This window comes from Ambystoma mexicanum, chromosome 8 (assembly GCF_040938575.1).
Source record: "Ambystoma mexicanum isolate Mex_15411 chromosome 8, UKY_AmexF1_1, whole genome shotgun sequence".
Taxonomy (NCBI): domain Eukaryota; kingdom Metazoa; phylum Chordata; class Amphibia; order Caudata; family Ambystomatidae; genus Ambystoma; species Ambystoma mexicanum.
Genome location: NC_090929.1, coordinates 867,155,952 through 867,228,040, shown reverse-complemented (window position 1 = coordinate 867,228,040; position 72,089 = coordinate 867,155,952).

The window sequence follows — 72,089 nt, the reverse complement described above, 5'->3', positions numbered from 1 at the left end:
CCAACCCGAACTTTGATACACGGTCTTTTAGCGATGTGATGTCAAAAGCAATAGCCATCTCTGTGCTTCCTTTGCAGGCCAACCAGATCTCTGGAAAGCAGCAGCAACAGCCATGAGGGAAAATGTGGCAGGTGTGCCACCTGATAGGCAACGCTGAACATCCACATAGCTCAGCACAGTCCACATGGCACAGAAAAAACACCTCCCATCACGTTATTTCCTCACCTTATGTGAGCATAAGTAAACGTGGATCACTGTAGATTAATGGAATATCACACAAGGACACCAGGCGCATGGGTAATTATTTCTGCAATCTGAGCCCTTTGCTAGTTTCACTGCTGAAGCATGCACGCATGTTGGTGGCTCCAGTGTCTCAGAGGACCAGCGTGAGCCAAATATCTGGGACTACACAATCAGCACCAGATAAAAAATAACACACTGAATGGGCAATCAATCTCTGTCGGAATGACTGCTGTCGCTTGCGTTTCAAATCTGGAATGGCATGCAGCAGACTCTGTACATCGAAGCCACAAGTGTGTCAACACTTAAGGTCATATTTTGCCCATATGGCGTCTTCAGACAACAAGATCCAGGACTGTCATTTGTATCTCTCTAAAGTTACGAACGTAATTGCTGCACACAATACTGGGAATTTAAAAGCTGATTTCTACCAAATGTTCTACTACAGGACTCTTGTACTAAAGAGAATAACTATATTTTGGGACCAAATTTAAAGCATACTCTGGACGTACCCTACCTTTTCAATCATCCTTTTTTATGGGGGAATGCAAATACTTTGAGGGGCTTGGTCTCAGAAAACGAAGTGTCTGACACCTGTCTGTTCACTTGCCCGTATTTCAAACTCTAGGCATAGTTCAAGACCATGATTTACCTGGACTGGCATGCAAGCGTGACCTTGAAAAGCATATTTGTCATCCGAACTCGAGTGGATTATGCTCCAGTGATGATGCAGGAAATCCATGTATTTCTGTGAAATTAGTTGAATAATGGATGCTGAAAAATGGTGCATAGGTAACTGGAAAAGATATCTTTGCTGCCAAAGTGGCATGAACAATATGCACACAGTGCAATAATTGTTTTTGAAACACTTGCAGCATGCTATTAAAGGAGGTTTTCTTTGTAGGTTTTCCTTTGAACTACCCTTTCTCCTTTAATCAAGATGTTTCCTGCTATGTTTTCCCATATTTTCACATCCTCCTGATGCTGACCTGGAAGTATTGAAGATGCTGGAATGTTGTCTTGGATCAAGTGAAGGCTACCAGATCCTTTGATATGGTTACATTGACCCTACCACCGGCAAGCAAACTTTAAAGCCTCAATGTAGCGAGGGAGAGATAGCGTATAAGGAGAGACACAAAATGTGTAGGTATTCTTTAGGTATTTACCCACCATTCACTGCCATGGCCATGCTAATTCCTAGGGATATTCCCACCACGTTCCTGACCCGCCCCATCCAAAACACATCCCTCTGGGATCTCTTTCAGCAAGCTTTATGAAGCCTTACCATCAAACGTTCTCTAGCATACCTAGCTCTCTCTACAGGCATTCCCCCAATCTCTCTACCTTCGCACACCAACCCTACTACCACTCTTTCAACGCTCACCCACCCTAATCCCACTCTCTCTACACCCACCCATTCACCCTACCACCACTCTGTTTTCCCCCCACCTACACTACCACTACTATCTCTGCCTCAAGCCACCCACCCTACTGCTCTCTCTAACCCTACCCCAGCTTTGTGCCACCACCATGCCTATCCCTCTTTTTCTACTAAACCCTACCCCTTTCCTCTTTTCCCCAGCCATACGCTGTAACCCCTCTCTGTGGCTACACCCACCCAACATCCTTTATTCCCCCACCCACCTTACCCCAATCTACCCCCTCTATTTCTAAACCCACATTATCCCCTCTCGTCACACTCTCACACTCTCTGTCTTATTCTCTCACTCTGCCCATTCTTGCTCATATTTCTTCATGCTCATCATAAATGGCACTCCCCATCAATGGCTTCCTCCCTTGCACTGTTCCCTTTCTCATTCTGCAACCCTTATCACATACTCCTTTGAAACTTTGCACTCTCCCCCTTGCATCCGAGTGCCTATAAATGCAACATGCAAAGAACATCAGTATACGCCAAAACTATAGGCATTGCCAATGCTTGTTTTTAACAGTGCTTTCTGATCCTTTATAGAATAGAAATCAAAGAAAAGTGAGGGAATGAAAAACACAGAAAAATGCCAAACTAGGCCACAAGACAGTATTTTTCTGACTTCTATCGTTACCAACACTACTGCGAGGCATATCGTCCATCTCCTCCAGAGGCCTCTTTCATAACCTAATAGTATGAAAGCTGAGAGCCAGTGCTGCTGTCACTGTAGATGTCAGAATGGTAGATCCATGCTGGCGGTTTGTCACCTTCACTGCAGCGGGCGTGGAGTATATCACTGTGTGCAGTACCGTGAAGCAAGGTTCTTTCCAATTTATTGCAAAATTACAAATACATATTTTGTCTCCTGAGAAGAGAGGGGAGCTGCATGAGGGAAAGTCGCTTCTCCTACCGTGTCTGTTGGTGATTTCTTGGTGGCTGGCTGGCTGGCTGGAGCATGGGTGCACCTGACGAGATATGTATTTGAGAGACTTGGTGAGTTCCTTCAAGTGTGCAGTCAATTCTTCCACCAGTATCTGAGCAAAGCTGATAGCATCCAAAATTGTATGTGCAGGGGTAAGAGGTGCATGCATTCTCCTGCCAGTAACAATTTTGTGCAGGGTCAGGGGATGGTCTACACCAAGTGAGTCGCATGATGCAAATAAAGCAATATGCAAGCATTATTGCCAGCTTTTTCCAAATGTCATTGACAGCATGGCCAAGCTCTCTTCAAGCAAGCCATTTAAATGTTCAACCAAACCGTTTCCTTTAGGGTGGTATACTGAGCACAGTCAGTGCTGTATCCCCAGGAGGACTGTAACCTCCTTAAAGAGATCATTGGCAAAGTGGTGCACGTTGTCTGACCTCAATTCATCACATATTCCTCACCTCAGGAATACCACTCTAACAAAGAATTTGGCAGCTGATTTTGCATCATTATGAGCACAGGATCCCGCCTCAAGCCAAAGTGAAAAAGGAAATGCCACAATGATCATGTACCTATAAGAGGCACATCTATCTTGCATGTTGACATAGTCAATATGCAAGTGCCAGAAGAGCCCCTCAGCAGAAGCAGTATTGTTGCCCTGGCAGTTTTTAAGGTGTGTCCTGCCAGGACTTTCTACCAGTCATGCAGTTATTCCTAAATTCAGCAACTAACTAATAGAGGTTGGGCACAAACCAACTCTCATTAATCTTGGTGGCCATGTGTTCTTTCAACACATGCACTGGAGAAAGGAGCTGCTCCGCTGCTATAATAAGTAATCTTTGGGGCATTATGGGCTTGCCTGTGCTGTTCTGTCTCCACACTAAATAATTTGGCGACAGGGAACACCATATCTTGATCCATAGCTTGTTTTCCTATTGGGGCACTTCACCCTGCAATTATATCACCTAAACAATGCGTAGTGCTTTAAAGGGCTCAGTCATATTAGTGCTTTCAGGTTGATTGGAGCTGAATGCCATCATGGGTACTTTTTTTTTTTTACCTGGGAGTAATTTAGTAGTACTTCGATGCAAATAGGCTGCTTCTTTGACTGCTCTGTGGTCCGTGTCATTGGCCTGTGAAACAAAATACAGACCAACTGTGGGGGCAGTGCATTATATTATTGCTACCTCTACTGGGATGGGTAACACCTCAATTAATTGTGCAAGTAATCCTGCATTCTGAACAGGGGACCCATCACTCCTTTTAAACCGCCGGCTTTCCCATTGAGGCAACCTTTAGTGCACTGTGGAGGTGACGCATGTCAAGTCTGAAAAAGTGTTGACCATGTGCCCTTCTGAGATGTCTAATGCTGTTATTAAAGCCACCAACTCTGTGGCCTATGCCAAATAATGAGCTGGCAGACGCATTTGAGACCATATGGGAAATTCTCCCTTGTGATAGTACACCACTGTGGGACCAGTGTGCCGACACCCCATGCTTGAATCTATTATTGCAGACCCGTCAACGAAGAGCATATGCCCCCTCAATGGGCTCCTCCTGCACCTGGGGGTTCCCTTCCATCCTGTCCAAGTAGGATACACAATCGTCAAAATTGTCTCTTGTGCAGCTGACTGCGGTATGAAGGTTGCTGGGTTCACCACACGCTATCAAACAACCTCAATTTGAGTGGTTAATGTGGATTCAGATTTTTCAAGGATCTCAAAAAGTGTGCGGTGCATGTACAAAATCACTGGGCATCCCATAGTTATAGTGGCTGCCTTCTCTATGGCAAACACTGTAGCTACATGCACTTGTTCACATGGAAAATGCCCCTGCATCACTGGGTCCAGCAGACTTTGTTAATATGCAAGGGTCTTGTGCCCCTGTGCCTTCTTCTGGGTGAGGACAGCCACCATTACTGTGCCATCAGAATATGACAACAAATACAATGTTTCTTTATAATTTGGGGTTGCAAATGCTGGGGCTTGGCCCAGTGCCTCTTTTAGTTCAGCAAAACTTTTGCTAATCTCTGAGGCCTATTTGATGGGGCTTTTAACCTTTGTTTGCTTCCTTAAGTGCCTGGTGGAGGGGCTTTGTGAATGTTAAATAATTAAATACACATGCTCTACAGTAATTACACAATCCCAAAAAGTACTGTATCTTTTTCACTGTGTGGGGCAGTGGTGATATATGTATTGCTTCCACTCAATCTGGTGTTATCTTCTGCTCCACTGCGATATTATTTGCCCCAGGAATACCTCATCTGTCTGACAGTACTGTAGCTTCTCTTTATCTACCTTGTACCCTTTCTCTGCTAGCAGGTTCAAGAGAAGTATGGAATCATTCCTGCATTGCTCTTCTGTCTTACTACACACCAGCAGGGCATCTACGTAGTGTATTACTGTGCTGCGTGTTTGCAAGTTGCTTAGATCCATATGGTTCACTATGTTGAACACACTGGGGGATTCACAGTACCCCTGTGATAACCGTATGTACTCAAATGAGACAATGTGATACATGAACGAGTGAGATATCGGGTGTCAGGATGCAGTAGAAAGGAGAACAAATAATTTTTCAAATAAATCACAGTGGAATATCTTGCACTGCTGTAATATTAAAAAACTATTATCACTGGGTTCAGCATGAGTGGGAACTCAGCCTCTACCACATTGTTCACTGTGTACAAATCCTGTATAAATCTCCAGGCTCCTGTTTTTGCCTATTTGATCGGATATTTGGACAGAGGTGATGAGCTTGTGAAGGGTCCACAATGAGTTCACACAATGGGAATCACATATTACACTTAGACAGGATGCACACAATTCCAATTATCATGTATTGGCCATAGACACTATAGAAAAATGACTACTGGCAAGTAGAGTTATCACACAACACTAGCAAACATAGATACATATATACATTCATCATATACATCAAACCCTCCTGCAAAGGAAAGGTAAGGTTATATTATGCACTTATAGGTTCTCAGAAAATGATCCCTAACTCAAAATGTCTGGTCCTAAATTGTCTGGGTCCTTTTGCCCAACAGTTCAGGTAAAGTTCCACAGATTCTTTGAGGCAGTACAAAATGCAGGTAGGTACTCTGGGGTCCAGTGAAGGGTTCTAATTGTCAGAGTACAAGTTAAACTAGCTAACAGAAGTAGACCCATCTTTCAGAAGTCTTGCGCAAGCAAGCAATGGCGAAACCAATATTGTTATAATAAAGTTTATTATAAGCCCACAGACTTATAATGGGGGTTTAGGGGTAGGTAAGAATCAATGTAACTTACCCCCATACTCTGATTCTTCCCCAGGCATGGCAGGACAAAGGAAGAGGGTCCAAGGTTGCATTTCCCACTGAAAGTCACAGTCCTCGATTTGCAGGGGTTGCAGGTTCTAGCTGATCTCCGGTTGGTGACTTTCACTGTTGCTAGGACCCTCGAATGAAGAATGCAGCAAAACCTGATGCAGAACCCCTCTCAGGACTGGACTCGGGTCAGGTAAGTGATGTCGGATGGTGGTGACCTCAGCACGGTGATGCAAAGGGACTCAACTGCTGTGGCCAGACTTTCCCTCCTATCTCAGGTCTCCTTGAAGCTAGGACACCGGAATTTCACAGAGCTTGACCTCGTAGGGCCAGCTGAGGATCCCTAATGTTTCAGGTTGAAACTCAGAACAGTGATAGTTTCAGCACTATTGCCCAAAATCAGAGCTGGTCAACCAAAGGACAATCCCGGGACACTTCCGAAGGCTCCTCTTTACAGTGTACCAAGCTGATGTCATTAATGGATTTTCCTTCCATTCCCAGGGTTACAACTCCTTCCCAGGACTGCTAATGATCTTCAGCAATACAGGGCTCCTCTAGGACAGCAGCAGAAGTTGTTAGCTAGGCCTCCTTCTGACGGGTCTCCGGTTTCTTAAGACGGTCTCACAGCTGGATAGAAGTCTAGGCTCCTTCAGGTTTCTCCAGGTTCTCTGAGGAATGTGTGCAGGCATCCACTTCTTATCCTAAAAGCCAGGTAAGAGCAGCTGCCCTTGCTAGCCAATGACAGGACTAGCCCCCCCACACACACCCCAGCAGTGGTGCAACCAGGACCACTGGTGGGAACACTCATGCATATGAATCAGACACACTGAAACCAGTTTGTGGATTGGGAGTAGACAGTCCCAGCACACATCCTGCCAGCAAACACATACAGCCCTCCAGTAGCCAACCAAAAGCTTCTGCTTTCCCGAGCACTGGAAGTCCTTATAAGGATGTTCCTGGCTTCAGATGCCAGGAAGAGGGCTAAAGAACAAGATTGCAAAAGGACAAGCGAAAAATCTCATGGCATGGCCATGTTTGACCAGTTGCCACAGTTAGTAGCCAAACACGGAAAAACACAGTAAAGCTAAAACAAAAACAAAAAGTCGCAAACAGTGGGAAAAGTCACTGCTGCCCCAGCTTATCCTTTTAGAACACCTAGAGTAACCGAAAATCCCCTGAGTGTTATTCTATGGCCAAACAAAAAGTGTACCCCATTGTACTGCAGTGTAAGCTGCATTGTACAACGGTAAAAGTTACCACAAGTGATACAAAGTAACCAAAAGTAGAAACACAGTAACACGACTAAATGGAAACAAGGTAGGTTTCCCAGTACTGTCAGCCTGAAGGACATGCTAGTTTTTACTCATAACATATAATCAGCAGCCAATGCAGTGAAGCTTAAGCCTTCACTGCACTGCAAAAAGAGAAGGTCAGCATAAAAAATGAGAGCAAAAAATGTGTGGGTTCCATAACGATGGAAGGAAAGGTCCAGTAAAGAGAAATCTTTTCTAACATATGTTAATGTCTGTATTACACCCTACTGTCATAACAGGAGTAGCATGTCATAGATGCCCTCATCTGCCTCACGGCAAAGTGGATATTGTTTCATCCAGGGCAGCAATGCCCCATCTTTTAGTTTGATGCAGACTGCCCCTATTCCTTTGACCATGCCTACTTCATGGATCCCGGTGGTTCATATGCTTTCTATGAACTGCTTCAAGTCTCCTTGAATGTATGCAGCTTGCTTCTTCACTACCTGGGTCATTTGTGGCACTAATCTTTCTACCACTTGTATATGGCATGGGATGTGGAGCTGGAACACCACTTCTCCCTACTCTTCACCCTCTGCAAACAGCTGCTCACCAGTCACATCAGTCAATGTCAATGTAGGGTCAATTCAGAGGATGGTATGCCATTCAATGTCATTCTCATCTTTCACACATAATATCACCATGTCTTTGTGTGTTATTTTCTCTTCTAACAGCAACAACATCTGTTTTCCTGGGGAAATTTCCTTCTGCACTGTGAGCCTGAAATGTTTTCCCCTTCATCCCAGACACCCAACACAGTAGTATTTGGACTCTCTAAAGCAACACCTTGGGGTACATTGGTTGCCCACACAAGGTGTTATGTGCACAGTAGGCCTGTATGAAAGCTGCCACTCTTTCTGGATATATGCCAGGTGTGGAGAACACCATACCCTGTCTGAAAATGAAATTGTTTCATTCAGCTGACTGAGCAAGTCCCTCCGTTGTATGTTTATGGGAGTGTCCCTTGAATACAATAGAGGCACCATGAGGTGTTGCATGCCTTTTGGTAATGGTAAATCCTGTCTAACTGGAACCATGACAATAGACGTAAAGAAGCCCTGTGTGTCCATAAACATTTTGACAGTGGGAACCCACACTCGCTTATACAATACTTGGTGGCCCCCACATCCATCAAAAAGAAGAACTCTTTCTTTCCAATCTGCACTGCTACCTCATGCTCCTCTTCAAGGTCTTCAGTTACTGAAAGGATTGGACAGACATGCACTACCTGTAGGCAATCCTATTGGGATGTTGTGCCCTGTAGAAACAGGAAGGGGGTCCCTACCAAAACTGTTACTCCTGTGAAGTGGGTACTACATTCTGGGCCAACAGGGTACTATCCGCTTGTGGAAGGATGGGGCTGCAGGTTTGCCTGCATGCAAGTGGGCTTTACCTGTGGCTGTGCCGGCTGGATCCCTGTTTATGGCCACCCAGGGTTGTAGTAGAGCTGTTGCCCATATGGGAACATTTGTGCAAAAGTGGCCCGTTGTCCACAAAGAAAGCGCTGAAACCCTGGGTCCTGCCCTTCCATACCCATTTCCGTCGCCCATCTGTGAATACCCCCTGCCTTGCTGGTAGTATGCCATTGATTGGTAATTGCCCCCTTTTGAGTAGAAGCCAGGCGGTTGGTCCCCACACTGCTGGCTGTACTGTGGCTGCAGGAACCCCCGTGTTGTTGCACTCCAACCACTGGAAACCCCCATGTTGGGCAGGATCCACAAGCTTTTTCTGTACAAATGTGTTCTCTGCCTTTGCAGCATTATCTGCTGATTACTTCTCCCTTTCTTGCTTTTACTTGCAATATTGCATGATAATCGATTGTATCTCTGGCCACCCCCTTGCTTCTATCCCTACTATTTTATCTCAAGAAGTCTGCACATCCAGGAGAAACACTCGGAGCAATATATGATAAAAATGGGAATGTATTTGTCCCACCATTGTCACGTCTCTAGCGTCCACATCTCCTCTATTTGTTGTATATATTCTGTAGGGCCCTCATCTGGTTTCATCTTATAAGCCAACACGACCCCAAGTCTGAGGTATTGGAGTACATACTGCATAGCATTTTCCACACATGTGCACAACAGTTATTGAAGGCCACCCCATTGTCTATATTTGTACTCAGCTTTACCCCATTGAATTCTGCTTGCTCCCATATTTTGTCTCTTTCCTCCCCTATAATTGCAGCGAATAAGCTTTTAATCTGCCCAATTGTCCGGGTAATCCCTGCCATCTCCTTCTAGAGGGCATACATCAATTTTCTCGCTCCTTGCCATAAAGGAGGGCAAGCTGTATATCAAATCGTCTCTGTCCATCGTCTGCCATGGTACGTAGTTTGTGTCTCCCCTCCACTTTTACAGCAGGGGCAGTTGGGTCTGTGGGCCAGGGCCCAAACCCACTCTGCCAGGGCCTTCGCAACCAGCATCTTTGTCTTTCCGCTACAGATGCTTTTGGGCCAGCCCCTATTCTTTCCTGCTCATTCCCTCTTTTTCTTTTGTTTCCACCCCCTCTCCTTCCCTCTGCTGCCCAGGGCTCTTCATCTCCACTACTCGTACCTAGCTCCTTGCCCCCCCCTAGGCAATGGAGTCCTCTGCAGGCAAGTCCAGCCCTTCCTCCCTCTCATCTGAATCCTTTTTGTCCAGTTTATACTTTATTCTCCCCGATGTCCACCCCTCTTTACCCTTGGCTGTCCCCTGCTCCTTCTCCTGTCTCCTGCACCTCTTTTTCTATCACCCTCTCGGCCTCCTTGGACATAGTTTCCAGCAGTCACTGTGTGCTCTTCTCTATGTTGGCCTGATACATTCAGTGCTCTTGTCCTTTCATTCTTTAGCACTGCCTGCCTCTGGCTTGCCTTTGCCCATTCTTCATTCCCCCCTGCTTGGGGACATGCGCCATGGGTTGGTGTAGCCTGTAGCAGGTTTCAACGTTGGATACAATCCATGGGGAGGGGGTTTTGCACTAGGTGGCGCCATAGTGTCACTGTTCTGCCTGCCCGTTTTCACAGGCTCCTCCTTTTTCTCTTTTTTTAAAGCTTACAGAGCACTAGGATGTTTTGACTGCTGTATAGTTTGGATCCTTTACAGGTGGCTAGAAAATATGTAAACATGCTTTGTATTATCCTACTATCGAACGCTCCCACTCCTAGGCATTACAGTGGTACTTTAATATTTTATCACAATATTGGGGCAAATAATTACGTTAATGATCCAGGGGTGTGTCCATCCTCACCCTCTACTGCCCTCCTACTATATTATCATCGGAAGCACATTTCCGTTTTTACTTTAAATCACACAAGGTCCCAAATATCTTTATTTCCTTCACACCTTCACCCAATCCCCTCTTCTCACTCTCATCTCTTGCACACCCTAATTCCTTCTCATGCACCCATATTAACCCTTCCTTCTGCTAACACCCTATCCACATTTCACTAGCCCTCTCCACAGGCCCATTGAGTCACACCCATCACACGCACACTGGGCCCACCCACTCACTCAATATTAGTACAACAACAACCTTCTCATGTCCACCTGTTCCCTAGTATATTCTATGGTAGTAGTCAAATACCTAGAACACCCCCCTCTGTTCTCCTATTTGCTCCTACTTAGGGCAAGTGCAGATATATACATGTTATCTCTGGTGTCAACCCCTCCACCATGGCCATTCCCATATAAAACAACGACTACTACAGATACTAAACTGGCAAAACCTCAAAAAACAAAATAAGAACTGGACTCAACAGCTACTCGCCTACTGTGCATCCCTTTCAATAACTCAACAAAACATCAAGACCCCGTCCCCTAAAATGATGTAATTATACAATTGCTTACACTATGCCCAACTACAATCTAATGGGGACCACCACCATCTAGGCACCTGTCTGCTCTAACACAGATGTGCCCCCCACACACCCACACCCACTCCCTATCAGAGAGGTGGAACTAGCATCTACCACTAATACAGCTGATCGTCCTCCTCCCCTGTAGGATGCATTCTAGACACCTTAAAAAAATCCCTCCCCTCTCCGTGGGCATGCAGCCACGGTGACATGTGTTCATGCACAGGCACACTCACGTTTCCTAGAGATCCTCGAGTCCTTCTGGCACGGTGCCATCCATATGGCCTTCACCTCCACATCAGCACGGGTTGCGCTCAGGACTAGGCAGACCTTTGTGAACTCGGAGTCTGCAGGGCCTTCTTGGATATGCACTTCGAACTGGTCTGTGCTTGCCTGGCTGTGCCCCCAGGGGTAACAGTGTTAACCAGATAGTTGACTTTGCCTATCTTGGAGATTATCCTGAAGGTTCTAGTCCACTTATTTGCCAAAGCTCAATGCTTGGTGAGCTTCATCACAAAGATCTCCTGGGCAGGAGTCTAGTCTACTTGTGAGGCTTTAAGGTCATGTCAGTTCTTGTTCAGTACTTGGCTAGCCTTGAGGTTTGCTGATGCCTTGCCTACAGTCTGTACCATCTTCCTTCTGAGGCGTAAAACATAGTCCCCCACTTGCTTGGCAGGGCCTGGAGAGGTGGCTTCAAAACCTTCTCTAACCAAGGCAAGCCCCCCCCTCACTGGAGGTCTAAGGAGGAGCTCAAAGTAGATGAATCCAACACCCTCCTGAGGCACCTCTCTATAGGCAAAGAGCAGGCATGGTAATATAAGGTCCTATTTCTTTCTCAGGACCTCTACCAAAGCACCCAACATGCCTTGGTCTGGGGGTGGTAGGATGTAGAGAAGTTGTAAGTTACACCATGCTCCTTCCACATTGCATGCATGTAACTAGACACATGAAGTTGGATCACTGTCATACACTACATCTTTAGGGAACCCCACTTTGGTAAAAACACCCAGGAGAGCCTAGGCAACCACATTGGCAGTTATGGTCCGAATGAGTATAGCCTGAAGGTATCTGGTGGCATGATCAACCAGTACCAGTATGATCCTGGATCCAAATGATACAGGAGGGTGTAAGGGACCTACAATGACAATGCCTATCCTCTCAAATGATGTGCCAAACACTGACAAAGGCTACAGTCTGGCAATGACACTGCCACCAGTCTTGCCAGACAACTGGCAAGTGGGGCAGGTCCTGCAGTGAGTTTTCACTACTCCAACCCTGGGCCAGTAAAAGTAGGCTGAGAGCCTTTGATTGGTCTTCTTAGTGGCAAGATGACCAGACATGGGCACCTCATAGGCCTCCTGCAGAATGATGGGACTCTAGACCTGGTGAACAACCATCTCTTGCTGTACCATGTACTGTCTCAATTGGCTCACCATAGACAAGCTCCCCTTCCTAATTATTCTTAAAACACCTAAGCACTTCACCTTGTCCCTGGCCCTGAGCCTGTCTTCTCAGACCCACACAGGAGTTTTACTCCCTTTGACCCTTACAAAATTCCCCCATAGAGGGCCCACCTTCAGCCAGCAGACATTAAAGATCAGGGTATCCTCTGGGTTGATTACCTCTTCCTCAAGAGGGTCCTCAGTTTCTTCTCCCTCAGGAGTTGAGTATAGGGTCCCCACTGGATCCAGTCCCTCAGAAGCTTGATCCACAGTGGGAACTGCTAAGCAGCAGAGGTGGCATTGAGGTGGCATTCTTGCTCTCCCTTCTTATGTTAGGGTTCCCCTTTGGCTGGCATTAGCATAATTGACCTAAAACCATTTGACCTAATACATTTGGTTGAATTATTTTGACCTTTTTTTCGGTCAAATGTAATTAAATATATTTATGGGGATGGTTAAGGGTATAGATTAGATTGAGGAGAAGTGGGGACGGTTAGACCAAATAAAAAGTCAAATACATTTCACCAAATGTTTTAGGTCAAATAGACCCAAACCCCTTTGGCTTGGGTAACTGACCAGCAGACCCTGTTTGTTGTGAGTTGTGACTGCAGCAGCAGAAGCCAGAGGTGGCCCAGAAAATACCAACCCCAACTCAGCTTTATCCCCAACATGATACTGAGGACTAGGTCGTCTCTTCTTGTCTGCCTGGTATTTGTAAGCCTTTTTAGCGGTATCTAAGTTGTTCTGGAGAACTCGCCAAACTTCCTCTAGGTGTTCCTTTTTTTTTTGCTGCCGCAGGTACTTCTGGTATATTCCCTTGTGGGACTGGTTGAAAACGGGGGTGGTACCGATAAACACTGTAGAAGGGTGTCATCTTGGTGGATGGATGCACAGCGTTGTTGTACGCCAGTTCGGCTAACCAAATGACGTCTGCCCAATCCCCTTCCTGGCCGTGAGTGAGGCATCTGAGATACTGTTCTAATGTCTGGTTCAGTCTCTTTGGTTTGCCCATCGGTTTCTGGATGGTAGCTTATGGAGAGTCGAATGTCCATACCCACTGATTTGCAGAATGACTGCCAGAACCTGGAAGTAAATTGCAGTCCTCGATCTGAAATAATACAGTAAGGTAAACCATGCAGGCGAATTACATGTTGCAATAGCAGATCCGCCAGTGTACTAGCCGATGGGGTACCGGTGCAGGGTACAAAATGTGCTTTCGATGTTCTTCTAGGCTATGAGAATAAATCAGGATGTTGTCGATGTAGACAACCGCAAATACGTCTAGTACCCACGAAGTACTTCGTCCAGGAAATGCTGGAATACGGCTGGGGCACTACAGAGCCCGAACGGCATGACCTGATATTCATACAGGCCGAATTTGGTCCGGAAGGCTATCTTCCACTCGTCCCCGTTGCGTACCCTTACCAGGTGATAGGATCCTCGGAGGTCCAGCTTCGTGTAGACCCACGTACCTGGTCCAGCAGTACCGGGATCAAGGGCAGGGAATAACGGTTCTTGATAGTTATTTTGTTAATCGCCCTGTAGTCTATGCATGTTCTAAGGTCCCCGGTTTTCTTCGGGACGAAGAACAGGGGAGAGGAGACGGGTGACGTGGAATGGCGAATAAAGCCAATCGCCAGGTTGGTGTCAATGTAATCCTTGAGATACCTGTTTTCTGCCTCGGTAAGAGCATATATGCAGCTGCAGGGAAGCACAGCACCTGCTTCTAGGTCAATCCGACAGTCGAACGGCCGGTGCGGGGGCAAGGTTTCGGCTGCTGCTTTACTAAAAACATCCTGGTACTCTTTGTACTCATCGGGCAACTCCAAGCCCGTATTCCCTTCTATGACGTGAGAAACAGGGTGCGACACCGATCCTTGGCAATGTGTTTGGCAATGGTTCGAGTTGAACTTAATGGACCCAGTGTTCCAATTCACCATTGGATTGTGAAGTCTTAACCAAGTTAACCCCAAGATGAACCTGAACTGGGGGGCCGCGATTACATCAAAACTGATAATTTCTCGATGTGCTGTTCCACATTCCAAACGTGGGGGTATTGTTTGCTGGGTCACAGGTCCCGAGACCAATGGCGAGCCATCTACAGACTTTACTTCTTCTGGAAGTGGCTTAGTATCCAGCGGGAGCCCCAGCTTTCGGGCCATTTGAAGGTCCACGAAATTACCTGTGGCGCCCGAATCTACCATCAATGTCACTGGAACATGGTGTTTCTGCCAATGTACGTAACCGGACAAGGTCATATGTGCACCCTGTGTAGAATGCACGTTTGCCAACATGAGTGGGGTGTTTCTTGCTCCGCTCGCTCCTGCCACCCTCACGGGCGAGCTTTCTCGTTTCCCGAAGGCCCTCCTTTTGCTGGTTTGTTGGGACATTCCCGCACGACGTGTCCTGCTTTTCCACAGTAAAGACATAACTTTGTCTTCGCCTTTTCTCTTTCTCATCCTTGGTTAGAGGCCCCCGAACCGTGCCTATCTGCATTGGTTCGCCTGTCCCTTTCTGCGTAGCCCTTGGGGGCTTTTGTTGATCCAGCCGTAACAATCAGTTTGTTATCCCAGCGCCGCCGGGCCTGACGACGCTCACTCTGTCTCTGATCCAACCAAAGTACAAGGTCAATTATAGTTGAACAATCCTCCAGCTGTGGATCTACCTGAGCCACCAAGTCTTTTAGAAGGCCATTCTTTTCTCTTGCGGCCAATCCGTTTCCATGGCTAGCCGATTGAACGCCGTAACATAGGAAACCAAGTCTCTGCTTCCCTGTTTCAGTGTCAGCAACTCCTTGTCCTTGAGCAACGATGCTGCCCTACGATTGAATATCTTACCGAATTCTTCTAAAAACGTGTCCCAACTATAAAGCAATGCGTCGTCCTTGCGGACTAAGGGGTGGCCCAGGATGCAGCATCTCCTGACAGATAAGAGATCACGAATGCCGTACGGGCCTGAACTGTCCAAAACACCACTGGCTTTGTAAGGAAATGCAGCTGGCATTACATGATAAACTGGTTGAAGTGCTGGGGGTCTTCATGGTACCTTTCTGGTGCCGCCAAGGGTAGTGGTGGTTCCGTGGCCACTTGCACCTGAACTGGGACTGGCAGGGGTGCTCTGGGTAAAGGGGTTGCCTGGGCCTGATTTTGAATGGTTAGGGTGTGGACCTGGCCTGCCAAGGTTTGGTAGTCCTGCCTTGTCGCTGCCAATTCAGCCTTTAATTCTTGGAGGAGAGTAACCACTTCGACCATGGTTGTGCTGCCTGGGCACCTAGTAAACACTTGGGCTCGCAATTCTGTCAAATCCTGCTTCTTCCTGGTGCAAAGGCAGCACAAACGCCTCCCTCCCCGTTAGGTCTCGGGACCTGGGAGAGGATAGCACAGGCCACCTTGACCCTTCGGGGAAAGAGGGTTAGGGTCTGAGGAGTGGATAGGTAGATGAAATTAGGTACACCGGAAAGAGGTTTAGGGAGGTGTAGTGGATGGGTTTGGGGAGTTTAGGTTCACATGCTCCTTGGCTCCTGCTCCTGGTTCAGCGGTACTCCACCCTTGCACTCTTCTCATTCACACAATATGCCCCAGGATCTGTAGATGGCCTTTGTGCTGGAGCCCCTAAACCAGGACACTGTACATCCTGTGCTACAGCTGCTATGTACCATGAACTAACTTACATTGCTTCATGCAAGGTTTCCAAACGTGACCCTTCCTACTGCTCAATAACTCTGCATTGCCTTCATGCAGTAATACTACGAATATCACATTACCCCATGCAATACCCAAGGTGCACAATCCTTAAAACACTTAGCTTCGTTTACTGTCCCAGCCAACGTCCTTCCAGGTCCCTGTGGTACTGACTCCCCTCGATGGCACCTCTGGTGTCGAGCTCCACTGAAAGGAGGAACAATAATGTCAATAAAAGAGCACTTTCACTTGCGTGGCTCGGACTTAGGTTAGTTTTTTCTGAACTGTGGATTCATGCAACAAGCACGTTCAAAGGTCACATGCGGCGGATGTCAGTTCCACTCCCATGAGGTTTAACGAGTATGCACCAAGGTTCCACACACATGCAGGGTTAATTCAGGAGAGCCTAGCTTCCCCCTGTCATGCTTTCCGCGGGTCTGGAATGCAGATGGCTTCCGGGGGTCGGTTTATAGCCCCGGCCTTCAAGTTATGTCAGCGGGCTGCGCGTGTCACTGCAACTGCAAGCGGCCCTTATCTTGATCTGTACGCGGGGCCGGGGTTTCTACTGCGGCAGGCGGGAGCCCCACAAAGGCGTGCCACTGGAGCTCTGTTGCCACATGTCCTTCCTCCATGCTGGTCGGATTTGCGAGCCCCATTCCTTGGGCGTGGCTCAGGCATGCGTGTTGGTGCGGGTGCGGCTGGGGGCGTGGCTATCTTCCTTCCAGCAGGCTCGTGTTGCACACGGCCTGCTGGGAAATGTAGTATCCAGGCTGTTCTCCGTCCCAGGGCTTCAGACCTGTGAAAGGGATGGAGAACACACCTGGAATGCCTGGTTGAAGGCTGTCTGCACTCTGCTAGGGCAGCTACTACCCTGGTTGTCCTGCCCACTACCCTCCTTGCCCCTGCTCCAGTCTGAACCCTGACAGTACCTCCCTTCCCTCCCAAAATTGGGTCTGGGATCCAAGAATTGGGAATTACCGGGCCATTCTGAGTTCGGAAGGCCCAGTAATTCCTTCCTCCAGGAACCCGGGCCCAGACCTTCCCCATTCCCATTTCAGCCCCCATAGGGCTGAATGGGAATGGGGGAGGGAGCTAACAACGGGCCGATTATGACCGGCTCGTTGTTAGCTCCCTCTTCCCCTCGCGGGACCCGCTCTGCACGTCTGCAGGGAGTTCTGTTTTTACACCAACTTTGCCTGTGTGTGGCAGGGTATGCAGCCTTTTTGTGATTTATGAACCATGCATAGTTTTGCAAATTTGGTGCGCACAGGGGTTAGTGCATCCATTTTTGGCAGTTTTCTTTCCCCATGGGCAATTGGTTGAAATCTCCCACCCCCCCCTGACTTCAGGGTGACATCCAGTCGTGGTGGAGTCCGGCATGTGGGATTATTTTTCCTTCAGTCTATGTGAAGAAATCCGGTTCCTTCTCCCGTCAGCGATTGATGCAACACACTCTCCTCTCTGGTTCTGGTTGGAAGTGTGGAGCCGCACTCTGCGTCTCTTGGGTTTATTTCCTCCTGGTCCCCGAGGAGGTCCTCCTTGGTGATTATGTGGATTTAGTTCCAGTACTAGAAAACAGAACATAGCACGGTTATAGAAAATTCCCCACTACTGTTCCCCGAGGGGTGTAGTGGGGCGGATGCATGCATTTAATAACAATTGACAATATTCCTCGCCTATATTCTATGATAGTCTTAACCCTTTCCTCGTACATACTCAAAGAACATTTAAACATTTTTTTTTTCAGATCTCCAGATTTTCCCCCTCTGGGTTTCCAGTAGGCTCTTCTATTTGCCGCAAAGTATGCCTGGGATGGCAACTTTTTTTAGCTGGTTTATGTGGACCCACCTGTCTTCCCCTTCTGTCAAATTTCCCTTGGAGATGCAGATTCTGTAGGCGACTGGTGAGATTCTGTCCACAATTTCAAAAGGACCCCGCAAACTTGGGAGAAATTTGCGCTCCTTGGCTTGGTTCCTTTGGAAATTGTACAAGTAGACCCTGTCTCCTACTTGGTATTCCTTTTTAGTTGTCTTAAGGTCATAGTGAGTCTTCATACTGTCTGCAGATCATTCTAGATTCCGCTGGGCATACACAAAAGCATGTTGAAGGTGTTTTCTGAGATTCTCAACATACTCATGAGTTGTGGAGGCATTTATCAAAGTCTGTTCTTGGGTTCTATAGAGCAGATGCTGGGGTACACCATCCTTCGCCCAGTCATCAGCTCAAAGGGAGACATTTTTGTTGCAGAAGAAGGCGTAGATCTGATGGCCATCAGGACAAGGGGTAATCGAATATCCCAACTTGGCCCAGAATCTGCCACAAACTTTTTTAATATGCTCACAATAGTTTTATTGTACCTCTCAACTCCACCACTAGTGGACCGGCGGTATGCAATGTATAATTTCCTTTTAACCCCTAGTATCTCCCACATCTTTGTCATCACTTCGCTGGTGAAGTGACTACCTCGGTCTGACTCAATCCTTTGGGGTAGTCCAAAACACGAGAAGATGTGATTGATCATCAGGGCATCTGCTGTTTCTGCCTTGCAATTTGGAGCCGTGAGACATTCCATCCACTTGGTAAACAAGCATGTTACGGATAACATCACAGGTCCTATAAAATAGACTTGCAAATCTGACAAAGGCAGTGTAATCCCCCTCTTTTGGAGGGGAGCACGGTGTGTGAGTGATGTTGGCTGAAAATGTGCACACACATGACACCCCTTCAAGTATTGTTCGAGGTCCTGCCCATGTGTGGCCAGTATGCAACCTCTTACAAGATTTCTAATGTCATATGAAACCCTGATGACCGGCTGTGGCTGCATCATGGGCGTGACTTAGCATCAGCCTTCGGAATGAGGTAGGGACCACCCACTGGTCACAGCCAGATATGGACTCCTTACCAATAAACTGTCTTGGATTTGGAACATTTCTGGACATTTCCCAATGTAATCGGTATCTGTCAGGGGAAAGTTCTCAGGTTCCTCAATGTGTTGATGAAACTTAACAATTATTGGATCCTCTTTTTGAGCCGTAATCAAATCAGCATCTGGGGTCTCCTTACTCCACTGTGCAGGTGAGAGTTAATTGTGAGCATTTGTCTGGGATCTAGTGATAGCAGTGACCTGGATTTCCCCCAACAGGGACTCAATCTCAAGTAGATCACCTTGGATGGCTCTGGTTTTGGACAGCTGATCAGCTAGGTCATTTCCAGTTTTGTCTGATCCTTCCACATTAGAATGACCCTTGATCTTTTTCCAGTAGATGGTCATCCCACTAGAGGTAACCAGATCATCAATGTTCTGTATTAATTTTCCATGTTTTAGTGGTTTATTATTAGCACATAACATGCCTCTGGTTTTCCAATTAACCAGGTGCTCCACGAACCCGTTTCAGCCATAATCTGAATCAGTGATTATGACCAGTTTGTGGAGTTGGTGTAGGACAGCAGTGAGGATGGCTTGATGCACAGCCATCAGCTCTGCCACTTGACTACTGCGGGGACCGATTTTGTACCCAACGGAGGGTTCTGGGGCATCATTCACCCAGGCATTTCCCATGCCGGTCACTAGTTATTTTCCCCATTGCTGTCAACATGGTAGGAGCACCCATCCACATAGACAGTGGGCATTCCCTCACACTTTTCTTCTTCATAGACTTTGTGTGGGGAATTGAGGTATGCCTCCATGTTGTCCTTGATTTTAAGACTTTCGTCCTCGAGACAGTTTTCTCAGTCACAGTCATGGAAGTGAGCCAGTCCTTGCGTGAGGACACTCTTCTTGTTTTGGCCTATCTGACCTCCAAAGGAAAGGCTTGCATTGACAGAATCTAGGAAGTAATTCTGGAATTACTCACATTTCCGGCCCGGATTCTGTCACTTTGAACATATTGCAGAGGCTGGTGTGGAGTCTCCATTATTATTTGTTCTGTTCCCCCTGGATGAATGGGCGGGAATTCTTCAATGCCCACACCGTTGCCAGGAGTGCCTTCTCACAAACGTTTTATTTTTCCTCCACAGAGGATAAAGTCTTACTCGCATATGAGATAACTTTATTGACGTTGTCATGTTTTTGGTATAATACTGCAGTCAAGCATGTATTTGAGAACCCTGTCTCCAAGAAGAACTCCTTGTTTTTGACATGGTAAGCTAGGCAAGGCGCTTATGAGAGTCTTCTTTTGAGTTGTCTTACTGCTTCAGCTTGTTCTGGACCCCACTCCCACTTGACCACCCCCTTCAACAGATGGATCATGGGTCTTGTGATCTCTGCTTAATCCTCAATGAACTTTCTACGGTAATTAGTCAGTCCAAGGAGGCTCCTTAGCTCATGCAGAGTTGTGGGGTCTTTTTAGTTTCAGGAGTGCTTCTACTTTCTTTTCCTGGGTCAGAGACCCTCAGGAGTTATCTCATGCCCCAAAAAATTGACACGGGTCCTGCACCACTGTGCCATTTGGAAAGATAGTTTTGCTCCGGCCGCCCTTAACTGTGTCAGATCATAACCGATCTCCGCTATGTGTTCCTCCACAACTGATCTTTTGATTAGAACATCATCCACATAGGCTAGGTTACCCCTTTCACCCAAGTCGGGCATGGCCTTATGCAAGAAGATATAAAATTAATTGCCGGAGTTGATGTATCCAAAGGGAGTCTGGGTCCAAGTGTACTGCTGGCCCCTGAAGGTAAAGGCCAGCTTGTATGGGTCCTCCCTACTGACAGGTATGGTCCAGTGTCCATTGGTCAGGTCAATGGCAGTGTATACCTTTGACCTCTGGATCTGGGCCAGCCCTTGCTCAATGTAGGGAAGAGGCCATCGGGAAGAGTGGACCCGTTTGTTTAGCTCCCTTAGGTCAGCAGAGAGTCTCCACTGGCTATTTGGTTTCAAAATCCCCAGCACCGGATTATTGAAGGTGCTGTGGACAGGACAAATTATCGCACAGGACTCAAGGTTTTTAATTATTTCTGCGAGGGACCCCATGGATGCGAGAGGCAAGAGGTATTGCTTCACAAACACTGGAGTCATGCCAGGGTCCGTGGGAATTGTTGTTGTATGGATTTCGGTGCAACCAGAGTCATATGAGTCTACCGCAAAGAGATCTTGAAAATCTAAGAAAACTTGTTTACATATTTGCTTTTGATCTAGAGCTCACAAGCATCAGCTACGTTGACTCTCTCTTCAACCATCTGCCTGAAGCTTGGAAAGACTTCTGGTTTGGCTATCTCAGCGGCCTCCTCCAGCTGGGTGGAGAAGTCCCTGGTTAAAGCATTGATTTGGACTGATATCTTCAGGTGGGGAAGGCAGTCCTGGTGGACTTGAAAGATCACCTCATCCCTCCTGAAGTCACAGGTCCCCTCTTCCTTACCATAAGGGCAGGAGGCATACAACAGGAAATTCCGTCCATGCCGGGTGAAGATCCTGTCTGGTGTTGTGTCATTGTCGGTATCACTGTCAAAACAGTCATTACGGCTTGGTCCTATCAGTTCATTACCTAAATCTATGGGAAAATGTCAGTCATCAACCGCCATTCTAATAATGGTGCCTGCGCCCAGAGTGATACACCTAAGGTCGCTGTTATCCACCACTATTGGAATGGTGTTATGATCTGTATTGACTAATGATGTTGGGTTTAACCCCAACCCTTGGTGTTGGATATGGGCATTGAGGTGAACATATGCGTCAGGATTTGGCAGTTTCTGTCCTCTTTTAATTTTTACTTCAAGTGGGAATTGTCGGGTTCGGTCTGGGATGGTGACTTCCTCTCCAATCTGAACTTCAACTGCATATGGCAGCAGTTGAGCTGACCGAAATACTTTCACTGGATCATCAAAATCCATGGGATTACCCGTTAATTGGGACAAGGCTTTTAAGTTTATTAGGTCCAAACAAATGGCAAAGCAATTGAGAATGTCACTGCCGAAATATAATGCAGCAGGGACATCTTGCAGGACCCAACAGTTATGCACTATGCTCTTGTTGCCGATGGAAATTTTTAGCATGCACCTGCTAGGCAGGAGATGTTTGGAATTGGGTGTTTCCAGGTCCATTTTCCATTTGTCTATCAATTTAAATGTGGGAATGGATGGATTTTTTTGGAGTTTTCGGACCATGGCCTCGCTGATAAAGCTCTTACTGTTGTTCACGCACACTCGGGCGAGAACAGAGTCCTTCCCCTCATTTAACTGAATAGGGATGAACAACTGTTCTCCAATCTTCTGAATGTCAGCCAAGCTTTGATCTGGTTTCTCATCATTTTGGACTATAGAAGTGTGATCTTCTGATTGTGAATTGGTATAGAATTTCAGAGTATTTCCTTCCAGTGTGGAATGCCACTTTAGACTGAGAGGAAGGTTGATTTTCAGAAATAGGGAGGACTTCCCATCACCAGTTTGTTGTCCTACTGCAATTACTGTCACGTCAGGGGTTTTGTTGTTCTGAAAATTGAATTAAATGTGATCCTGTTTTTGTTCAACCATGTGGCATGTGGCATTTAGACTAACATGGTTAATGCTATGTTTTAATTTAATTGGTCGGTTAGTCTGGGTCCAGAGGACCTTGTTTACATAATCTATTAGGGGAGACAATCTACGCAGGATGTCATTCCCCAGTAAACATGGTGTGCCCTCTGGAGTCACAACTATGACCGGGTGTTTCACCTTGTGTCACCTAATTTTAATTTCCAAATCTGCAGTCCCCTCGACAGGAATTTCATTCCCATCGAAGTTCTGAAGTTGTCCAGGTAGAGGGGTGAGAGGGATCTGGTATCTCTCCTGCTTCCTGAATTCAGCTGATCAAAGGCCCTCTTTGACAGAAGGGTAGCTTGGGATCCAGTGTCCACCAGTGCCAAAATGTACATTGCCCATGTATTTGGACCACGGTATACAATCTTCCCTCCTTCTCCTCAAGGGGGCAAAGATAATGTGCATTTTGGACTAATTGGTGGGTTAATTTCTTTAATATTGATTCTGACACCGGGGTATTTTTGGCAGGATTCGATGTGGGACCTTTGGGGATCTGTAAGAAAAATATGACAGTTGGATATTGGGGGAGGTTTGGGCCTCCCTGGTTCTGATTCTGGGCCACCTCCCCCCTTTTTGGAGGCAGTCACCGGAATCTGTTTGGGCAAGGTGGCTTTCCAAGCAATCATTCTGTGGTTCAATGATGGGCGGTTTTAACTCAGTCCCCACATTTACACAGTCTTGATTAGGATCTCTCGGGACCCATTTTTCTTTGGGAGAAGTTCCTCCATCCCTAAAGGAGAAGATCCTTTTCCCAGAGTCCTCTGAGGACCCCTCTCCGTCAAATTGGAAAACACTGACCTCCTCCACAAAATGGGTCTTTTTAGGCCCTTTATTTCTCCCACCCGCCCTCTGTTCCTTAGGTTGCAGACTTTCAGGGGCCGAAGATTTTGGTTTGGGTTCCTGGGTTTCCAAGGGCTTTTCACAAGTGGGGAAGGAAGCTTCCTCTAAGGCTTTACACCCCCCTTCCCCCTGTGCCTCCTCCCTTGGAACCGGTGGGTTGTCGGGTTTCTCTCCCCATCATTGCTCTGGAGTACCAGACACTTGGTTTGAGGGTTTCTGGGCCGCCATGTTCATTTGAGGTTTCTGCTGAGCCTTCAACATGCGAACCAGATCCTGTGACAAGTTCTGGACCTGGCGCTCCAGTTGGGATACCCACTCTGGCTGGTACGGGGTCTCTAGTCCATCCTAGGTGAATCACGGGAATGGTAACTGTCCCTTCTCCCATAATACCCTTGGTTGGGATAGTTCTGGTAACCCTCCACCCTTGGCCGCCCCTCTCCCGGATTGGGTTGTCTGGGCTCAGGAAAGTCGGAAAAGAAAGGAGGGTTGTTTTGGGGGTTGAAGTTTGGCAGGTACTGGGGAAAGCAGCTCAACCCGGCATTTATGGGGGTTACTGCCCTCCTGGGGAAAATTAGGAGGGAAGTTTCCTGGGTTGGTTGTTACCTGGTTGGACCCTCCCTTGGACTGGGGGAGTCCACACATACCCCAGGATGGGTCTGTTGCCCTTCTATCAGGGGCTGATATAATCGGGGGAGTTAGGGGTCCCATTTGTGAGATCACTTCCCTGGCTACCTGTTAGTGATTGGCCCAAGGGCCTTTTGGTTCATTGGTTAGAAGGATTTTGCACAGCAATATTTTTAGGCCCCCCATCTCCAGATCTAAAATGGGGGCAACCTTCACCTCCGCCACCTTAGCAGCAGCAGGGGTGTTGGCTGGTTTGGGGATTTTATTTGTATTTTTATTCTCTACCAGTTTCTGCACTTCATAAATACTAGTCGCCTTTTCAATGACCCAGTCTAGTGATCTCTTCTCATGAAAGTCCCTCACCAGCTTGGTCATGATGTGTTTACGGTGTGCATGAAAGAAGGTATTAATGAACTCCCTACTGTCTGTGCGCACCCTCCTGGTGGTTTGCGCAAAGGCATGTTTTAGTTCTTGCACAAATTCTTGTGGGGCCTGGTCTTCCCCACACTGCAGGTTGTAGGCCACCTTGTGGGCCTCTTGGGGGTTCCTATGTATAGAAATTGTTTTTAAGATGGCCGCCGTGTAGGTGGACCATCTTGAGTGGTTCTGATCCTCCAGCCCTGCAAAGAAGCTGGAGTATTCAGGGGAAAATTTCCATTTGACATATTGGATGCAACTCTGGCTATCTTTCAGATGGAAAGTATCCATCATTTGCTCGTATAACTCAAGGTACTCCCAATCTGAATACTTGGCATTTTTGTGATCTGGAGTTATGATGCTCCTAATGGCCTTGATGTGTTTCAGGGGATCTTTTAGTAGAGCCCTCTTAATTTTGTTGCCCTTTTTGGTCTTAGTCACCCGTGTCCACTCATCCTCTGACTCAGAGGCACTGCTAAAGGAGGTGGCTATCTGATCCTCTAGGCTATTCCTGAGTCTATGAGCTTCAGAATGGCTGGCATAATGTTGGGGCCTAGTTTCCTGATGCCTGGTGCGCTCAGAAGAGTCTTCTGACTCTCCCCTGCTACCGGATTGACTGAGTACCCCCCACTGCCCTAGCTGGGAGGAGGTCTTTAAGATACTCTTTGTGGGCCTACTTTCCTGGAGTTCCCCACCAAATTTTACAGACTGATCCTTTGGTAGGCGTTATTTCTAAGGATCCAATTCCTGGATTCTCCCCTCACAGGAATCTTCCTGATCAGAGAGGCTAGCCCTAACATTTGGGAATCTGTACAGAGATGCCCGCCCATCCATTTCTTGGAGGCGCTGATCTGTCAGTCCCATGTTGCCAATTCTGCTGAAGTCTACCATCCCCGTGGCCCTTGGTTCATATGAGCCAGTGGACATGAAGGGGGCAGAGTCCAGGGTACTGAAGGGGTTAGAGTCCCTGATTGCAGGAGTCCTGATGTTATATTCAGGGGTTTCTCTGTCCCTTCCTACCTCTTCTCTTTCAGCCCGTATTCCCTGGTGACATGCCAAAATCAGACTCTTTTGCGCCTCTATTAAGGCTTTACTGGTCTCAATGATTTGCTCTTGCATGGCTATCTGTTTGTGGAGCATATCATTCTTTTTACAGAGAGCCTCATTGTCTTTCTCTGCTTCCTGCCTCGTTTGGAAATACTGTGCCTTTTTTTGTTGCAGGAGACTCACCTCCAGAGTTTTGTCATTATTGGTCTGAGTGTTCTTTTCCAGAGCATCCTCCACCCGCCTGGTGTGCTCTAGTTGCTTCTTATATTCAGTTTTAACTTCACTAGCTCCTGGACGGCCAGCTTTCTTTCCTCTAACTTGATTTTTAATTGGCTGACTTCCTAGCTTAAGATGTCCCTCTCCTGACTTAGAGTGCCCCTCCGTTCAGCCCGGTCGTCCTTTGACTTTTAAATGCATTGGATTTCTGTTGCTCCTCATCAAATTCTGCTTGAGATTGTAGGTCTTTAATAATGGATTTATTGTTTTCCTCTTTTAATTGGTCTATCTGGTCTTGTAAACCGGCCATCTGTTCTGCGCAGGCTCTATTGAAAGTTAATTGTTGCGCCAGCTTTCAACCCTTTCCTGACACTCCTTTTGCAGTGTCTGTACTTGGGTATCTTGCTCTGCCTTCTCTTGATGTAAGAGAGCCAGTACTTCCTTTAGTTTTGTCAAGTACTGTCTAGCTTCTATCTATGATTCTTGGCTCTTTTGGAGCCTTTGCTTTGCAGAGTCCAGATTCGTTTGGATTTTCTGTAATGTTTCCCCTTGCTTCTTTACCAGAACTATGTTTTCTGCATGCTTTTCCTGTGTGATTCCTATGTGGCGGTACAGGTAGACCACTATTTTGGCAATTTTACACTGCTCCTCTTTTATTTTTGGGCCCATGTACAGTTCACTAAGGGCTTGGTGTAATGGGCCCTTATCCTGCCATTTATCTAGGTCTATGGCAGTGACCTGCTCTTTTATTTCCTGCAGCCATACCTGTTCATCCTTTTCGCGCCACTCACCCCTGACAAACAGTTTGTGCAGGAAGTGTTCGCTAGCAATATTATTTCTACTGGAAATCGCCATTTTGGAAATATCAATTTCCTTATGACTTATTTCAGGGTCAATTTACTTTTACAAACAGGCCCGATTTTTGGAGTATTTATTTTGAGAGGTGCTTGTACAGTGTAGCACAGTACCCCAACCCAGCAAGGTGTCTATACCCTGCAGGCTAGTATGCTGTGTTAGACTTTCATGGGTGGTATTTCAAATTCAGAATAACGGCACAAGCCCCCAAGCTGTTAAGGATTTCAATCAGGCACACATCCCGGTCTCGCCTAGCATGTACTGCACAATGAAATACTTAATTTATTTGTGTCTATAAGTTCAATATTCTGAATGATATACCACTCATATCACACCCTTCTCAAAATACACCCCAGGTCACACTGGGCCAGGAATCAGGCCAGTTTGTAAAGGTAAATATTTATTTATTTATGTAATATTCAAATAACACATACGTTTTAATAAATTTATACATGGGGCAGTAATCACCTAGGGTTGACAGTACAATTCAGAAAAGAAGTAAAGCAATTGAATTCACTTATATTAATGCAGAATAGAAAACACTGGAAAAGAACAGTTTTGGTTTGTGAACAGATAGCGTTTAGGTTGATATTCCCCCTGCAAACTTCTTTAAGGTACAAATGAGCAATCCTACACAGATGAAGTAATCAGCAGGTATTCATGAATGAAAGACAATGTCTGAGTTTAAATGCAATCTTCCCTCCCCAAATAAGAGAGAAAACCGTTTTTGGAAATTAACACTTTAAAATTGACAGGTGAAAATGTCTTTGTGAAATAATGCAAAAGGTACAAAAATGCTTAAATTGAGAAAAAATCTTAGGAAAGCAATACTAAACAGGTCCTAACAACCATGCGCTACCAGATAAACAACAGTACACACTTTAGATCAGGATGGGATTGAAGAAACACTTTGAATGGGAAAAAGATGCATGTTAACTTTTAAAAACTGCAAATTCGTGGCAAAATTTCACTATGGGATTTTGGAATAAAATTGAAGGAGTTATAGAGGTTTTAGTAAGAGGCGCTTTTGCAAAAAAGAAGCGAAAAATGAAAACAGAAATTTGGTTTAAAAAATGACAGATTGGTTTATTACACTATAATAATGACTATGAAAAAGAGAATGCCACACATGAATTTCCACAGTTACGTGGCCAGCGTAACCCTTCACATGGTGGAGACTTTAGTTCTTTCTGGGATTCACTTAAGTTACTCAAAATCACTAATGACTTATGGTTTTGTAATACAAATGAGGAAAATCAGCACAAGAAGGTTCTGACAATACTAAGGTTCTGAAATTAAAGATGGGATGGTTTGAGATTGGGATAGGACAATGCAAATATACTATGGGTCACTGTTATTCCTATTAATACTTACAGTCCCTTGTTATTAAAATGGACCGTTAAGGTTCTGGTCATGGATCGGGTCAGGTCTACCGGCAGCAGGGCACTTCTGGCGGGATTGGATCAGCAGTGCGGTTCTGGTCAATTTTCGACTGCACCTCAGACTGGATTTGGATGGGCTCTTCTGGTCACTGGACACGGTAGATAGCAGGATGCAAGTTTCAGCGGGCAAGCCAGACTGAATCAGAATTATTCTTTTAACTTTTGGGATGGTTGAATTTTGGGCCTAGCTAAAAAGAGTTCAGCACTTCTAAGGCCTGGATTCTGCAAAGAAATCTGTAATCAGCTGCAAGATGAATAGTTCTGGACAAGATGAAGAAGTAAGGAACAAGACGCTGCGCTGAAATCTGGTTGTGTTCTGGAAGCGTGTGTGTCTATGTGTGGAGAAGCTCGTATATTAATCCTACCAAATGACATCACCAAGTTTATGGTGTGAGCAGAATTTCAAAACAGACCCCTTGGCTGTGAGTGGCCACAGGCACTTGCCTTGTCCTTGTTGGAAGTCAGAACAGAGTTGTCATCTTTATGATGCGATTTAGGAACTCCTACATTGATTTTGACCAAAACTTAACTTTTGCCCAAATGTACATTTCTGAAATTATGTTCCCTAATAAAATTGGACACATACATTGCATATTTGATGGGTTATATTTACATTCTATCCTCATCTCTGTGAGAGCTGTCTTTCTCATTCTATAGAATTTTATCAATTTTAATCATAACAGTTTGGACTAATAATTTCAAATTCTGTACATCTCTGGGCAATTATCACTGGACCATAAATATATAATCTTAGGCTTGCAACATTAATATTTCTGCTACAATGAGGGTTTCCCTGTAACTTTGGTTCCTTAGGTAATACAAGTTTCAACAATATCTTCAAAGCAAAAGTCTAAAATTAGGTTAAGATCTACCAATATTCAGACTTATCCTTCTTCGGTTGCACAGTTAAAGAGTTTCAGACTTAACCACAAATAAGGATTTAAACATCAAAGTTCTCCTTTGTAACATCCCCTTCCCAGGCAGTAGCTGTCACAGTCCTTTGATCAGGAAGATGTGTCCTCTTCCTGGAGAGGGAAGCTCCCCTGTAGAGATCAGTCAGGCAGCTTGCCATTGTTCTTGGCTCAGCCCCAGACGAATATCTAATGAGGTCTCATTGTGCTCCTTGTTGTCAATATGTGGGAACCATTAAGGCTTCCTGTATCAAGGGAGTCTCAAACTGAAATTTCAAACTTTCCCAGGCTGGTCACTGCCCAATAAGAATTAAGCAGTTACTTAAATCCAAAAACGGGTTGCTTTTAAAATTCGCAATAAAGTTTTTTTCTTTAACACATATAAAAATAAGCACGGTTTATAAGGGATTTGGAGATTTAAAAGAATGAAGCCCTTCACAAACATGCTTTAAATAGGAGAATTTAGCAATTTCTTCTGGAAAAACAAACACTTTTAAACTGGGTTTCACAGCTAATTTTCTTATGCAGCTGTCAGTAAGGCCTGTATTCCTCTGACTGCCTGGAGAATCTATGATTTCAGCACACTTTTCCTTTCAATAATTCACTGGGAAAATGACTGAATTTAGCGCCAAAACAGCACTTTGAAAGTTGCCATTGATTAGGAAGCTGAATTTAAGGGCATTTTCGGATTTTAGCCCGCTTTTGTGGCCTTGCTTCATGTGACAGGTAACAGCACCCCCTGGCATTCTCCTGCAGGGAGTTCTGTTTTGACTTTTCTTTGCCTGTGTATGGCAGGGTATGCAGCCTTTTTGTGATTCATGAACCGTGTGCAGTTTTACAAATTTGGCGCGCACAGGGGTTAGTGCATCCATTTTTGCAGTCTTCTTTCCCCATGGGCAAAAGAGTGCAGAAGCATGCATTGGCATGGGTTGAAAAATCCCACAGTCATTATCAGGAGCGCATGCTGGGGACGGAAATCATCATTCAATTGCCTACGGCATAAGGCTCCACCATGACCCCAACCAAACCAAACTACCCCTTTTATTCACTGCACCTACTCTCCATCCTAGCTCATGTTCATGTACCCTAATGACGTGATCAATGGCCTGTGTTCATGGTTTGCAGCCATGGCCAGTCTCCAAATCCATGGAGCAGAGGTGTCGGCCATGTCGCATTCCCCAACATCAAATCAGAGTACACATTTGAGTTTGGTGAGGGCCAGGCCCACTACCCACACATCAAATGTATATGACTAGTATTTCTACTTGCATTCTTACACTTTTCAAATATAAAACACACGACATATTTCCAAAAACATGCATTCAGGTCCTTGCTCATCCTCGTCGCGTAAATTTGTTGCAATCTAGTCCATCACTTCAGGCTGTAACCGCAAGCAGAATATTTTTTACCATTCAAACCTACTGCTTCGGCCATGTAGCAAGGCCATGCCAACATTAACTCCATTGCTGCTCCCTTGTGATCATGGCCAGTATCCAGATTGTCCCGGTCCTAGCTTTAGGTCTTGCCCCAGACAATCGGCCCACTTCCCATGGTCACAGGCTATACCTAAGTCACCAAAGTTATTCCACAATTTTTTGTATCTATATTATGACACTTTTCAAAAAATAAAACACAGACATATTTGCAAAACCATGCATTTAGGTCCTAGCCAATGCCCCTTACATGAGTTTGCTGCATGTTTTATTTTTTTCAAAAGTGTCAAAATGTACATACATACAATAGTCATATAACTTAGCCCCCACTTGGTAAAATCCATTCAGACTTTGTACAAACATTCAAGGTTGGGTATGTAATCTTTCCGTAAATGTTTGTCCACATTCATCAAATGGCAACAAAGTTATAAGCACTCTAAAAATGTTGAACCCCGCCTCTAATTTTGCCCACTCTTGATAAAATCCCACCAAAATTTGCAAAAACATTCATATCTAGGTCTACAATCCTTTTGCAAACTTATGTGTAGATTTCTCCAATGGCACCACATGTATAAGCCTTTGCAATATGTTGAGACCCTTCCTCTAATTGTGTTGCCTCTTGACAAAACAGCACAACACTTTGATGAATCATTCAGAGTCAGGTCTAGGATAAAAGTCAAAAATGTCATGCAGTTTCATTGAGTGGCACCAAAGTTATAAGCCATTCAAAAACTTTTTAAGGCCACATCCCATCCCATCCTCATCACCCCTAACCTCTCCAGAGATTCTTTAATTAGTTTGGGAAGTGCAATGTTGTGTTTTTTAATATGTTTTTACCGCAACATGGCTGGAGTTTCCAAAAGGTATGATGCACCTCATGTTTTTTACCATCGAATCAGCGGGTGTGTGTGATGTCTGCGGACCTCACGTCAGCCCCTGGGCCAATTGGAGGCCCGTTTGTGGACCGAACAGGGAAATGAGTTCGCGAACCGAACCCAGAAATCACAAATCATTTTTTACCTACTTTCTGGTCGTTTAAAAAAAATACTGGATGGATTTACACCAAATTTACAAAAGCAAGCTTACGGGACAAAGCCGCCACTCCTGCCGCAAATTTGGTGAACATCCGTCCAGCGGTTTGGGCTGTTGGCATGAGCACAATTATTTTTCCATTCCGTCTATGGGAAAAACCACCCAGTTTGGGGCCCCCCTATAACTTTGCCTCCTTAGACAAAACCTCACCAAACTTCATAGGATCAATCTGACTGGACTAATTACTTATTTTGCAAAGTTTCTTAAGGATTCGTCCAAGGGGAGCAAAGTTATAAGCCGCCCAGTAAGTGCTCTTCCTATGGGTGGAGAAACTTAACCATAACTAGAGGGCCGCTAACGCCTGCCTGAGAAAATATTGCTATGAGGTACATGTGTTCAATCGCCATAATGTCTAGTAGATATATTTCTGACATTTCCAATTAAGCAATAAGTCCAGAGCAGGGGGGGCATTACCACTTCAGGCTATGCCCCAGGGCCCATAGTTATAGGCCTGAGTGAGGCATACATGGCATTTATGTACACTTATTTATAACACTTCTCCCCACTGTATGAAATCGAGGTTAAGGGTGTATAGCCTACATGTATGCAATGTAAATGCAGGCTAAAATGGGATTTAGCTATTTCTGCAAGCACAGGATCTTGGTTCACTCATCCAATTTAGGAAAATGGTGTTATGATTTCTTAATGCAAGGTTGAGTATGTAATATAAAGATAGATTATAATGAGTGGCATCACACATCTTCAGGTTTGGGTTAGGACAGCAATTCAGAGCACGCAGAATATCAACAATTTTGCAACAGGATTCAGACTGTAAGGTGTAAGTAAACATGGCATTACTTTATACTTACCTCTTACAGTCTTAATCGTTGGTCTGAGCACCTGCAATTGCATTTGTATGTTGCTCTAAAGGCACATTTCAGTGCTGTTGGTATATTGTTTGCACCCTGAAGATGGCCCATAGGTCGAAATGGTGTTGGCTTGTCAAATTCATGTTCCAATGCAATCACATCATTAAATTTTCAGCATGCACTTTTGCATTTGTGTGTAATTCTGAAATATGCAGTTTTCAAGCATCATGTATTAAAGTATACTCATTGATATTTTTCAGCATGTACTTTATTGCAATATTTTCAGTTCTAATGTTGTTTTGAGTGCATGTGTTGGGAACAAAAACACTTTTTTCTTGTACCTATTTGTTTGATTCTTGGCCCAAGGCCATTCACTGGTTTCTAGCACTGCTGCCATTTGCTAGCATCATTTGAGTTATGGTAGCTCGCAATCAGGTTGGTCTGTTATTGTCCCATTTGTTCTAGAGGGTGAACTCTCTTAATCAGTACCGTTGCTGAGAAAAGGCAGAAGAAATAACAGAATATTAATATCTTGAATTTCTTTTATCAAGCAGAAAAACTCCTGGTGTCCACCCAAGTCCATACTTCCAAACAGATAAAAAGATAAAAGAAAAGAGCCCGTCTGGAATTGTTTAAACCAAATACATGGATGTGCACATAGGAAAATGTCCAGGTAAGAACTCAGACTTATCTAGAATGGTGGATGAAATGTAACCAACAATTCCATATTACCCAGTACAGACTGCTGTACATTAGTGCAGTGGTCGGAGGAATTGTGAATATCAATCTCTGTTCTGCCCTCTAAAGATTGGCTCAGTCCTAGGACATAGCATGTCTTTTTCTGCCAGACAGAAAAAAACCTAAAAGGAAAAGGTGTTAATCATTCTTAAGAATTAGAACTTTAGATATTGCAGAATGGTGTTGTGTTTCCTTGATAACGGTCTCTGATAAATCTATCAGGTAGTCATGACAGCTGTCTGTCGCAGAAGTGGCCTTACAAAGGCAAGATTTCTAACAGCAATGCCTTCTGGAAAGATTTTACGTATTTCATTTGATTGCATTTTCTCTTAATTATGTTTTCAAGTTGTGCTTGATGATGTATGATTGTATATGTTTTTTGGTTGAAAACCTATTTGAAATAAAGGATAGTAAACTGAAGAAATGTAGACAATCTTTAAATAACAGGAGATAGTTATGGACCAGTCATCCAAAAAGTGGAATCTGTTGAGTAATAGGCACCTTAATATGCAATTTCCCAAAATGTTGAACATTTTTCATAATTGCTTGGCTCTATACTAGAAACGAATAACATGATAAAACACTATATTAAATGAACTTTGAAAACTTGCTGAAGTTGAGAGTTATTTAGGACAGGTTCCAGAACCAGATTTGCAGCTAACGTAGGAAAATATAAACCCAATGAGAGTGATAAGTAATTGGGAAATAAACCAAGAGGCTATGCATCAATCTTGAAAAAAAAGTGTCAATATATATGTATATATAAAAACACGAAAAACACGGATAACGCTGACTTTGTGTCCCGCAGTTGCTCGGATTGCTGCATGAAAACACGACGATGAACGTGAGTACGGGGCAGCTTCCAGAAACCCCTTTAGCAAAACGAATCCACACGTTGGAGAACGGGTGGTAAAGTGGAGCGGGGGTGGTACGGTGGCAGCGCTGGGAAGCGGGACAGTGTGTTAAAAAGAAAAAACACCATGCAACTCTTATTCCTCGTAAAAGTACACAACTCTGAATGACTATTAAGACTTTCGAATTGAGTTCCATAGTCAGGCATTTTCTGTCTGTTAATTCAGAGTCATTTTTCAACAATTTGTTAAGCCGATATTTCCACACCTTGACAACCTCCCTCTCAGGGATTTAACAAACATGGCTAACTCCCAAGTGCACAAAGAAGCAACACGACAGGCACAAGCCCTGACACTTCTTAATGAAACTCTAAAGCCTACTAAGAAAAACACATCGCCTGCAGCGACGCCTAAAAACGACAGCGAGATCGGCCTGCTTAAAGAACTAAAAAAATTGCAACGCAAAGAAGTAAGCAAGGGGTGGGAAGAACATTCTTTGAAAAATTAAATAGAAGTGGACAGAATACCTCGTGGGTTGAGAATTCTCACTATTCCATCATTTGAAGAACAGGACCCACTCATGTTACAAGAATGGAGTGATGCCACAAATGGTTGCTCAAAGATTTTTCTATTGTTGCTAATTAAATATGCAGGAAGCGACCGCACTGCATTGCTGGGTAAAATAGCGGAAGTAGAAGATAAATTGGAACTAACTACAGAAATGGAGAAGGGGAGAAAACTAAAGAGTACTATGGAGAAGAACTTCACAGAATACGAGGAAGAAATCAAACTAAGAAAACAAAGTTTCTACGGGACAAGGAAGACTACGAGACAGGGAGAGTATATACCTTCACAAAAAGGTTTGACCTATTGAGACAAGCATCCATGAAAAAACCAGCACCAGTCACCGAAGAAAGCATAGCGAGCACCAGTGAAATTTCATCACTATCAGAATCAGATCTGACGGGGAGTGATTCAGAGGATCCACAGATACGTCTACATTTTTTAGACGAAATGCGCTTATTGCGCCAAGACGGAAAACAAAACAAACAAAAAAGAGGTGGAATTTCAAATCAGGGTAAGGGAAGAGGCGGCCAAAACAAACGAGGAGGGGACAAAGGAAGAGGAGGATCCCTGAACAATACCCCGGCCAGATCTCTGCGGTATGGCAAATGAGTGGTGACGCTGATTCAAATGAGGGGATGTTCAAAATAATACATTTGTCAAACCATACTCTCACTGATACCCAAAACAAAGTACTTGGTTTGGGTCTTCATTTCTGTCCCAATGTGAAAAACGACTATGTAGAAACTAGAATTGATTTAGATCATTTCATTCGTAAAGTGCGTCTCAAGAAATTCTTTGCAACAAATATTTGGCATCAACGCAAAAAGGAGACACGAACAGGAAGAACGGAAATTGAAATCAGAGAATTAGATTTTGTCTGATCTCATGGATCTAGAAAGTGTCACAGACATGGGACAAAAGGCTAGACCCATAGATCTCACCGATGTAGGCATCAATACAGATTGCATGCGATGCGAAAAGCACTTTAAAATCGAAATCAAGATTCAATCCTACTTCAAATGTTAGCAGCAACATCGATGTGTTTCAGAGCCTAGTAATTGAGGACTTAAAAAGTTTACGCAGAAGAACCAAACATTTGAAACTGAAAGACAATCTAACCCTGAATGAGAGACGGGCTCTGCAAGAACTTCAGGAGCTGAAAAATTGTATAATCAAACCCTCTGATAAGGGGCGTAACATAGTCCTACTCAACAGAGATGAATACATCAAAGAGACGTATAAACAACTGAATGACACAAACTGCTATACCAGATTAAAATCCAATCCCATGGCAGAGTTGGAACAGACGGTTAAAGCATTTTTGGATAGATGGGAACAAAGAGGCATAATATCCGAAGACACAACAAAATTCCTGTGGATTAGTCATGCCATAACACCCACCATATACTTTTTACCGAAAGTTCACAAAAATCTGAAACAACCTCCTGGGAGACCTATAGTTTGCCTCATAGGGTCGGCCTTAGAAAATTTCTGTTTCTATAAATCACTAGTATGGCATATTTCATGTGTGTGTTATGGGAATGATTCCAGAGCAAGTGCCCTTAAAACATATAATGTATTTCATGTTCTGCAAAACATACCGCCCTATGTATGGGGGATCTGTTTGTAACCAAATAAAGTGCTACGTGCGATAGCAGCATGTTCTTCTTGAGATAAAGTGCTTAGTGCATTAGCAGCATACTCTTTAAGCGATAAAGTGCAAAGTGCCACAGAGATTTGACTGAACAGTCCATCTAGCTTTTCATTAACGCTTTGATTTTCTCCCATTTCCTGAGTATATCCAGGTTGCCTCGTGCATATGGGGGATCTGTTTATAACAAAATAAAGTGCTGCATGCAATAGTAGCATGTTCTGCTCACAATAAAGTGCTTAGTGCATTAGCAACATACGTTTACAGCGATGCAGTGCAAAGTGCCGCAAAGATTTGACTAACAGTCCATCTAACCTCTCTTTAACGCTTTGGTTCACTCCCATTCTTTGTACAAATTCATTATTATAAAAATGAGGTGCAATATTACAAATTCTGGTTGCTTGTTATGCCTTACCTTTCTTTGAATGCCCTAATGATTCAAATATTGTACTCTCATTTAGACTGGTTATGGTCATCATCTTCACCAAATTGTAATCCATGGGGTTTGCAGTACTTGTTTGTAACACCTATTCAACCTCTTCAATTCCTCTATTCAAAAATGTGACTTAAACATAAGTGTGAAACAGAAACAATCACCTAAAAGATATTACAAAATTTAAAACTATAAAACCTTGTTTCTAAAACCTGAATTATAAAAATATTGTTAATGTTGGTACTATTATGATTCACATTACACATCCTTATTACTTACGCACCCATTAATACGGGTGCTGGGATACTAACAAGCTGCTATGGAGAAATACCTCTTTCAGGACCAGCTAAGGAACTCTGATATCTCTACGCTTGTTTACCCTCTACATTATTTATACATGTGTTTTGACTGGGCAGCAACAGAGTTAGTTTAGCAACCCAAAAAAGTATACAACTCTTCCTCGATATTATGTCCATCGGGTTGTTTGCTTTCAAAGTCCAAGATACACGCGTTTCTTTTTGTCTTAACAGTTTCTCCTTGTTTCCACCCCTCGGGCCCATTTCTATTTTGTGTAGTCCAAAGAAGCTAAAATTCTCAATTTTACTTTGATGACATTCCGAAAAATGTTTTGCCATGGGGTAATTCGCATCATTGTGAAGGATTGCACGCACATGTTGTTGGATCCGGATTTTCAGTTTACACTTTGTGCTGCCAATGTACCATTTCTGGCAGGGACAGGTAAGGACATACATCACATGGTCACATTCACATGTGATCCATTGTGGGATCCAGATTTTTAAACCAGTCACCGGATGTGTAAAAGCTTCACAGTTTGTCGCATATTTACAAATGTTGCACCTTGTACACTTATAAAACCCCTTCTTTTTCATTGTCAACCAATTAGTTTGTGTGTTAGGAGTCTTCTTTGGACATAAAACTCTGGACCAGGATGTCTTTTAAAGTTCTATTTCTTCTGTAATTGATCTGTGGGTGATTTTTAAGACTTTTAGCAAGGTCTGGGTCTGCCAGAAGAATGTACCAGTGTTTTTGTAAAATATGTCGAACAGTTTTGGCTTCTTTATCAAAGGTGAGGATAAAACTGGTGTTATTCTTTTCTTCCTCTGTTGCCTCTTTTTTGCTATGCCAGCTAGTCTTTCTAGCTGTATAGCTGTCAAGAAAGCCCTTTCGATTACTCTCTTTGGATACATCTGTCGTTGAAAACCAGCAGCCGTGATCTTGCTCTCTTCATCATATGGTTTCAAGGTGGTGTTATTCCGTCTAAGTCTTACAAACTCACCATAGGGGACACTCCAAATAAGACTTTTTGGGTGTCCTGTCTGTGCATGTAATGGTGTGTTTGACCCCACCTCTTTCCTGTGTAGTTCGCACGTGATTTTGTTATTCACTATTCTAACATTTACATCTAGAAAGGTGATTAGGGTTCTGCTGTGGGTTTCGGTAAACCTGAGATTTTTGTCATTTTGGTTCAATTTTCCAACATAGTCTATCCAGTCCTTCACATTACCCTTCCAGATGATAAACAGATCATCGATCTATCTGAGCCACAAGACAATATTTTGTGTAAATTCCGAATTCTTCTCTGCCCAGACCTCCTGTTCCTCCCATGCTCCCATCATGAGGTTGGCATATGGGGGCACGAATGTTGTACCGATAGCGGTTCCTTGAACCTGTCTAAAATATTCATCATTAAAAAGAAAGACATTATTTGTTAAACAAAGATTGATAATTTCCATCACCATTTGAGTGTGTTCCAAGTATTTCAATGATTTCGTTTTCAAGTGAAGAACACTATACCTGTTCGTAGTGTTCGCTAGCAAGTTCAAACTGTTCTAAGAACACATGTGGTGTCCTGAATTGTTCGTAATTAAACGAAAATGGAGGTATCTTAAAGAACACTATATCTGTCCGTACTTTTCGCTAGCAAGTTGAAAATGTTCTAAGAACACAATTGGTGTCCTGAAATGTTCGTACATAAACGAAATTGGACGTGTCCTGAAGAACACTATATCTGTCCTTACTGTTTGCTAGCAAGTATAAACTGTTCTAAGAACACACGCAGTGTCCTGAAATGTTCGTTTCACGTGTGACGCAATTTTAATTAGTTCAGGACCCGAACAGTGTTCGTAGAACATCAACACGCATGCGCTAGCCAATCTCTGTGCATTTGGTGTCCTGCTGACATGCGCTTCCTTCGCGGACTTGTTCGCGAACGGATCATATGACCTTGCCCACGCTGATCGCGTGTTCTGAATGCGGACACTGTTCGTGTCCCCAAACAAATTAAAAGTACATTTTCAATTAATCCATAATATTTTTCAATAAAATCTCACCATGGCACAAGTCCCACAGAGTAATCCTGAGTTGAGTTTCTACATACCTTTTGAAACTTTTCAAACTTTTTTTTGTGTTCGATCTGTCCACAGACAGCGCGCATGTCCGCGGACCGCGCACAAGCACCCCTATAAAAGACCACACCCTAGAGCTTATTCTGATTGTGTTTCTGGCTATTCTTCAGAACACAGCGATTTTTGCTGCCACCTGCAGATTACACCATCATTGAGATGGCATCCCTGGCTGCTGAACTGCCACCTGGTGCTGCACCTGCTTCAGCACCACCCCCACCCCCTCCACCACCACCACCTCCCCAAGGGCCTGAAGAGGGGAACAGGAGTGAGGATACAGAGGAGGAAGAAGAGGATGATGAGAATGAGGTAGAGGAAAACCCTACTACCCGCACTAGGTGTGAGTCTTGGGTGTGGCGGTTATTTACCATTCATGGGAATGTTCCTAAGGCTTGTGCGAACCATGTTACCTACAATGAGTGGAAAATGATACTCAGTCGCGGGAACCACGATAAGTACAGCTTTGGGACCACTACTATGAAGCAACACCTGAGGTCATTTCACTCTGGGGCTATTCGCAGGGTTGTACCTTGCGAAGAACGTAGCAGGTCGATTTCCTCTACTTCATCCTCTGTTTCTGATCCTGTCACCACAAGGACCACCTCTGTGGGACAGCTTCTTCCTCAAGATACCTCACAGGCCATACAGAATGCTGATGACCCTTACCTTTCGAGGGTCACAGTTGTATGTATGTACTGTGACACAGTACTCTGCAGGGGGGGAGCGACTTCGTAGTGCTTTTGAGACTATCGTCTCAGAGCATGAGAAGATCTACTCACTACCCAAATAAAACCCACTCTACATCTTCCTCTCTCAGCTCGCCCTTTCTTATTCCTCTGGTTGGTGTCCCCCCATTTACCTTCCTTTCCCCTCCTCTCCTAGTGTGTCGTGTATAAAAAAACAAAGAAAAATACAAAATATCAAAAAAAATAAGGCTCTTTTCAGAGCCGCCTTTCACAGTTAAAAAATAGAAGTGAAAATAAATGAAGCAGGGCCCTTTGTATTTTTTAGAAGTCCGCGGACAGTTCGCGAACATTTAAATAATTGGGTTGCTACCCTATCACAAACATTGCAATTTTCTCTGGGAGGAAGTGGTGGCTCTGAAAAGAGCCTTTGGGAGGTATTTGTAAGTCAAAAATTATAAATGCTTAACACTTACTTCAAAATGGATGTTGCAATTCCAAAAAAGGTCGCAATGCATTTTGTACATTTCTCCGAAAAAGCTGATTCGCACCATAAGTAAGATGGACTCCATCTTTGCGAAAAATGTTTGTACTACGAAACAGAATATTTTCATTGTGAAAAGAAGACATGCCAAAATCCTTTAGAAAGGCACAAATAGCTTTATTAACATTGCGCCTTGCTTTTTCCATTTGTGGACCAAATGAAGAAGAACGAAGCCACATTTGCCTGTGCGCAATCCGAGAAAATATCACTTGAGAATTAGGAAACATGTCCATAACCTTCCGAAGTCCTTCTTTCATAGCAAATTGCAAAGAAGTTCCAGTCACATGTCCTAAACTGTTCCCTCCACAATGAATTACAATTATGTCTGGATGTTGCTCTGTCTCCAAAGTGGCACAGAGAGGTAGCAAATCCAGCCACTTCATTTCACATACTCCATGCCAGTGTACTTCCACATGTGGGAATCCAAGATCTACAGCTACTCCACAGCTTTCTGCATGCACCTTCAACCAATATATCCATGAATCTCCCAAAATCCATACAATCTTTTTCCTAAAATAAACAGACATAGCTATCTGTTGTTCTCTCAGCAAAAACAGTATATGAGAAACTCTCTTCTGGCACAACACACCCAGTAAACTTTCCTGACCAATCCCTTTTAGTACTCATTCTCATTTGCATGACTTCTGAACCCAAAAATCCCCGGTTGTAACTCCCGATGTCTGCAAACTACTGCCATGTCCGCTGACATATCGTAACATGAACAGCCCTTCTACCATTTCCACTTCACTCTCTCTGCCATTCCCTCATTGGATGTAGCTAAGAAATCACATGACCATGCACCAATCACATTCAAGACCTCTACATCTAACTGCATCATCATAGATCAGCACTGCAAATGTACTGTGAATCTCCCTGAGTACAAGTGTCATATCATTGGCAAGCACCATCTACCAGAAATACTGTACAAATCTCCAAGATTTCTACTTGCAGCTCCATGCATATCCATATGCATGAACACAAACTTCAGGTATGCATATTTTCTTTACAGTAGATGAACACATTTTCAAACAGACTTTTAGCTTGTGTAATCTGTAAAATGAATTTACTGTATTTTTCTCAATTTCCTAAAATCAACTATCACTTCTAAACCTTTATACTATTTACTTTCTTTATACACACACACTCAAATCATGTTAAACTAACATTTTTTAAATGGAATACATAGACTACATATATTCAAACAAAATTGCATGCAGGCACAATCTATGTTTAAATCTTAAAAAAAAATACTTATACAATTTCATGTTTTTGTTTTTATTTATTTATTTACTTAATTACTTTCATTTAGACATGACATTGAGGCGCTATTACCTAGAACAGCTTACTTACAGAAATAGTGGTATTCACTGGTATATTATAAATTTCACAAGACATAGTAAATATATTTTTTTGCTACAGTTAATCATTTAATACAATTTGTTCATTAAGAACATATCATATGTACTGAACTGGTGCAATGTACCTTATGTAAATAAATAAGTTTAATGGCACTGAGGATTTCAATTAAAAAAATCAATATCTAAATTAAAAACAGCGCTATATACAAACAAAGTTACTAATTTGAAGCTTTTACAATTGCAGTGAAGACCAGTCTCCTGAAAAGAAGCAGCCAAATTAGAAGAACAAAGAAGAACTAAGAAGTTACCTGTTAATTTAAGAAAAAAAGTAAGTAGAACATCACCATAATATTTGTACTATTACTCAAACTTACTATAAAGTTAATATAAGCTATTTCTGTGCCTAAAAATAGAGATTGTGTACCATTTTGTCCAAAAATCTCCATGTCTTAAACATCGATTTACAGCCAGAATGGCCCACAAATTCCTATTTTTGGACACACAAATTACCCAACTGAACCGCTACAATTTTCATAATATAGAACAAACAACTGTTTTAATTGTATACATTAGATTTACTATTTGTACTTTTCCACACCACTAGCTTACTTTTTTTTGTCATCTGATCCCCAGTTCAGTAACACATAAATTCAAGAATACCTATCCCTACTAGTTGTAGTTCCCAATGCACAATCACACACTATTACATACATCTTTATCATCTTACTCAAACACTCATGCACACAGCACACATACATTGCAGAACACCCCAACCCATACCTTCTTTATTTTTTTCAACAGACCCTAAAGAATGCCTATGAAAAGTCAAGTCCGTAGAAAGCAACGCAAAAGAAGAGCAAATGAAAATAAAAGTGTCCAACATAAGCATCCATCTCTACCAGAATTTGTAAAATAAATTGAAACAAAACAGCTAATACAGTCATTTAGTGAAACACAAGAAGTTTCAAGTACACAAACTTTGCCTCCTCTATCAAAATGTAAAACAAACCAAAAAACAATTAACAGAAAATCAGCTATCACTACAGATAAAACTACTTCTTCAAATTTTAATATAGTGAAATGTAAGCATACCAAGAAAAGTATTTTAGCCAAAATGTACCATCACAAAGTCCTTCAAAATCTTATAAAAACAGGAGAGAAATCAGGTTCAATGCTTAAAACCTATCGCAGGAAATTAATCTTAGAAGCGTTGATGGACAGTGCAATTCTTCTCAAAAGAAAGTTATTTATTTTACTGTCAAACAAAATGAAACCACTAACAAAACTAATAACTAAATTACAAAAAAGACTTCTCAATAAGCGAAATGTCAACAGAAAGAACTTCTTAAGTATCTGCGGAGGTGAATGGAATCACACTACGAGCACAGAGCCATATTTTAATGAAGAAGCTTACAAACAAAAGCAAACAAATACAATTGCCATACATAGCAGTGGTCGAGGTTATGAAAAAGTGAATAATACCATAATGGAACAAGAAGTACTCCTTACAAAAATATGCCTTGGAAACTTAGAATTACCTCTCCATTCAATTGAATCAGAACATCTAGTGCACAAATGTGTAACATTCCCAAACAATGTTTCAAATCTTTATGCCAATTCCTCAATAAATATGTAAAAAGCAAAGACAAAATCAAAATTAAATTACTGCAAAATATGGATACCTGTCCAGTGCACAAGTACACAGGACTACAAGGACATTCATTGGCCTGCATTACAGGACCTACTTATAAAACCACTTTCCATGATATCAAAAGGGGTGTCCAGTCATAATATCGAATAAAAAATTTCGAATGTCAAAAAAGTCGAATCAAAAATGTCGAAAAAAAAAATGTCGAATTATTTTTTTTTTCGATATTTTTTTTTGGGCTCTAGTTTATATAAGAAAATAGGTAAAAACAACAAAAAAAAGAAAAAACTGGGGTTGGGGGGGAACCCCCCATTTCGAAAAAAAAAGTCATAAAAAATAAATTCGACATTATTTTTTTCGACATTTTTTTTTCGACTTTTTGACTTTCGAAATTTTTGATTTCGAAATGATGTCTATAAACCATCAAAAGTATATCAACACATCATTCAACTATAAGAAATTTAGTCTATAAACTGTACTATGCTAAAAGTCCTGCTTTAGCACTAGCAAAGTTAAATAACATCCTTCTACATTGTGCAGCAAAAGACCTACCTGAAGAAATTCACTATATCCAGAAAACATATTTTGGAAGTGAAAGCCATTTACAGAATGAAATAGCTTTAAACCAATTAAGCAACAATTCTACACATGGCAACCTTTTGCTAAACACATACAAAAAAGAAATACTAAAATTTAAAAGTACATCAGCTGAAGTACCAAACCATGCATGTGTATGTTGCAGTACAACTTTTTATAAAAGTAACACAAAAACTGTAGACCTATCATACAAAATATAAGACAATGAAGATTCTAAATGGTTTGAAATAGCTCTCTACCTTGTAGCAGAAAACAAATACGAAATAACTGAGCCCTTAATACTTTGCAGTTACTGCACTACAAACCTTGACAACAACAAACTCCTTCACATGCTATGACAAATAATTTGGAATTATACCCAGTACCAAAACTGCTACAACAACTTAATTTATATGAGAGCATCATAATTCAAACAGTACACCCATTTCAAGCAATAATACGCCTTCAACCAAAAACAGCAAAATTACCTCCCTCTGAATTGGTAAAAGGCATTTGTGGAAAAGTAGTTTATTTACCATTAGATCTAAAAGAAAATGTGCATACTCTAGGAGTGCAACGTCCAATGCAGCAATCTTTAATTATCTTAGTAAATGGAGTAACTACAAAAGACAAAAAAATATGGCAACAGCTGGTAGATTTATATAAAGTTAGACAAGCCTTCCAATATCTTAAAGAGAATAATGAATATTACAAAGAAATTAATATTGAAGAAAACTTGAAAGATACAACTGAAATAATTCAAGAAACACAAGAAGCTGGTCAATTTGAGCTACTAGATCCTGCTACAATATCAAATACTTTAGACCATTATACAATTCATCCTTTGCACTGTAATGACACCGTAGAAGATGTATTTGAAACGAACCAAATGCGTCAAACAAAATGATCGCCAATCAGCATATGGGAAAAAAGTATAGAAGCACTTGCTTTTCCTCTACTCTTTCCTACTGGCAAAGGAGGAAGGTATGATGACAGACCTATTCAAATATCAGCTTCAGAATACCGCTCATTACGGATGTATTCTGAAGATCCCAGATTTAGACAAAATGTGTAATACATATTCCACCTACTCTTTGAAAGTGAACTAGCAACTTTATGTTACGGAGTTGCACACATATTAAAATCAGGATCACACTTTCAAAATATGACAGCTACACAATTATTAGAAAAAGTGCAACAAAAGGATGAGGTTTTACAATCAAATATTACAAATCTATTAGCAAATATGCGTGGTACTAAAGAGTATTGGTTTCGACGTCATGGAGATGTACGTTGTATGATCAGAAACCTTGGCCCACCCACTTGGTTTGTTACATTAAGTTGTGCAGAATATGCATAGGAAGATTTACATGATTTCCTACGCATATCAAATAAAAACAAAACAAACATAGATATACTAACACCTGGAGAACTTTGTTCTTTGGATCCTGTTAACTTTCAAGATATTTTCACCATCGCTTCATTGCTATGCTACATTTTATTTGTAATAAAACTGTTCCTCCCCTTGGAGAAGTGCAACACTTCTTTTGGAGAAAAGAATACCAAGCCAGAGGAGCACCACATATCCACATGCTTTTATGGATTAAAGATGCTCCTAAATTTGGTCAAGACAGTGATGCCACTGTTTTACAGTTTATTGAAAAATATGTCACTTGTGAAATTCCATCAGAAGCCACAAATAGTGATCTTCATGCACAAATTTTACAATTTCAAAGACACAAATGTGGAAAATATTGTCGTCGCAAATATAAAAACAAAGGGAAATACTACACCAAATGCCGATTTGGTTTCCCTAGACCAGTTACAAATACAGGTCAAGCGAACAACCTCATGTCTTCAGTTAGACATAGTGCTAAAGGTAAGTCGCCTAAAAATACATATTACATAAAAAGAAAAGAAGAAGAAAAATATATCAATGATTATAATGTAGTCATTGCCCACTTATGGAATGCAAACATAGATGTGCAGTACATTTCAGACAATTCTACTGCAGTTGTACGATATGGCACAGCATACTTAACTAAAGCAGAAAAGACAGAGCTCCAAGACCTCTGGAATGACCTGTTATCAGATAAAACAGTGTCTCAGAAATTATACAGCTTGGGCATAAAAATGCTCACCCATAGAGAATGTGGATCATATGAAGCAGCTGATCGTTTAACTGGTACTGCATTGTATAATAAATCTGAATATAGTATGGCTAAGTCTTGGTCCAGCTAAATCTAGAAAAAGAGTTCTAAAATCATATGAAGATATAGAAACAATAGCCTGTTGAAAAAAAGGTAAATATAGAGTGACAAACTGTGAAGGCAGCTTAGTTAAACTCACTAAACCAAATTTAATTAATCATATCAAATTGTCATTAAAGACTCCTCAACATAAAGAAGTATATTACATGTCACTGCTACAACTCTTCAAACCATGGAGAAAAGAAGAACATATACTAGATAACTATGACTCATATGAGGATGCTTTCAAAGCAAATGAAAGCACTGTAATTTATGTAAACTTTACACAGTAAAAAACAATGTTGCACAATGAACAGCAACACGAAGAAGAACTCCAAGCCCAACTAGATAAGGACACTCCTGACAGTAGTCAACCTTCTGTAACAGGAAGCCAAGAACCACTGGGAGAACCACTAATAATAAATGAGGCAGAATTAGCTATGATAGAAGTAGAAAACACCATGTGTCAGTATGAAGATAAAGAAGACTTAACTATACTACATTCAAAACTAAACAATGAGCAAAGTAGCATTTTTCAAGAAGTAACAAAACAAATTGCACATGGTGTAAAACATGAAAATAAAGAATGTTCCTGCCATAATTATAAACCTATACTACTGTACGTCAGTAGTGAAGCTGGTTCTGGCAAAACATTCCTAATCAAAATCATTAGTAAGTTCCTTCAACAATTGACAAACAACAAACTGTCAGCTGTTGTCACTGCCCCCACAGGTTTAGCTGCCTACAACATAGGTGGTGTTACATTACACCGATTACTACTATTACCAGTAGAACACCAGAACAAATTAGACTATTACAAACTTTCTGCAGAAGCTGCAATGGAATTACGCAGAGTATTGAAACAAATGAAAATGCTACTAATAGATGAAGTGAGCATGCTCTCCAACCTGATGTTAGCTTTTATTCACCTCAGATTACAAGAAGTACTCAAAACAGACTATGAAGAGCTCTTTGCAGGAAAACACATTATTGTTTTTGGAGATCTGCTTCAATTAACACCAGTAAAAGGTGAGCCTATTTTTAAAACATTAGGACACAAACTCTGCCGTAAAACTGTTGGCAGCATTGGAAATGTCAACCTTTGGCAACATTTCCAATACAGAGAATTAACAGAAAACATGCGGCAATCTGCAGATCTCACTTATGCCAACATTTTAAAAAGTATCAGAGTTGGTATACTTTCTAAAGAAGCAGAAACAATATTGAAAACCCGGCACATTAATGCACTTTATGGCGATAATGCATGTGCTACAGATGGAACAATTAGCCCACAAAAATGTCAATTGTATGGCCTTAATGCCAACTCTTGCAAGCCGTTTCAAATTAAATGAAATCATGCTAAGTAAAGAAATGCAACCAATCATGGAAATTAGCGCCACAGACAAACTAGATGTACATGGTATGACACTACCCATGTGTGACCAAGCCACAACAAGACTAAATAGTTTAGAAAAATCAATCTCAAACACAGCAGGCTTAGAAAAGATATTACAATTATCCTTAAATTGCAGAGTAATGCTTAAACGTAACCTTGACGTGGACCAAGGACTAGTTAATGGAGCACTGGGTACAGTTGTTGGCTTTCAAACATACCCACGCGACAACAAAATTCAGTTTGTCAATATACTCTTTGACAAACTTTCAGAAGTAAAAAGGATAGGACGCTCAACAGCTAGATTCTTCTCTTCAAAGATATGTAAGTACGCAGAGAACAATTTTCTCTAACTCTTGCATACGCAGTCACGATTCATAAATCACAAGGTCTTACCCTAGACAAAGCAATGATAGATATTGGTAATACAGTCTTTAAAGAAGGCATGAGCTACGTAGCACTATCAGGCTTGCGTACACTTGACGGTCTATTTCTAATCAACTTTGATGCAAGTAAAATAAACCCTGATATTCCTTGCATTTTAGAATACAATAGACTTCGCTCACTATACACCCCCACCTAAACACATATTCTGTTCCACAAAAAGTAAAACGTTATAAAAGAAAAATAAATCAAACAGAAATGCAACAGAATGTCACTGCAAATCCTCCAAAGAGAGTAAAAGAAACTAATACTTCATCAAGTACCACAAGCAAAAAAGAATCAATTAGGGAAAGTAAACCAGGTACTTCTTTAAAGAAGGAAGACAAACTCCAAAAAAACAGTTAGATATAGAACTACCTGGACCATTTAAATTCTCAAATATAGTTGGTGTAAGTTGCTACGCAAATGTAGCAATGAATATTCTATTTCAATTACCACCAATTGTTGACAACATTTACTTACACAGTACAGACCTATTGTGTTTGCAAATGTTAGTACTTCACAGAAATGCAGCAAACAATCCTGACAACACGTATAGTGTTTATGGAATAAGACAACAATTGGACTACTGTGCTGGAATGGTGAAATTCACTATAAACTCACAGGAAGATCCACAATAATTTCTAATGTACGTACTACAAGTACTGGAAAACGAAAACTTACCTATAAATGAAATCTTTCAGATTTCATACATGTGGAAACATACATGCACTCTCAGCAACAATGTGACACAAGAAGAAATCCCCAATGAAAACTTCATATATATATCAATACCAAATTGTGAATCCATTCCATTTCAGCGACTTGTACAAAATGCAAACCATGGTAGATTATGCTCTACCTGCAATTCAGATAATCGCTCCACGTTAGTAATACAAACACATAGTAAATACATAATACTAATGCTTCTACGTTACAATGCAGATGGTACCAAAAACAACTGCAAGCTGACTGGTTTCACACATGGTCAAATATCACTTGGTAAGAAAACCTTCACAACAATAGGTATAATCTACCACATAGGAGCCACAACCAATTCAGGGCACTACACTGCATATATAAAAAAGAAATGTGGATGGTTTGAATGTAATGATAGTAACATTACTCTAAAGCAGAGATTACCAGGAAATCTTACAAACGCTTATTTGATGTTCTTAAAACCAAATTTTGATAACTAAACTGTATTTAAACCCTAAGTAAACTTGTGTTAAAAAGATATAAACTGTTAGAATACTCCAAAAGCTATCTAACTTCTCAAAGATTCTACAACAACTAATCAGATAAATGAATACCACTAAATTAGACCAAAAAATACACAGTTAGAATACGCCAATTGGTATCTAACTGTCCCAAAATTTAACAATATCCAAATAGATAAATCAATACCACTAAAATATATATAAAAAAATAGACAGTTAGAATATGCCAATTGGTATCTAACTGCTCCAAAATTTTATAATATCCAAACAAATAAATAATATGTTACTGCTCCAAAAAAATGCAACAAGCCAAAGTATAAAGCATTAGTCAGAAACCAGTGAACATTGAAAACAAACAAACAAATAAAGTGTAGCATAACAGAAAAAGTTTTTTTTTAATCCAACATGGATTTTTTTCTCCCACATACCCAATGATTTTAGCAACAAATACAGAAACTGAGCAAATTGCACAGTACTCTGATTTGTAATCTACTAAATATGAGGGTCCAAAAAAAAAAAAAGTATGTTGATTATACAATGTAATAAGTCATTACAAAATACTAATACTAACATGCTATTTTCTTTTATCACAGAAATGAACAAGAAATACATGTACTCCGGTTACTAGACCAAACAGTAAGTATACAATCATAAGGCGAACCATAGCAGCATATGACATCCATAGTATCTAATACCTTTGTTCCTTATACATTTGTTTTTCACCCAAAGTTATAAGCAAATATGAATGTGATATGCTGCGGTGGTTGGTGCCAGGGCATAGAGTCTTGGGTGCATGGCCAAATGCAACCAAGACTCTATGCCCTGGCAACAACCACCGCAGCATATCACATCGATAGAGTCAAACATTTCAACTATGGTCTATGGAAACTTTTAATGTCCACGGACATTATGAGTGTTCTTAGTACACTTTCAACTTCCCAGCAAACAATATGGACAGCGTTTTCACGACACCCCCTACGAACATTTCAGACCAACACGACAGTTCTTAGAACACTTTCCACTTGACAACGAACAATACGGACAGTGTCCTCAGAACACCCCCATTTCGTTTATTTGCGAACATTTCAGGACACCATGAGTGTTCTAAGAACACATTCAACTTGCCATCGAACAATACGAACAGCATCTTCAGGACACCCCCTACGAACATTTCAGAACAACGCGAGAGTTCTTAGAACACATTCAACTTGACAACGAACAATACGGACAGCGTCCTCAGGACACCCCATTTTGTTTATTTACAAACATTTCAGGACACCGCGAGTGTTCTTAGAACACATTCTTGAAAACAACAGGGAAAGCTTAGAAAGCTAGAGTGCACGGTACAACCATGATCGTCCTTTTAACCGTTAACAAGGAAAACGTATGGTAGCACAACAACAACGGTTTTTCTAGGAAGGCAGGTATTCAAGGAGCATCAAGGGTATGCTAACAAATGGATCAATTGGAGTGCTCAAAATCAAACCCGAAAAAAGGGGGGCCACCCGACTCGGCGTACCTAGCCCTAAGGAAGAACACCCTAGCCCTGGCAGGGGTGCCTGTCCCTGGGTAGCGCGTGGTGTATCGCCTACTTGATAGATATAGAGGAGAGTACTGTCCCTCAACCTTCTGTACTGGTGGCAGTGTCTGTTGGCAGACGCAGATCGTCCAAAAAGAAAAAGGATAAAAAATGTTATTCTCCAGAAGGTTGAGCAATATTCAACAAAGCTGTGGATTAGATCTTAGGGCTGCTCGATCTGAGGTGTGGGTACAACCTGCGGAGCAGGTCAATCGTTTGTATACCTTCCAAAGTGTATTACTTTAATGGTGCCCGTGGGTCACTGAGGTTGGGATGGAAAAACAGTTCAACTGGAGAAACCACCGGTGGGTAGAGCAGTAAAACACAGCCAAAGGGCTGGAGGACTAAAAATTGGCTCTTATAAAAATGTTTAGCTCACTCGATGGTGATGAGTGTGCTACAGCAAGTATTATTCAGAAAAAAGTCTCTCTGTTGGTATGGAAGAGATCAGAGGTGGGTCATGAGAGCCCTCATGACCGAAAGGGGTCGACCGGTTTCAATGGCGTTAGGGATTCGAGCCATCTTCATCAGGACCGTGATTGTAAATGCAAACTGGGTTGCCAGGGTTCAGAGAAAAGCTGAACGAGATCGAGAATTGCTGGTGTCTCCTGTAGGGAGACAAAAAGAAAAAGGGGGGTGGGAAGGAAAGAGGGGGAAAAGCAATCAGGGCTTGTGAGGGACACTGGCAACTACAAATCAGTGCAAGCGTAGGGGTGGAGCTCTTAATGCATTTGGGTGAGCATGTGGAACAGGAACTGTAAGGGTCATTTATTACAGGAGAGGTAAGGGTGCCTGGGCACCTGTGAGGGGTCTTACCGCCGGAGAGAGGAGGGGAAGTGCATGAATGGGTCACGAGGGGAAGGAATGGTGGTCAAAACAGTGGGGTGAGTGCACCATGCACACTATTGGTGGAAGGAGTGCCAAGGGGACAAAAAATGTGAGCCCCTATGTGGTAAAACACCCAGGCAGGTGCAGTTTAGTAGTGCCAATGTAAAGAGCTAGAGAGCCCTTACCTCTGGGCCAGCGTCCAAAGTAGGAGGCAGGAGGCGATTGGAGATAAAGGGTTGTTCAAAGCACCACAATATGATGCAAAAAAGCGGCAAGCGAACTCACAGGTCAAGCGTACCTGTTAAAGAACACAAATGAGGGTAAGGTGGCCTGCAAACAAACATGGCAGAGGCTATGTGGAGACAAAGCTGTGTGGCCTGGGTGTGGGCCGTACCTGCAACGGGGCTGCTGCTCGCCTCTGGGTGGTCCGTGTGCTGTATCTGGCTGTACAGCTCCGGACTGACGATTCTGGCAAAGTAAGGCCCATCGCCTATAAAAAGAGCGCAAAAACGCGGTCAAACGGGCTCGCGTTGGCGTCGTAATGAAGCAGCTGGCTCCATAGGAACGCCTCGGGTGTGTGGAGGCAGCAGAAAAAAAGAGCCCGAGTGCCTCTCAAGAACAAAGGAGAGACTTTTTTCTAAATAATACTATCGAGTGAGCTAAACATTTTTTTAAGAGCCAATTTTTAGTCCTCCAGCCCTTCGGCTGTGTTTTACTGCTCTACCCACCAGTGGTTTCTCCAGTTGAACTGTTTTTCCATCCCAACCTCAGTGACCCACGGGCACCATTAAGGTTATACACTTTGGAAGGTATACAAACAGTTGACCTGCTCCGCAGGTTGTACCCACACCTCAGATCGAGCAGCCCTAAGATCTAATCCACAGCTTTGTTGAATATTGCTCAACCTTCTGGAGAGTACCATTTTTTATCCTTTTTCTTTTTGGATGATCTGCGTCTGCCAACAGACACTGCCACCAGTATAGAAGGTTGAGGGACAGTACTCTCTTCTATATCGCGCTACCCAGGGACAGGCACCCCCTCCAGGGCTAGGGTGTTCTTCCCTGGGGCTAGGTACGCCGAGTCGGGTGGCCCCCCTTTTTTGTGTTTGAGTGTGAGCACTCCAATTGATCCATTTGTTAGCATACTCTTGATGCTCCTTGAATACCTGCCTTCTCAGAACACATTCAACTTGCCAGCGAACAATATGGACTACGCCTTCAGGACACCCCCTACGAACATTCCAAGACACCGCAAGTGTTCTTAGAAACGTCTTCAGAACACCCCCATTTTGTTTATTTGCGAACATTTCAGGACACCGCAAGTGTTCTTAGAAGCGTCTTCAGAACACCACCATCTTGTTTATTTGCGAACATTTCAGAACACCACGAGTGTTCTTAGAACACATTCAACTTGACAGAGAACAATACGGACAGCGTCCTCAGAGCACACCCTATTTTGTTTATTTGCAAACATTTCAGGACACCGCGAGAGTTCTTAGAACACATTCAACTTGCCAGCAACAACCCCCATTCATATTTGCGAACATTTCAGGACACAGCGAGTGTTCGACAACGTCTTCAGAACACCCCCATTTTGTGTATTTGCGAACATTCCAGGACACCGCGAGTGTTCTTAGAACACATTCAACTTGACAGAGAACAATACGGACAGCGTCCTCAGGACACCCCCTACGAACATTCCCCGGACACCATGAGTGTTCTAAGAAACGTCTTCAGAACACCCCCATTTTGTTTATTTGCGAACATTTCAGGACACCGCAAGTGTTCTTAGAACACATTCATCTTGCCAGCCACAACCCCCATTCATATTTGCGAACATTTCAGGACACAGCAAGTGTTCGACAACGTCTTCAGAACACCTCCATTTTGTGTATTTGCGAACATTTCAGGACACGGCGAGTGTTCTTAGAACACATTCAACTTGACAGAGAAGAATACAGACAGCGTCCTCAGGACACCCCCTACGAACATTCCCCGGACACCATACCTGGCGAATTTCAGGGGTTTTTCGGTTTTACTTGGAACCATAACATCCATTTAACAAAGTTTTTTTACTGAATTTTGCAGGTTTTTAGTAGTGCAACTTAACCATAACGTCCCTTTAACAACGTTTTTTTACTGAATTTCACAGGTTTTTAGTAGGGCAACTTAACCATACCGCCCCTTTAACAAAGTTTTTTGCTAAAGGTCATCGTTTTGTAGTACTGGCACGTAACCATAATGTAAAGTAACTTCTGACTTAATTGCACACCTTGCGGAGAATGCCACATGACCATATGCTGGTGTACAGGACGGTGACGTGTCCGAGAATCCATACACACTTAACAATAAGATGTATGCCTCGTGGACAGTGTGGAAATACATTTTAGATTGATGTAGGAACGTCCACCTTCAACATTTCCCTTGCACAGCTCCAACACTTATTCATAGTCAGCCTTTAGCAATGTAGTACACATTACATACTTTTAGCAAAAGTTCTAGTTATCTGAAAATGACATGAGCGAAACCCATCCCTCCTCCCCAAAAAATAGCACCACTGCTGTAATGGAGCATGAGAAACACTGCCCCTACCTTACAAATAACAAGCACACTACATTTCCCCCCCTCCACCTACCCCCCCATATTACTGTTTGGTGCCTCTTTCCTCATTTCCGTTCACAAATGTCCTTATTACATCCGTAAACAAACTACATTTTCCTGTAAGAACCAACTTTCACAGTGTAAACATATATTTTTTTTAAAAGTCCCATACACTCCATCTTCTTTATATTTCTCAGTAAAGGACATAGACGGAATAAGATTTGTAATTAAAAATCTAGATTTGCAAAGCAGTAAGGTGTGCCACCAAAAAATAGGATTTCGCATTATAATTCCGGAATCCTGTGGCGTCCCGTATTACAAAACAAAATCCTTTTCCAAGATGGCCACCATAGAAAGGGAAGGAGGCTGTTCCATACATGGCCCCTCTTCGATTTCCATGGCAGCCTGCAAAAAGCAAAAGTACGTGCCGTGACGCAGAACCTGAAAATGAACACACAGCAACGTACAACGTAGCACGTTACATTTTGAAATAATAAACTGCTTTGTTGAAGAAAACATTAACATTTTAGATTTTGCAAAGTACTTTTGTTTCACAATAAACTGTTCGACACCATCTGACTAGTCCCATTTTCAATCAATTAACCTTGTTTCTTGGGTCGTCTTCGAAAATGTTAATTGTGATGCACACGTTGTTCTTTTCGCATACGCAAACTTTTTGCTTTCCATAAAGCAACTGCTTCGTTCGCACGGTGATTTCCAAGACGTTGGCATGCACTTCGGCATACACCACCATAAAACATGTTATGTTACTCCTAATGGCCACTCCAGTGTATGGACAAATGGGTCCGGGCCTGTCGTCCCAAAAACCGTAACGGTTAGGCAGCCGGTCACTAGTATGTGCATCTGGCGTGGAAAGAAACCATCACTTGGCATTTGGAATCCATGGCAATCATAGTACGGCAGAATGTAGCTTGTTGGAAAACTAACAGAAAATGCGTACCAATACCCAACCTTCATCATACAATTGCAAAAAAGACAGAAATAACGTGGAAACTGCTACACAATTCGATGTGGTCATACATGACATTTTAAAGAAATAATAGCGGTTAACATGGGTTAACCTAGTGATAGTCTACAAAGGGCGAGAATCTGCACTCTCCATAAGTAACAAAAAAATGCCATCTACACAGAAAGATAGTACCTCTGTTACAATGCCAAATTATTGTTGTGGCAATAAAAAATTAAAACTCGTTCCGGTATAGAGTCGTCAAAAATAAACGTACACGATATTCACCGTCTCCATTGTCTTTGTTAAACCCAGACAGCAATGTATGTGCACCAAAGAATCTTTTTCGAACTGATATTGCATGAGTCTTACAAACTTTTTCAATACGTAACCTTATCAAATGGTATTTTTTCCAAAACTTTCACTCACTGCATTCTTACTGAATTTTCCCTCTGGCTCAAGGTCAGAAAACAATTGACCCTTATGGGTTCAGTCGCATACGTGGGTCTACTGAGCTCGCAACCAAAAAAGCAAACTAAGTAACCTTCACTCAGAACGAAAATACATTGTGCTTTTGCAACAACATATCTGAATGCATGCATGAAAACTGGTACTCCCAAACACTTGCAGACCCGCTGTTTCCATCAAACAGTGCAGGTGGCTGCCTCAGATTTTAAACTCTATAACGCCAGTCTGTCTGCAATATTATTTTAAATACATTGTTACACAGGCGCAGAAATCCTTCGCCTGTACTTAGTGGACACTATATGGAGCAGCAACTTCCAATTTACTGTATTACTTTGGTGACAATAAACCCCACTTTTTTACTTCCTACTGCCACACCCCATCCCAGCCTCATTAATCCTCACCTTCTGAAACAGTATTTCCTAAGGTTAACAAGTGGAATGGTGTGTTGTTTTATATGTGTTAGCGACGATGTCTGCGTACACCAAGACACGAATGAAAGATGGCAGGAGTAGCGAAAGAATCTGACGCACTTCACGCCATTCAACATCCAATCAGTGAAGGCGCCACATGGCTGCGGACATGATGCTATGGATTAGCCAATCGGTATCTTGTCCGCGGAGCGAACAGGGAAGTGTGTCCGCCGAGCGGACATAGATCTCACACATTTTTTGAGACACACTTTCTGGTCATTTTAAAGAAAACTACTGGACGGATTGGCACCAAATTTACAAAAGCACGCTTTTGGGACCAAGCTGCTGCTCCTGCCGCAAATGTGGTGAAAATCAGTCCAGCGGTTTGGGCTGTAGATGTGCGCAAAGTTTTTCCCCCATTCAGTCTATGGGAATAAAAGACGTTTTGGGACACCCCCCCCTATAACTTTTCCCTCCCTGGACCAAACATCACCAAATTTTGCAAAAAGAATTGCAAAGTTTGGTGTGGATTCATCCAGGGGGAGCGGAGTTATAAGCCGCCCAAAAAGTGCTCTTCCTATGGAAACATCAACTTAACCATAACTACATAACTAAATATATATATATATTGTCAAATGTTCTTTGCATATTGATTTATACTCAAAACTTTAGTTATATTTGAACGCTCAGTGAGCTCTGTCCAGCCTTGCTCACCACTCATATCATATGCAACCTTCCCTTCAGAACCTGCAGGACTAGAGGTGGACAAGAATGTTGCTCATACACTTTCAATGGGCTCGGGTGCTGTGAGAAACCTGAGAGTATTCTCCCAGGCAGATCCTGGAATCCCTTATTCAGGTGGCCAGGGAAGAACTGGCCCTCTCTTATCCAAACCCTGAAGGCAGACGAGCGGGGAAAGATCACCTGGGTAGAGGAGCCCATGATTGTGCTTGGGGAGATAACCAATGGGAGACGCAGTATTATTCCGGAGAAGTTGAGGACAGTGAATTCCATGATCCCTGTCGTTCTGTTACATACACAAATAATTAAGATCATTCTTTTCCACGTCCCTCTAATTATTATTTTCTGAACTCACAATCTGCTTTGACAAAAATCACCACCCATTAATTTCACAAACCCTAACAAACTTCGGAAATCACCTATCCCCCCTAGGATGAAGGCTATAATTCCATATAACATCTCTTCCCCATCCCACAACGCAGAACACTTCGAAACTCTACCTCTCCCCTTTTCCAACACAAACTCTTTCTCCTGACACAAAGACAACAGACTAACTCTAGAGCTGTTTACCTGACATGTACCGACACAAAGGTCAGGCAGAGTCAGGTAATTGACCAGAATCACACACACATCTAATGGCCCTTTCTCTTCCCCAAACGGATAAAAGGTGGATCACAAGAGCACAAGACAAGCAAGACAGACCGCACAACAAGAGAACTAACGCAGCACAGAAGTTCAAGAGCAGGAGAAAGATGGTGCAAACCAAGAAAGTGACAAGGAGAGAAGCGACCGTGCCCTTTCGAGCCAGGCCCGTGAGACCTCCCCGAAAGGAATTGTAAGACCACAAACAATAGCTCAAATGTGTTGCAGCAGATGTCAACGGTACATGGAGTGTGCTTACGCTGATCAGCAGGACCAAGGGAGAGGCCTACTACCATGGAACCGGCCTTGACTCCAGACACAAAGAAAGCCAAGCGGTTCATCACAGGTGGCGAGTCGAGGGGAGAACCGATAAAGAAACCGAACAGTGGTGTATGAAAGTCACAAAGTGACAAAGTTGAAAGAAATGTACATTGTTCAGGGAAGACCAGCTGCAGAGGAGAGTGGCACCATGTGTGTGCTAACTCGAGAGACTCTGGTTGAACCCGTGTTGATTTAAACTACTAGTATCAGAAGGCTGTAGGAGAGCCTCTGAGACAAGTCAAAGTGGTCATACAGAGGTCAAGCAAAATCCCCGTACAGTCGAAAGTCTTTCAACAAGAAACCTTTGAGAACGTAAGGCAGGTGAATCCCTCAGCAGAAGAAAGTATATGATATGATAGATTATTTATAACGTGCTTAATACCCAGAAGATTCTAAGCGCAGACCCGGGGATCATACCTGTGTTGCTTCATGTCGACTTGCTTCCAAGGCGAGCATGTTGCCCCTGAGTTATCCTCCCAAGTATAGGGAATTGGTAAATGGCAATAGTGAACCCGGCGGAGGGATGCCAATTAAGAGAAATTGTGAAGTGGCAAGAGTGAAACCCACAAAGGGATGTCAATTAAAAGGGGCAAAGTCTAAAGTCCCAAGAAACAGTGTGTTGACAAAAGTGAACCCAGCAGAGGGATGTCCACGGAGAACTGTTTAAAAAGACATTAGGATTTGTGAATGCTAAAGAGAAAAAATCTTTGCAAAAGTGATAGCGAGCCTGACGCAGGAAGGTTGAGATTCATGAGGGGTCAGCGCTTGGAAGAGGGGGACCCAAGAGAGAAGTCATCACATACATGGGGAATTGAACTGTGAAAGCAAAAGAAGAAAGCCTGCAAATGAGAGCCAGAGTGAACCTGATAGAAGGAGGCAAACAGTTGAGAAGGGTCTGAGCATGGCAGAGGGGGATCCAGGGGTGAAAGCCATTACCCAGCGACACGTAGAATAGAAAGCCAGATACAACCCGATGGGAGGGAGACTGATATTCGAGAGGGTTCTGTGCCCAGAAAGGGGGATATAGGGAGTGAGGAATCATCAAGTCTAGTGCAATCTGAAAGAACGTTTTGTTTGTTATTTGAACCTATCAGATCCTCCGAACAGAAGAGAGAAACTGAGAAGATTCTGATATTGATAATAACTGTTTGAGGGGTCTGCACCCAGAAGAGAGGGACCCAGAGGTGAAACCATCACCCAACATACATTTCAGACAGAACTTATTTTGTTTGTTATTTTTGGAAGCCATCAGGTCCTTGGGGCAAGAGTATTTTTGTAGAAATGAGACTTACGCACCGAAGGTCCTGAAACGTGAGCAGGAACTGTTGTCTCGTGCAGGGAAAGCTCGAGAGTGTGCTGTTCTCAGGAGTCCTGCTTTGTCCCGTCCTCAAAACGTGGAAAAGGGAGACCCCCGGCTAACACATCCTGACTTACCATTTGTGAACACTTCTTTCTTTCTTGTGAAACCCTATCCCACACTCTTTTTGTATCTTAGCGTAAGAGTTAGCAATAGGTTTGTCTTAGTATAGGCCCTTTTATTTGACACAACGCCACTAGCACTGCCTTATTATTATTATTTGATGGTCGTAGCTTGCTCCCATCTTAGATTTAGGTTTAGATTAGGCGGTTTTCCAACCTACTTATACAGTTTAATAAACATCCTTGAACTTTGATCCTTTGTGTCTGTCTATTCTTGATACCATGCCTTCCTTACAGTGGATATGGTTCTGTTTGTAGTGTCAAATTCCAAGAATGGTAACATAGATTGGCCTCTACCCCTCCAGGTGTGTCATTTTGCAACTTGAAGATCCCTTCACAGTCCTCCATCCAGCTCCTTATCTGTATCCTGTGATCCTGCTGCAACTGCATTCACTGCCAAAGGATGACTGATTTCAAAAGAGTGGTTGCACAAATTAGTAAGTGCAGGGGCAAGAGAGCCAATATTGTCCTTAATGGTTCTGGAGGAGCAGGGGAAACCTGTTTGGAGGAGACCTTCATGGAGGAGACAACTCTGGTGACCTCAACAGGTGTGATAGGGAAGAAGGAGGAGAGAATGGAAGAAGGAGGGTGGGGGGGCATATGAGGCAAGGGGGTGGAAGAGTGAGGGAGGGAGGGAAGGATGCAAGGGTGCTCGGGATGCCCTGAGATTTTGTAGTTAAGTGTGTGTCCAATACATTGCAGAGGGCTTGGGAGATGAGGCGTGAGGAGACTGTGGAAGGGTTGGATAGTTCCCTGCAGATTTTAAAGAGTTCAGACATATTATTTAATGCACCAGAGATGCATGCCTGGATGTACCCTTTCTTGGCACAGATGGAAAATCTGTTTGTCTTTGGAGCAGGCGAAAGGCGAGTTTGTCAATGGGTGAGCCTGAGGTCTGCCACTTCCATTCCGCAGCTCTGCACTTGCGTTTCAGGGCTGCAAGTTCAGAGTAGTTTCAGGTGTTATGCTTAGAGGCAGGTCTCAGGCGGATGCTCATGACTGGGGCACGAATATCCAGAGTGCTTGTAATGGCCAGATGGAGGTTGCTGAGAGAAGAGTTAGAGGTAGAGCCTGTGGTGGGGGAGAGGGGTGAAGGTGGATGCGAAGGCAGCAGCTTGTTTCAGCAGACGGATGTTCGTGAATGAGGTTGCAGTGCTGGAGGTAGTGCGGTCCGATAGCCAAGAGGACCCGGGTGAGAGCAGAGGAAAGAGTGGTCTCAGCAGGAGAGATGGGTGATTAGTGGGGAGGAGAGTGAAAGATCAGCGTGGATGAGGACATTGTGATGCTGGAAATGCATTAGAGGGACAGGGCCTCCCTGTCCTTGTCCTGTACTCCCTTATCACGCGTGTTCTGTGTTATTTTCTGCACAGGAGTCCAGTTGGGGACCCTCTGGCAGTGCAGCTCCTCTTTTTTTCAATCATGGTGAACGAGACACTTGAGATACCCTTATGGCACCCATGGGTGGGGGTACAACCCTGTAGCCCTAGTGTATGTTTTTGGCACCTATGTGTTGCCCACAGAGAGCAGAGTATGGGATGGTGGCAGCTTCATGCTGATGTGACAGGAGCTCTGTGTATCCTTGATGCAGGCAAAATGGGGCCTTTTGGATTTTATTTCCTGTTACCTTGTTTTTTCCCAATGTCCTGGGATGGCCTGACTCTGTCCCTTCCCCTGACTGACTGTTGGATGGAAGAACCATATAAGATATTGTAGGGAAGTCCAAGCCAGACTGGCTGAGGTTTACTGCACGCCTCACCTTCCCTGGATTTCCACCATTGAGGAAACCATTTTCGAAGAGCACCGCGAAGGTCGACACTGCTGAATCAACACCAGTGTTCCACTTTTCTTCGGGATCTCAATGCCCAGTGGCTCCTTGTTCAAAGGGAATCCATCCTCGAAGGATACCGTCGATGAACCTTAGAAGAAACTCTTCCATTTCAGGTACATTGGCGTGGTTGAACTTTTTAACCAAGAAGCAAGGCTTACTTAGCATTTATGGACTGGGCTTGTTAATTATTTTATTACGGTTCACCCAGGTGGGGGGATCCTCATTCAGAATTGTGCATCTATATCATTCTGCCAGTGATTAACCTTAACCTGCCTTCCTTTCTAATTGTCTATGCTGATACATTTTACTGAATAATTTGTATGCACTATTATAACTGCCAGCCGTTGATGCATTTTAAAGGAATCTAAAGGCTAAGGGCCGCATTACGACCATGGCAATCCCGTAATGAAGGGTGCCATTAATGAAGGGTCCCATTACGGGACCGGCACCCTTCATTACGGGAGTGCCTATTACGAGGTTCCCTTTGCGGGACCCGGAACAGATGTCTGGTAAAACCAGACATCCTTTCTGGGTCCCGCAAGGGGAACAGGGAGCTAATAACATTATTAGCTCCCTCCCCATTCCCATTGAGCCCTAAGGGGGCTCAAATGGGAATGGGGAATGGTTCCTTCAATGTTGGAATGACCCGGTTATTCCCCATTGAAGGAACCCGGTATTGGAGCCCGGTAAGAAGGCAGCCATGGCGCTAATAGCATCATGGCTACCTCCATACTCATAATGAGTGTTACGCTCACCTGACTCCCACGGAGGCGCAGGCCTGGTTTGGAGTGCTGTTGCCTCTTCTATGGTGAAGCGCAGGACTCGGAAGATGGACAGGACCGGACCCTCAAATCTGGCTTGTCTGATTCGCAGAAATATCCTTCTGTGTGTGAAAAGGGAGTATTAACAATCTGCGGGATAATGTGTAAGCCTCCCACTCCCTTCTCACCCGCCACGAAACCCTTCTGCGATTCCCCGTGAAGTCTCACCTTAGGGTCTGAAAGGACGAGCTCTCTATCCTGCTTCTGATGCAGGGGCGCGTTGTACTCCAGTTACTTCACTAGATCATGGATTGTAGAGAGTTCAAGTTGCTTGACCTTCCCGGTAAAGTACTGTGAAAATTTTGTTTATAAGTATGAGCCCAAAATAATAATTGTCCGTTGTCTCTATTTCAGATGCAGAACAAAGATTCTGAGATGAGCAATGGAACCGACGAAGGAAACTCAGGTGAGTTGTTTGATGAGAGGTTCCTTTAGTGTTCTTGCATTAATGCACTAATGCTTGTGTCTTTTTTCCCCATAGGGGCCGGGGTTCGGAAATGCCGGAGATATGGCACCGACCCGAAGTGAAAGGTGCAGTCCCAGTAGATATCAGGTAAGTCTTTAATGAGCGTTCAGGTAATGTTTTAGCATTCCCTCACTAACGCTGATGTCTCTTTTTCCCCTTAGGGGCCGGGGTCCGGAAATGCCAGGATGCGGCACAGACCCGAAATGAAGTGGGAATGACCCAACAGGTAAGTCTTGTGATGGCAAATTAAGGTTTTCTTATTCTCTTCCCTAGCTCACCTTTGTTCTTGTCTTTTTCTCCCTAGGCGCTGAAATGTGGTTGAGGATCCAGATGGTCGCTGATGAACATGGAGGCGCCTAGTAAAAGTGAGTGGAATGCGGCGCTGCAGCGATCGATGCGATATGCTTTTAAAATGAAAGTCTTCATTTTCAGGATCGTCGGCGAAATGTCTCCGGAATGCGGAATTTAGCAGGTAAGGACTCTTCTTTCTCCTATTCTCTTCTCTTCTCCCTTTGCAGGTGTTCCAGGATGCTGGCGGGCGTGGCAGAAGTCAGGATGCAGGAGCAGACACGGTGAGCGTCCAGCTGCTAGATGCAGAACAACGCGAAGCATGAGTTGCTGCTTGGGCGTGGTTTAAATAGCCTTCAAAGTAGTTCCAGGTATGTATGGGAGCATTACGATTAGATTGGTTATTAGAGGCACTGCTAGTACTTGCTATACTGCTATTGCTTCAATTAGAGCTACCGCTAGAGAAGGTCCATTTTTGTGGTTTGGGGCGATTGATTTGTATCCTCTTCCTGTTGAATTGATTGAAAAGTTGCCCTGGCATAGAGGGAATCTGGCTCTGATCTTCATAGTGGGCATCCGTGATGGAAGGATGTATTCTTTCTTGAGTATAGGAGGCCAGGTCTTTCCTAAGTTTCAACACTTTTTTATTTAAATTTAGTTCTTTAAATTCCTTCATGGAGGCTTCCAACTCTTCAATACTTTTCTTATAGATCTCGAGGACATGAGCTAATTTAAGAGCATCCTGTTTTTCCTCGATCTCTTTCATTAATTTCTCAGATACTGTCTTGGCTGTGCTGATGATCAGCATCAGCCAGTCCTGTGTGCATTTATTTGAGATGTATGACCAATCCTTCCTGAATTTAATTTGTTCCAGGAATATCCTCGGTTCAATCCTAACAATCAAGCCCATAGGGGCTGCATGAGCCCGTAGATATTCGGTCATTATTGTTCCATGGAGCTCAGTTCGGATCAGCTGTTTTTTTTGTTTTTGAGTTCATTCCAATCATTTCCATTGGTCCAAATCTCCGGTATCCCATCTGTGCCCAGTATGGAAGGGTTACTTAGGAGATTTTCTACTAAGTCTTCTGCATACGCCAAATACAGGTTTTCTGACATTTTGATGATTTTTCTAGAGAAGATTTGTTTTGTATTGTTGTACTTATTTCAAAATTGAAGACTCTGATGAAGAAAAATTGCCGTGCACTAAACTAAAAAGGCTTTGCTATAACGGTTTTATAGCCGTGGTCCACAGCGAAATGCTGTTAGAAGAATATCTTGACCCGAGAGGACCAAGGGAAGGGTCTGATGAATGTGGCCTCTATGCCACTGAAACCGGTAGGCTTTTTGTGGCTCCAATATCAGGAATAGCCCCAGATGAGTAGATAATCGACCTGAAACTCGCCGGACATCCTGATTTATGACTCTCCCTAAAAAAGATGGGAATCACTAAAAACTTCTAAACTGGATTCTGATAAATAATGAAAAAGACCGGAACAGAAGAAAAAATACGGGAGAACTGAACTCTTAAGAAAAACTGGAAACAACTGGATACTACTTCTTAAGACGAATAAACACAAGTATCCAATAGAAATATGTCTATATGGACTCTCTTTTAATACCCTGTGGATAGAGAAACCTAATAAAAAAAAATTTCATCTATGAAGCAGTTTTTAAAGAAATCCTAAGTACCTCAAAAGAGGGCGAACCAAAACTAAGAATTAAATATCTTATTAAAATATCCCCCATAGAATTGATCAACCTGAGTCCTCAAATGTGTGAATAGATAAGGGTATACTCAGGTATGAGACCCTTCCCTTGGTCCTCTCATGTCAAGTGAGCTGGCATTGAACCAAGGCTCGGTAAGAGCAAGGATGCCAAGGTCAATGTCTTCAAGAAGGAGGCAGATGTCGGAAGAGTGTTTGATGGCTTAGCAAGCTGTAAGTGTGGCTAGATGAAGGAGGTCTCCACCTTTGAAGGTTTTCCGAGGAGCGGTACAAGGACATAGTACACCAGTCAGAGGAGGGGGTCCAGAGAGAGTTGAAGAAGGAGTAGCAGGTGTGAGAAGGAAGTTAGTGAGGGACGACAGGCACCGGTCAAAGAGAAGGTGGTTTGGTTGAGGACCCTAAACCAAGATAGTGCCAGTGTGATAGAGATTAATGATACAACTGGAGAATACGAAGCCCACCAAGAGGAATTCCTATTTGGTGCCACCATTAATGGGAGAGGATGCGAAAGGGGAGCGAGTAAAGATGAGATGAGTGGTCCGTAGATCTGGAGAGGGGACAGAGAAGAGGATATCAGTGAAGACCTGCCTGTTTGGAAGTTGCACTGACAAAGGTGTCCACGATGGGTAGGCCAAGGTTAGTGTCAGGATGTCTTTTTTGTGCTTTTTTTTCCAGAGATCGTGAGAGAGGGAGGATAGGTAATAGTGTATCAATTCAAGAAATAGGGGAGATGTTCAGTGCCATAGGGACGGAAGAGGATAGGTGAAGGAAAGAGGAGTGGCTGCACAGCACAGTCCTAGCCTAAACTCACTAGGAGACCTAGTAGTTACAAAAAGAACACAAAGGACACAAAATGCAAAACAAAATGGGGTGCAACGATGTTAAAAAGCACACACCTAAATTCTAATTTCAAAAAAGGGACACACAATACAATGCAAAATGGGATGCAAAGATGTCAAAAAAACACACACCTAAATTTGAATTTCAAGAAAGGGACACAAAATGCAGTGCAAAATGGGGTGCAAAGATATTAATAAACACAAGCCTAAATTTGAATTTTAAAAAAGGGCACAAAATGCAGAGAAAGAAAAAGTAGTAGATTAGGTGAGCCAAGGAAGGCAGAGTTAGATAGGCACAGTTTTGTTTCAGAAGTTGTTAGTGGAGGAGGCAGTAGAAAAGTTCAGCCATCACTCACTAGTAGATATGCAAAGAGCACAGAGCTGAGATATGTCTCATGAGGATAGCTCAGCAGCAACGTGCTCACCTTGGAAGCAAGGGGACACGCAGCAACACAGGTTCGATACCCGGGTCCGCGATTAGAAACCTCTTGGTAGTAAGCACATTATAAATAACATATCATATCATATCATATCTTAGAGGTGCAGGGACACACTTTCGTGGACCAGCAGGTTCTATATCATGAGGCTGCTTCATAGTTTGAAGAGGTGGAAAAAGTTGGGGCGCACCAAGTCCTCCTTGGCCCGGACAGGCACATACAGGAGCCTTACTGGGTGGGCATTGGTGCGGTGGGCCAGCTTCTGCCTGCCGGTGCCTCCGATTGGATGAAGTTGGCAGGGGCTTCCCAATCAGCAAGGCAGCAGGCACACAGTGAGTTGTTTCCTCCCAACGAGGTGGCAGCCATTTTTAAGTGTGTTTTCATAATATTACACTCAGTGGCCCATTCCACAATGTAAAGGCAACACCTTTACAGTGAGATTCTCCAAACTATGTGCAGTAAGCTGGCAGTACCCAGGCATCAATTCTGCCCAAAAAGCGAGTGAAGTAGTGCTTGCTTTGCGCTTTCATAATTGTTTTCTTTTTTCAAAAATAAGCTTCAGAATAGCACATCAGGGCTTACCTTTGGTGCGGCAGGGGAAAGCTGCTCCTGCAGCTTCCAAAGATGCTCACTGTGTGTTCTCAATTCATAAAGTTTCATGATAGAGCTAAATACTCCTGAAATCATATTTTCTCAAAAAAACATAACATTCAAAAGAAACTCCAACTTGTACTCCAATGAAACAACTTATAACATGCACCTGCATTGTGCTCAATTGTCACTCTGCACCTGCCCACACACTCTCACACACATACATCCCAAGGGGACACAACTCAGCAAGGGTTGAGGGCCAGACACAGAATCAGACATGTGCTCTAAACTACAGCATTCACTTAAATAACAAGTAGACTTTCGAGCATCAGTTACACAAGATCTTGCCAGTTGAAATGCCAGGTCTGGAAAAATAGTTCCAGATACATTTGGAAGGAAGAACACTGGGTCAGGAACCTGCCATGGCACTCCTGCCAGACCCTGGCATTGTGTACCTGGAAAGGACACAAAATAAACTATTAGACAACTCCCTTCATCTGGAGGTAAGAAGGAGTAGAGTTTACCCACAATGTGAGGACGGACACACAGTCCCAGGCTCATTCAGTGCCAGGGAAATCTGGGAATGGATACAGCAAACATTGGCAACACTTAAGGCCACATTCACCTTTTATCAAACTCTTTAAAACGAGCCAGAATTCCCCAAGATGTTGGGTTGGGCGTGTGCCTTCTTGCTAGATGGTATATTAAGACAGAGATGGTCTGAAAAAAAGGTTGGATGATGATGAAGGGAGGCAAGAAAGGGAGAGCTTAGGGGATAAGAATGGAGAGCAAAACCAGAAGGAGAATGAGGAGAATGAGTGAGAGTGGGAGTGGGATCGGTAGGTGGTAGACTAGTAAGAATGTGAGAAGGACAGTATGGTCACGTGAGAGGAGGGGCAGGGACAAAGAGGGGGATCAAATATAGGGGACCGCAACTGCCCACTAACCCAGTAGAAAGTATAGGATAAGGCAAGATGCCTCTTAAATATGTGGAGACAGCAGCTGATTTCGACCGGCCAGAGAGTAGTAGGCAGTCTGATGAAGTGATTATTGAATGCTACATGCCTGCAACGTTTCTGAGCAATTCAGGAGTGTCATATCACCTTGCTAGCAGTACTAGAAAGACAAGAGGGCGCTGAGAGTAGGGTGGCGGGGAGAAGGCCATCAAGACTACTCCAAGACCCTCCAAGTTCCCAGATAGAGGAGGAGAAAATTCAGTATGTTTTTCCAGCTGTGACAGCGAAACCGAGAAGTCCACACAGACAGGACAGAGTGATATACACCTGCCCATTCCATAACCTCCAACACACAACTAGTCCAACGACCACCAGATGGTATCTAATGGCCCTCAATGTGATTTGCCCAAGACACATTGTCAGACCACACCACAAAGAGAGAGGTGTGCCAGGACACTTCAAGTCCCTGAGACTGTGAATTATTTAGTTGGTGACTTTCCTGAGGGCTGCTCTCAGGAAACTGGCTTTCTAGAACAGGGCCTGGATAATTGGAATCAGGACCATTGTCTGTCTACAAGGAATACATTGTATTGTTCAGCCAATCTTGACGGTCAAATACATTTACTTGTGATGTCCCAAAAACCAACAGGTTGTAGTGTCAAATGGTAGTTGTCTGCTGCTAGCGTCTTAAAAAATTGCCTTTGAAGCATCAAAATGCCATTCATTAGCACACATTACCACACATGTATCTCAGTTACTCCAAAAGGTTTTATGGTGACACAAGGAGCACAATGAGAACATGACAATGGTGTGGGAGTCAAGAGGATTAGCTCTAATTTGGTGAACATACATCTAGGCCAGAGTTTGATTTTGCTCACTTTCTCTTAGGGATTGAAAGGGAGGCAATTTAAATTCAGGATTGCAAGGGAATTATGCGTGGGGACCATGTTTTAATTTGTAGAGGATGATTCAAGAAATGGGAACTAAGGCTGCATGTGGCATTCCTAAATATGATTAATCGCCATTGTGGTTCATGTTCATTTTAAAGGTAACTTGCAAGTGAAGTACTATATCTGTTTGCACATAGGTACAAATGTTCCCCCATGCAATTTGTCAACATATGTACCACACACTGTGAAAGTGAAGAGTACAAGATGAGCACAAGTCCTACATGCTTAACCTTTCCACAATGCTGGTAAACATGTCTACAACTAATGTATCTAGGAGGTATTTACTATGGTTTGTCTGCCACTCTGCCAACGCTTCCTCACAAATCCAGGAACTTGACATCAATCTGCAAAAACGGTGCTAGTACCTTTATCAATACTTTTACTAATGCGCTTCAGAATAAAATTGACAAGCATGGTTTACACTGTATTAATAGATTGTTTGTACTTGTGTGTGGGTCTTTTTTATAGCCTTTCCGAAATGAAGGAACAATCCGAAAATCGGACTTCACCGAAAGCTCAGTGGGAACATCACACAGTCTCAGGGAAATAGTGAGGCATAGAACAGCTAACTAAGTCTGGTATAGGAGAAGGGATGCCAACCTTATAGATGCTCTCTAAATCCTCATAACAGTGTCCACGTGGCCCAGGTTTCTCTAGTCTCCACAGTCATCATCAACTCATGGAGAAGTACAAAAGGATGCTTTAAAGCAAAGTGGGATGGCCTAATTCCCAACTCATGTAAGGGTAAAACGATCAGAATGAGTGTAACCAAGTTTCCAGAATCCATGTAAGTATGTGGCCTATAATATTGTCGTGGGAAATGGTTCAAGCAGAATAGTGGAGACTGGGATGAACACAGAGGGCAAACACCCAAACTATGCCACTTGCTACTCCAACTCTTGATTGTGTGATCCTACTATGGCACCATCCTGAATGATTCTCCTTCCTCTAGCCTGTGGCGTTTTCCATTAAAGTTTCCTTCTTTAGATGCCTCTTATCTACACAGTTAGCATACTGAGAATGTGGAGTATTTATGGAAATGCTAATAATTATGCTGCTACCGAGGCTGTAGCTCTTATCACCATGTGCATCTTTATTCCAGATCAGCTGATGTCTATTCTAATTCAGAACACACTTGAGAGTTTTTTTGTTTTAACCTCTTTCCAGAAGATACTTGTGTTAATTGTGCGGCATCACCAGAGACAGGGCTTGATAGTAAGCTTGACCCCAGCCATGGCAAATCCACTGGCATTATGCAGATACCTGTAGCAGCGGGTGGCGTGGGTGGAGGGGAAATACAAGAGCTAGATATGTGTGTGTGTGTGTGTGTGTGTGTACGCGCGCGCGCTTCGGGCACTTGTCATTTAGGTACAAAACATGTAATGTGGTAACTGTGGAGACAGGCAGTTGATGAGTGGGTGGGTGATGCCTTTGGTTCAATTAACACCTCAGGGCTCTTGGAATACATGAAATTCAGAGCCAAATGCTGCAGATGCTTCTAAGCCACTCTGCCTTCTTTGGCCAACTCTCCTTCCCCATCCCTTGCCTACTGCCCACTCTCTTCAAACCCTTTCCATCCATTCCTGCTTATTCAATACCATGCAGTTGCTTAAGAAGTTACAGGAATGACATGTCACAATGCTTCTATGAACAACAAATGTGGGTAATTTCGCTGGAAATTTAGCAGCTAAATGCCACTTTGTGAGGAACCGAAAACATTGTTGTGCAATACCTTTCGCTCAAACACCAACTAACCCATCCACACAAGTTCAAAGATGCACCCACTGAGTTAACAAACACACTCATCAACACTCTTACACAAGGCATTACCACACACATTCCAACATAACAGGCACACAAAAATCCATCCACACCAACTCAACCAATTTTTCAATACAAAATCCTATCACTGCCTCCATTGATCCATCATTCCGTCCATCGACCCACCAACCCACGAGCCCATCATCCACCTAAAACCACATCCATCCATTCATCTGTGGTAAAGTTACAGAGTCAGCACTGCCAAGTGGGGTGCATCTACCAGTTGCATGAATGACTGGGAAGGTGAGGGGCGCCTTCCTAGACATCATTGACAGCTGTGAAGTGTAACCTATGTGCCATGTGTGCAGGTGCAGCTGGAGAAGTCCATGGGGAAGAGCCGGTTGGGGGCACCAGAAGGGGCATGGAGCAAAAGGGGCATGCTGGGGATTTGGATCGGGGCAGAGGCCGTAGGCAGAAATGGCAGTCTAGTACAACATGAACCACCTAGCAGTCATTGTGGAGCATAGGCCACAGCTAGGTAAACTGTTTGTCTCCCCACAGCCACGGGTCTAGTGTCTTGAGCAGACATTCATTTCTAGAGCTTTCTGCTGCAGTGGAGTGCAATGTTGCAAGTTGGCTATTCCCAAGAGACATCAGTCGCTGAGAAATGTGACCAGCGGATACTTTTGAGGCCAGTGAGCTAGGAAACTGGGCGCTCATTCGGAAGTGTAGAGAACCAACAAATAGTAGAGGCAAATAAGAATTTAAATGGTGGGGTAAGCAGTTTCAAGTTGCCTCTTGGCAGATGGGCCTGGGAAGACATCCTCAGACACCTCAAACCTTCACAATGTAAGGGTGATGTGTGCCCCCCAAAAATCATCAAGGACTGCACAGAACCGCTCGCTCCTCTTCTCATGGCATTCATCAATGCTTCATTCAAAACGGGCATAGTCCCATACAGCCTTAAAGAGGCTTGGGTGTGCCCTCTTTTAAAAAAAACAACGCTAGATCCCGCTAACCCCAATAACTACCGACCCATAACAACAGTTCCATTCCTCCTGAAAATACTAGACAAGGCCGCCCACAAAATGATTCAACTATACCTTGAATCAAACACAATCCTAGGAAAAAGACAATCTGGGTTCTGCAAGGGGCACGGAACTGAAACCGCCCTTCTAGACCTAAAAAACAAAATCACTAACATCCTTGACAACGGCAAGCCCGCTCTCCTCCTTCTCCTTGACCTTTCAGCAGCGTTTGATCTGGTAGATCACATCACACTTACCAGTCATCTGACGCATGCAGCGCACTTCTCTAAGGACGCAGCATCTTTGGTGACCTCTTTCCTAGAGGGCAGAGCTCTGAAAGTGTTCTCAAACACAGCTCATGCAGCACCCTCCATCATCCACTGCGGTGTCCCACAAGGCTCATGTACTGCCACCACGCTCTATAATCTTTTTACCAAGCCTCTCTTTGATAAACTGGACGCACTTGGGATCACATACACAAATTACGCTGACGACACACAGGTTCTCCTTCCCCTGTCGGGGCATTATCATCAAGACGCCACTACCCTACAGCAAATCTACTCCACCATACAAGAGTGGATGGCTACTAACAGCCTCTGCCGGAATGGGTACAAGACCGAAATCCTCATTCTAGGCCAGAAATCCACACTCTCCAACCTCAACCCGCTGTACCTCAATTTCAACATAGATAACTGTGTCATCCCAGTATTATCTTCAGTCAAAACAATGGGGGTTCACATAGACGCTACCCTATCTATGGACAAACAAGACAGCGCCATAGTCTCGGCCTCCGCACTGACTACTAAACTCATCAACGCAATAAAACCATTCCTAACTAAGGATAACTGCCTCTCCATCGCTAGAGCAACCATAGGAGCCAAGCTAGATTACTGAAATGCGCTCCTAGCCGGCACCCCCCAAAAAAACCTATCTAGGCTCCAAACAACTCAAAACAACGCTCTTAGAGCAGCCCTCTGCATACCGAAAAGAGACCACATCAGACAAGCAAGGAAAACAGCTCACTGGCTCACTGGCTCACTGGCTCCCAGTCAAGGACCGGATCACCTTCAAAATTCTCACAACCACTCATAAATGCATCAACCTCTCAGCACCCTCATACCTATCTGACACCTTATGCAGATCTCAATCCACCAGAGCGACCAGATTACAAAACACCAATCAACTGACGATACCTCGCATCAACAGGACAAAGGCAGGGGGTATAGGCTTCTCCTTCCTCG